Below are 72,089 nucleotides of genomic sequence, written 5' to 3'. Positions count from 1 at the left end.
AATAAAGCTTAGAGGCATGCTAATAACATTGACATTGCTCTTGAAATGTAGGGTGTGCTCATTATTTTGAGCATTAGAGGTCGCCATGAAGCAGGTTCATTGTGTGAAACGAAGCGCTGGAATCATGCAGCACGTCACGCTTGTCATCTCACCTCCTCGCCATTAGTGGTTAATTGGCCTCAACACAAGATTTAAAGGAAGGAAAAGAGTTAGTTATTCCCCTACCCTCCACCGTGACATTAGGCCCAAAGAGAAGAACACTACTTCTTCCACATAGATCAAACACAGCGGGTGCCCCAGCTCGAGAGGGAGACATCACACTTCTAACTAGCAGGTAATTTATTGTTTATAGTTGATGCCAGTGGCAGCAAATATGAAACCTTCATAGTAAGTAGTGATTGCCTCCAAAAAAACGCATGATTAGCAAGGATTAAAAGGTCCTGACTTACAGAAAGTTTTGCCATGTGCAATAGCAAATTGCGCCAAAACAAGGCTTCATGCAGCACGCAAAACTACGTCCCCTGGCAGGTTCCCAGCTCTGTGCACCATGTCCGCGCGCTCTGCACGAGGCCTGAAGGAATGGACAGTGCAAAGCCCAAGAAGTGGCCAGAATATGCAAATGGCCCCATTAATGTAGAGAAAACATACATATAAAAACCCACAATGCATACAAGTTAGAGGCACAGACAGGGACACGAAAGTAAGGAAGAAAGAAAGAACAGCAATACTAATAGAGTTTATCATCATGTACAATGAATTGTGTGTTTGAGGCCTGCTTATTGCCCCATATCCGTGCACTATGAGCTCAGATTAAACTCTAAGGAAAAACTTTAAGAACATATAAAAAAGGTTAATGTGTAGTTATGTAGCATTTTTACATTTTGGACTTTCTCATTGTCAGTAAAAGCAAAAAACGAGTCTAATCATATCAGCAAACAAAAACAAGTGGCCCAGATATGTCATCAGAGATGTCATCATTGTGCCACACTTAGACGGAATTCTTAACCTTAGCTTTTGTCACATCTAGATGGGATTGTGAATGTTAGCATGTGCCACACTTAGATGGAACTCTCCACCTATTGACATATCTCAGATGAACCACTTCTCACTCCCCCACCCTTTCTATCCCTTCTTCTCACCACCCCATGGGCTAATATATGTTTTGCAATGCACTCTGCTTCTGCAATTGAGCTCCCACCAGTCACCACGGAAAGAGGTATCCCACCAGCTATCATGCCGTGACTAAGCCTGTCTGCATTCAGCACACATAGTAGTCGCCTGTGCAGGGACCTGCAAATTGGTGCAGTACGCACAGATACTGCAGGCACACCACCGTCATCATCCACCTTATAATCACACATCTCACATGAACCACCTCTCTCTCCTCCATCCTTTCCATCCCTTCTTCCCACCACCACATGCCGTACATTATGTTTGTCAGTCCCTTTCGGTGCCGCACTGTCCTCCAATACACCATGCATCATTTCCCAAAAATGTTGATGCACAGCACGCTTCCCTCCAGCCAACCACCGGCCGCTTCCAATGTTCGCCGACATCACAGCGTACTGCAAGCCAATAAGACCTTTGTCCATGGAGCAAACAGAGTAATGGATCTGTGGAGCAGAGCCAGATATCACACATTTTTTGTGACGTACATTTCAGTTATTTGCAACAAAAGTACTGGTCGGATTTCTGCCAAACACACAAAAGCATGCTTTTTGAAACAAGACCACGCTCCTGCTGCAAATCTGGTTAAACTCCGTCCCGCCATTTGGCCTGTATCCATAGTCTTTCCCCATTCAGTCTATGGAGGAAAAAAAAAGTGGACCCCCCCTATAACTTTGCCCCTCCACGAAACCTCACCCAACTTTCCAAAAAAATTCAATGGGCCCATACACTTTTTTGCCAACGTTTGGTGAAGGTTTGTCCACGGGGAGCCAAGTTATAAGCTGCCAAAAAAGTGGTCTTCCTATGGATTTAGCAACTTAAACCATAACTAGACAGCCTCTACCGCCAAGTTGGGCAAGGTTTCGTGGAGGGCTTATAGAGGGGGTCCCACATTTTTTTTTCCCCATAGAGAGAATGGGGAAAAACTTTGCGCACAGCTAGGTGTCAAACGACTGGACAGATTTTCACCAAATTTGCACCAAGAGAGGGGGCATGGTGCTTTTGTGTGTTCATTGTAAATCAGACATATTTTGCAAAACAGTTAAATGTAAGTACCAAACAATGTGTGATATCTGGGTCCGCTCTGCAGACCCATTTCCCAGTTCGCTCCGCGGACGGATGTGTGATTGAGTCGCAGTATGCCGTGATATCGGCGAACAGTGGACGCGGCCAGTAGTTGGCTGGAAGGAAGAGTGCTGTGTGTCAACATTTTTGGGAGACGCCACCATGGTGTATCGGAGGATAGTGGTGCACTGAAAGGCGTTGGAAAGACTGCTTTGCAGGATTGGCTGGGAGAAAGAGGGGGAAGTGATGATATTGCCAATGTTTTTTGTTGTCGGCTATGGCTGCCGACGGTTATGTTGAGTTAGTGCTTTTGAGTTGTTTTGTTGCGGCAGGTTTGTGAGGACATATTAACCTGCTTCTTTTACTTGGCCTGCTGTGGGTCTGAGTAAGGCGTAGGCTTTTCACTGCATGGCCATGCTATGTAGAAAGTGGGTAAAGCTTGGTTATGTAAAGGCCCAGTCCCCGCATTATACGTGCAATACAAAGAAATAACACAAACCCCAACAGGGAATGAGACTAAGAGAACAGGCTGCAAGAGTTAGTTTTCTTTTATGTAGAATTAGCATCCAGAGAACTCTGCTACCTGAGAGTGCTCTGGCAAACATTACAATTACATGAACTTATCAAGGCAAAAATCGTCATTGGTGACGTCATCATATAAGGGACTACATGGACACAGGATTGGATAAAAATTAAGTAACATATGTAGCTGTAGGTGCTGCTCCCGCCGGGTTGGTTTGCTCAGTTGGCGGGAGGGTGAGCGTCACAAGGTCCATCTGCCTTTGTCCGGGCGGGGTGAGGGTCAGGTCTCTGTGAAGGAGGGTGGCCACTAACTAAGCTAACATTAGATACTACCATTAGACATGCACTACATAATAGTTGCTACAGCTCATTTGAAGAAATCATTCTAAGCCTATAAATTGCATACATATAATCACACCATCACTCGTTGGGACTTATATTTAGTACCGGGCTTAAGGGTCTTGGCACGTTGTTGTGATGTCACATCATCACTTCATTCCACCCGGAGTGAGGAATGTTTCGTTTCCCCACGTTCCAGGAGGAACGCAACCATGCATTCTCCCAACCGTCCGCCCTCGCCTCCGGGGGTCGTATAATAAAGCTCCCTTCCCAACCATTACAGCCTCTGCTTCCTTTATTACATTTGGCAACGAGGATTCCCTTTCCTCCGGGTGAGCTTCATCCGGCCCCCGGAGCTTCCACGCTCGCCCTACTGCCATTCTTCAGCACCAGTGGCGGGCCCTGAGGCTCTCCTCCATTGCCGCTCCCGCCTGCCTCCCCCCTCCCCAGTCCCGAGTGAGAAGGGAGAAGGGGCCGCCCGACAGACTCGCGGAGCGGCAGGACGGCACAGCAGGTACCGATTTCTTTTACATTGGGCCGTAACAGCTGTAGCGCTCAACGCGCGTTTTACGAATATACACCAATGGCCGTTTGAGGAAAGCACCTCACAACGTGCCCTACGTGCCGCCATTTTGTCCATACTATCTTCCATGGCAACGGCGCCGTGGATCCCCAGCAGCTGATCACACTGATCATAGCGGCCCCAAGGATAAAGCCGCGCACCACTGCGCCCCCACTGGCTGCAGGGGGCAGTGGAAGGGACAAAAGACATAACACCTTTGATCTCAGTTTCGCTCCCAAAGACTCCATAACCACCATCCCAGCAGCCCCAACTATATATAGCTACACACCACAGCACCCTCACAGGCTACAGGGAGCAGTGAAAGGAGCACAGAGACACATTGCGAAGAGAGAAACACACATCAGAAAGCAAAAAGATTCTTGAGAGTGAAACACAGTATAACAAGTTTCAGTTCGCCCCAGAGACTCTGTGACTTAGACAATTTTGTGCACAGGACTCATAGTGCATGTAACAATAAACAAACATCAGAAACTGCACTCAAGCACACTGGGCAATCACAAAGAGGACACACTGAACGGTGGAGTGACCACACCCCACACTCTCCTCACAGCCAATCATGCAGAACGTGCCACACCCCACCAAGTTTCTTCCTTGCCCCGGGACCCCAACATGCCCCTGGGAGCAATGGCTAGACAGCTTTCAGATATATCTCAGAGCTATTGGTGGTGGTAAATTCAATGATGATCTCAAGGAAGTGACCCTCCTGAACTGCATAGGGGCCAAAGGCCTAAGGTTATTCAGGGCACTTCCTGAGCCAGATCATGCAGAGGGCGACGGCAACCGAAAATTTGACACAGCCTTGGCAAAACTCACCAAGCATTTCGGCAGTAAAACAAACGTGGTTTTGGAGAGGTACAAGTTCTTTTCCCGGAAACAGGTAAAGGGTGAACCAGTTGATACCTACATTGCCTCCCTCAGGGTGCTCATGTCTACGTGTGACTTCACTGGTGTTGGGGATTAATATTTGAGAGACCAGCTGGTACTCAATGTAGCAGATCCCCGCATACAACAAAAACTGTGGCAAACGAAGAACCCCTCACTAGATCAAGCCACTGAAATAGTGAGAATTATGGAATTCGGGGACCGATGCATGAAAGAGAGACTCATCATAAAAGAGGGCGTTGAGGTGAAGTCCATAGATGGCTTCTCTGAATCTGAACATGACGGAGCCTTGGTAGGAGCCATGAGGAGTGTACCTCAAAACACTAGGGGTAACTCCAGAAGAGGGAGAGTTTCAGTGTATGACAATCAAAACCCCAGGCGTTGTCAAAAGTGTGGGTGGTATAAACGCCATGACGCGGGAAAGATGTGCCCTGCTAACAATGTCGAGAGCTACAAATGTGGTTTATTAGGTCATTTCACCAAAGTCTGCCGCAACACCCGAGGGAGACCAGGAAGATCCGGTAATGCCAACAGACGACCCTTCAACAAGTATGGGTCTGTGAAGACAGTGGACTACGACCAAGTGTCAGACAGCATGTTGTCCATCAACCAGACATGTCCACAAGTGCAGATCCTCACGGTCACCTCTTTCCAAGAGTCGAGCGGTCCATGGGTTAACATGTACGAAGGTAATGGTAGACACAGGGTCCCCATATGCCATGGTGGATCTTGAGACCTTTGTGAAAGTACTTTCTGGTAAAGTCCATGATCTACGGAACTCCTCGGTGAGAGCCACAGGGTATGGGAAAACCCCCATTGACATCATTGGGTACACATGGGCCAAACTCAAGTTTCACGACAGACAAACATACTGTAGGTTGTTTCTAGCCAAGAACGGTTCCTCAGTAGTAGGATGGGAAGAGCAAGCGGCCCTCCAAGTGAAAATCCACCCTGGGGAAGATACTCCTATATTGAGTGTGATCAAAAACAACACTGACATCAAATCCAATTTGGCTCAGCAATTCCCCTAAGTGTTCTGCAATAAAATCGGATTGCTTAAGGGTTTCCAACACAGAATCATATTGAAAAGAGGAGCTGTCCCCGTGGTCCATCAAGTACGTGGAGTCCCCTTTGGGACTAAAGCAGCACTTAAAGATGAACTCACACGTCTATGCAATGAGAACATTATACAAGCCATAGAGAGTTCTGAATGGCTTGCCCCCATCGTCCTAGTAAAGAAACCCGACAATTCCATACGGATGTGTGTTGACTTGAGAGATCTCAACAAAAATATATGGGTTGACAGACACCCACTTCCTAACATATCTGAACTCCTATCGACCATGAAACCAGCAAGCTATTTTAGCACCTTGACGTCTCCTCAGCGTATCACCAAATTGCCTTAGATGACAGCTCAAAAGCCCTCACCTCATTTGTCACACCTTTGGGAGCATACATGTTCAATAGAATGCCATTCGGGCTCGCTTCCGCCGCAGCAGTCTTCCAGAGACTCATGTCGCATCTCTTTGGAGGCCTAGATGGAGTACAATGTTTCCAGGACGACATTCTCATATCAGCCAAAACTGAAGAAGAGCATGACGCCAAACTAATGGGCGTATTACAGATAATTCAAAAAAGTGGACTCACCCTCAAACTGGAGAAATGCAACATAAAGTGTAATCAAGTCTCCTATCTTGGTCTTCCATCGATGCCAGGGGCATCCGTCCCAAGAAAAAACTCCTTGACACAATACTGAGATTAGCCGAACCCACCAACAAAGACCAATTGAAAAGTTTTTTAGGAATGACGGAGTACTACTCCAAATTCATGAATAACTATGCCAACAGAACACAAAACATGAGAATTCTCATGAAGAAATCCAACAGATTTGAATGGTCCACAGAATGTAAGAATGAATTTGAGAACCTCAAGTCTGACATCAACCAAGCCCCAGCCCTCAGTATGTTTGATTATAAAGCCAAAACGATAGTGTCAGTAGATCCAGCAAGATCGGCCTTGGTGGAGTACTGGAGCAACAACAGAACGGCAACATCGTAACCATCGCATTTGCATCCAGAGTACTAAGAGGTGCTGAATTGAACTACTCCACCATCGAGAGAGAGCTATGGCTGTCAAGTGGGCCCTACAACATGTCAGGAATCTAATATTGGGTTTACCGATCATCCTAAAGACTGATCACAAACCTTTAGTCAACATCCTGCAATCCAAAATGCCACACCTTATCTCACCGAGGATAAGGCGTTGGTTTCTAGACATTATGCAATACAATCTTCAAATTTGTTACAATCCTGGTCCACTAAATCAAGTAGCAGACTGCCTTTCGAGACTACCCACCATTCAAGGTAATAAAGATGTCAAAAATGTGGATCAAGAAGAGGATATTATAGCCACCATAAATCCTGCCATACCCTCCGACGAATGGACACGCATCACCAAAGCTGACACAGAACAACAGGAAATCAGAAAAGCTGTGATGAACGACTGGTTTGGTGTTGGGAAAGTGTTGGCAAACTTCACTCCATTCAAAGATGAGATATCCATGAATGAAAATCACATCTTTAGGGGAAATAGAGTGATTCCAGCTGTGGCTCTCAGAAAGAAACTACTTGACCTAGCCCATGAAGGACATCTGGGAAGGAGTTTGACAAAGAACAGGATAAGGAACAGCTACTGGTGGCCAACATGTGGAAAGAGGCGGAAGAGACAGTAAAAAACTGCAATGCCGGCGCTTCCAGTGACAAATCGAAAGTATTAAGGAGAACTCCACTTCAGCCGGTAGAAACACCCAAACATGTATGGTCAAAGCTGGCAATAAACATCATGGGCCCCTTCGAAAATCTGGAGGAAGTAAAAATATTCATCATCGTAATCGTCGACTACACCTCCAAATCGACCGAATGGGGTGTGGTAGATACCAGCGCAACCACAAAGAAAGTCACTGACTTCTTAACTGAAATATTCAACAGGGAAGGTGACCCCAGAGACATAGCCTCAGACAACGGGTCCCAGTTCACCTCGTCAGAATTTCAAGAATTCCTTGACAAAAGATCCATCAACCACATCACTACGTCACTTTACCACCCAATGTCCAACGGGGTGGTGGAAAGAATGAACAGACTGATAAAAAGCGTCATCCAACTGGCCACCGCCAATGCTATGCCTTGGAGAGAAACCCTCAAGGAGGCCCTGTACGCATATAGAACAACGCCACACTCCACCACCAACGCAGAGCCTTTCACCTTGATGCGGGGCAGAACCGCAACTAACCAATTGAGACCAGCATGGATCTTCTTAGACACCGGTGAGGCGAGAATGAACATGGAACCAAAATTGGACATAGAACAAATCCATAAAACTATAAAGGAGAAGCAGAAGAAGTACAAAACATACTACGACAAAAGAAACGGAACTAAACGGATGTTCTTTCAGGAAGGAGACTGGGCATGCATCAAAGAACCCAGGAAACCACTCAAGGTGAATCCAAATTTAGATCGCCACAAAAGATCATGCATTGTCACGACAAATCTGTCACATTGGACGATGGAAAGAGATGGTCCCACGAGGACCTCGTGAAAATAACCAACAACACCTGCAAACCTAGCACTTCCAAAAACCATTTCAATGATGCGTGGCCAAGAGAGAACGTGAAGAGAACAACCAACGACACATACACACATACAGACCTGGTACATCCACAGACTCACAGGATGGCATAAGGTCAAAAATTGAACATTTCCCTGAAGAGACATACTACGCCAGACATACAAGAAAGAGCGAACCCTGTCACACCAATGAAGAAAAACCTGCCAAGAGTCTGTCGAAAAGGAATCGCAAGATTATCCGCAATTTCAGCAACGACTTCATCTACTATTGATCACATGTCAATTTATTGATTCAACTTAGCCAACCATCCCGCCCCTGTTTTCCCTGTTCCCCCCCTCTCCGTTCCCTTTTTTCCCATAGATAAGGAGATGTTGTGATGTCACATCATCACTTCATTCCACCCGGAGTGAGGAATGTTTTGTTTCCCCACGTCCCAGGAGGAACGCAACCCCGCATTCTCCCAACCGTCCGCCCTCGCCTCCGGGGGCTGTATAATAAAGCTCCCTTCCCAACCATTACAGCCTCTGCTTCCTTTATTACACACGTGTGATAACATCGATCGTGGGGTGGGTCTGAGCTAATCAAAGAAACTGGGGGGCATGTTGAAATTTGTTAGTTCTAGGGTGCAATATACTGTGACAGAGGTCTGATTTTAGTTGGGGGCGCCTTGGGGTGGGCTTCATGGCAGGATCGCGTGTCTGGTACATAAAGAGAATACCTTGCAAGGACACAGGGTTATACTGGCAGTAATTTTCCAACAGCACGGGTAAGAGGGCACATGCAGGTTTGTGGAGATGGATGAGCTCCAAGGCCTGGTTCAGGCCGGTTAACACATGGGACAGCGATCTCAGAGGAAGGGCGAGGTGTTACATTTGTTCTTGTTGCAATTACGTCTGGCTCAAGCGTGAGAATGGAGCTGCAAAGCTTTCAGGCACTGTGAGAAAAGGTGGGGGCCATGTGCGCGGTGTGCGCAGCGCTACAAAGGGGAGAGAAGCCTTTTCGTATTATCGCAGTGAGGCCTAGTCCAAAAGGCGGAGTTGAGAGTGCACAAAATGGATGCCATGTGTCCCTCGCAACAGCCCCCCCTATGCCAATGCCAGCATAAGGTCAGTGTTTAGCATATGGCCAATGGAGGCGTCCCCCACTATTGGAAGAGCAAGTGGTCCATGTTGTGCTGAATGTATGACAGGGGCCCAAATGACCCCTCACTCCCACACATTCCCCCCTTTAGTTACATCTATAGTAACAAACTAGTTATGATTCTTATTCTCATTCTGATAATACTCTACCTCTGCTACCGCTTCATCCCAAGCAAGTGTACCCTTTATTGGAATCCAGGCCCTACATACGCTTCTCAGGCTATGCCCACTTCTCGCATATTCATCAGGTGTACATGTCATGTATATTCCTCCATCCCCATCCAGGTCCACCCACACCTCCCTGTACCATTGCAGCTCCCTTGGTTCCTTTATAGCAGTGTGATATAAATTACCTACTATTTTGGTTCTCCAGTTTGCAACTGTGCATCTATCATAGTGGCTACCATTGTCTGTCGGCCCATTGTTACCATCATCATTGTTGAGTTAGGCATAGACTTTGCACAACATCGGATACCTAGTTGGCACACACAGAAAAATAGTAAGATAAAAATGATGACTGGGACTAATATTTTCATCACGGTGCAGAACCAGGATGGTATCCAAGTGAACATGTTGTCAAACCAGTTGCTTGGCTCTATTCCTCCTTCTTTCAACATTCTTTCTCCCAAGCTGTGTACTGCTGAGATGACGTGGGAGAGGGTCCCATTATCCGTGTCTTCAGAAGGTAAAAATGTCCATTGCTGTGAGAAAGTCTAGGATTTACCGTTTCTGCATTGTCATTAAATGCAAGGTGCAAAGCTCCACCTTGATCACATAGAATCCTTCTTCAGTGTCGTTGGCCAGTTGGATCAGCTCCCAGTGGACGATTTGTAACCATTTGGCATTTGTTCGCGCCTGAAGTCGTGGCATTAGGATGGAAGCAAAGAATGTCTCTGCAGAGTTAAAGAGTTTGTATTTTGCTGGGATCTCAGAAAGAAAATTGGATGATTCGCTGGAAATATAATTTGATGACCTCCTTTTGCGGGAGAGTCTGTCTTTTAGGTCACTTTCAGACAGAATGTCGTATGAGGAAAGCTCTGTGGTTGCTGTTTGGGGCGCTGTCGATGTGTCAGCCAGTTGCCCTGCTGCCAATATGCCAGCCGATTCCCCTGATGCCGATATGTCAGCCGAACCTCTCCCCCTTTGGATATTGCTTTCTAGAATTACCATCAGTGCTGAATGTAGAGTGGCCAGGGTGCACGTACCTCTCCATGATGCTGGTAGATGCAGGTAGGCTTGTTTGCCACAGACCTAGTGCATGTCCATGAGTGCAGCTGTACCTTTTTTCATATCAGGAATAATGATTGTTTTGTTGCATTGTGTGTTAGCACCCATCGGCACTTTCCCTTCTCCGTGAAAACAAAGTTCATGTGAGATTTCTTTTTGGGTCTTGATAGGTTTTTCGAGTGCGGTAACCCATGTGAGTTTTGCAATGTGCTGGGACCAGACGGGAGCACACGTTTCTTTGACCCATTGAAAATTTTCTTCAGTTAGTCCTATAAGTGCTTTAGCTTTGCACTCGATCTCGATCCTTTCATCATGCCACTTGTTTTCTGTAAATCTTGTTCCTCTTATGCCAAAACATGGCTCTTTAATACAGATTACTCCTTGGCGCTTGCTTGTGCAAGTTTTCTCATTCTGCAGCATTTCTATTGTAACCGTGTGTGCCTGTATGGTGTTCCGAATCCTACGTAATACGAGATGAATCAAACACTGGGCGTCTGACAAGGGCACTTCTTGTGGTACAATTATTTTAGGTGTGACTGATGCATGCGGTATGAGAGAGCAGACATAGCAGCTCTCGTTCGTGGCTTGTTTTGCTGTAGCACTCATGTATGAGTACCATTTATTTGACTGGTCTGGGTGGCAGGGTCCTTCTATTTCATCTAATCCCAGGCCATGGTAGATAACATTTTTTTTCCATCCCACCCCCCTTTTCCGTCTTCTCCCCACTTCCCTGTCATTCATCGTTTTTACTTTTTGATAATTTATGGGAAAAACGCCTGCCCATGTTCTGTCATTGTGTTCATTCGCAGTGTACCAGGCCTGTGGTTCTGTCTCTTGGGTAACATCAACATTAAAGTGTATTATAGTGCCTGGTGAGGTAGGTTCTGTGGTTGTTTGTACATCAATATCTATCAGTTTAGATTCACTCTCCCAAAAGTAATCCCCATCATACTGATTTGTCTCATTTTCATTACTTGGCCTGATAGCAACAAGTGGAAAAGGGGGGGCTGTTGCTTTGTGATTCTTGTACAGCGTAGTGAGGTTTGTATTAACAGAGTGATTATGTTTCCAGATAGTTTTTACACCTGCCCATATAAGTGTTGAGCCTTCTCGTATTAGGTTTATCCCGCTCCCCCCTTCTTTCATATCATCAATAATGAAATTCACAGTATAGTACCATGCCACAAAAAAGAACATTGTAGAAAACAGTATTGCAGAATACTTTATAACACACTCTAAATTATAATATTTATTAACTCTACTAACTGCCCTATCACTAACTAAAATCATGCCGTCATCGGTGAGTGCACTTCTTTCTGCCATTGTGTCACCTGGAGGGGTGATATACAATTGTTAAATGACATGCATACATTTCATTATTTATTTCATCAAGTTATCATTTTACTGTCATCATATGAACTTTTTTCACTAATCTATTACTAAATTACTAATTTCTATGTTGTGCACACCTTAATGCTATACTTTTATTGGTATTGTGCATCTCATTAACATGACCTTATTTCGTAATTGATATTATTTTCTTTGAGTAATGAAAATAATTTTTCTATACAAGCTTTCAATCATATTTCTTGAAATTGATCGAAAGAGGGAGAGGGAGAGAGAGAGAGAGAGAGAGGAGAGAGAGAGAGAGAGAGAGAGAAAGAGAGAGAACGAGAGAGAGAGAGAGACATAATTAATTTTCACTCATTCCTTTCAATTTTCCTTTTCATCAATTTCTGTTTTTTCATGCTTTCTTTTTCACCCACTAGCAACTTTGTTGCTATCAGTTTGTTTGCATTGCGCAATTGTACTATCACGTGCTCTTCTTCTCACATCTGACAGATGCACCCAATATTTGAATCCCTTAACTTTTACTGCAGTAGGTGTGCAGTAGACAACTTTGTATGGGCCATGAAATCTTGGAGAGTTCCATCTCCGAACAAAACTTTGCATATACACATTCTCTCCTGGCATTAACTGACCCTTTGGGCTGTCATGGGCTGGCATTGCAGTGTCTGTCGCAGCGTTCTCTGTGCAATTTGTCTCGCTATGCTACGCACTGCATGTGTTAAATGGGTAAGGGATTCCTTAAATTCGTCCCCCAGCACTGTGGCAGCTCTGTGAGCGTCTGAAGCTCTTCTCACTGGGGAGAGTGGCGTATGAATGCGCCTTCCCGTCACTATTTCATGTGGGCTCAAATGATGGTCTTTACTTGGCTGTGTTCTGAGGTGGAACAGTGCTAGGGGCAAGCAATACCTCCAGTTTTTCTTCAGCATGTTACACAATTTTGATAACTTGCTTTTGATCAGGCCATTGATTTTTTCCACCATCCCATTAGCCATTGGGTGATAAATCAAACACAATTTGTGTTTGACCCCCAGTAACGATGTTACTTCCTTGAAGAGGTCATTCACAAAGTGTGTGCCATTATCTGATCTTATTAAGCCACATATGTCCCACCTTGAGAACACCTGCCGCACCAGGAATTTCACGGCACACTTTGTGTCTGGGAGGGAGCATGGTCCAGCTTCACCCCACCTTGAAAAGAAAGTGGCAAACTATCACAATTAAGTATCTTGCTCCGTTACATCTTTCTCACATATCCGCATAGTCAATGTGGAGCTCTCTAAACAGGCCAAAAGGGTGCAGTAATGTTCCTCCCAGTGTCCTTAGTGTCATTCCCCAATTGTATGTCTGACATGTGATACAGCCAATAGTGAATTTTGACAAATGTTCCTGTAAATTCGGAACAAACCAATGTTCCTGTATTTCTGGTGCAATGCGTTGTTTAGTTACATGTGTTGGGAAGTGTAGTTGTTGGAATGCTAATTCCAATAACTCCACTGGGCATCACACCTTCCCTGTTAGTTCCTGTCTCCATATTAGATCTGTTGATGATTGTTTGCAACCTCTCTTAGCCCAAACTTCTTGCTCCTCCACAGGTGAACGTTTTTGGAGCTCTATTACTTGGGATATTGGTGTATGGCTGTATCCTTCCTCCGATGTATCTGTGCTCTGTGTTTTGATAATGTATTCTATTGCTTGTGAGATATTGAAATACGCAGCCGCTTTTGCTGCTGCGTCTGCTGCCGCGTTTCCCAATGAGATTGCATCGGTGTTATTTGTATGTGCTTGGCACTTCAACAATGCTACTACTGATGGTTCTGGTAATGCTTCTATTAGTACATTTAGTAATGCGGCATGTTGTACTGGCGAACCATCTGCCCTTCGGAACCATCTTCATCGCCATGGTGACAGCCCTGAGTGTACTGTTGTTGGAGCGTATGCTGAGTCAGAGTATATTGTTACCGCACAACCTTTAGCATTGCGCAGTGCCTCAATTAGTGCGGTCAATTCCGCTGCTTGTGTGGAGTAATGAGAGTGGAGGCGTTTCTGTACAATAATCTCATATTCTTCTTCTTCCATTCTTACAACTGCCGCTTCCATGTGTTTTTCTCCTGTTTCACTCTCTATTGATGCTGACCCATCTACAAAGTATATTTCTCCCTCCTGTAGTGCATTTTCACTTGCTTTGGGAATGTCATCCTCTTCTCCCTCATATGTAGCACAATCATGTATATGGATATCTTCTACTGTGCAGGGCTCTCTAATGAATGTGGCTGGGTTCACTGTCTTACATCTGACCACATGAACATTTGGACTGGATATTATTATCTCGTATGCTGTTGCCCTTTGTATTGTTAATGTTGATTTTGACCTTTCTAGAATTGCGAAGAGTGAGTGTTCTGTGTGTAGGGTCACTGAGCATCCCCTTATCATGGTGGCGCTTTTTTCTATTGCAAAGGCTGCTGCAGCAAGAGCTTGTTCACATGCGAAGTGGCCCTGCATTACTGAGTCTAATGTACCGCTGTAGTAGGCCAACAGCTTGTGACCTAGTGATATTTTCTGTGTCAGCACTGCAGTCATTAAAATACCATTGCAGTGTGAGAATAGGTAAAATTCCCAATCGTAATCTGGGTTCACCAAAACTGGTGCGAGTGCAATTAGATCTTTCAGTTTGAAATACTGTGTCATCATGTCATCTGTCCATTTTAATGGGACATTATTCTTGTGTGCTTCCTTCAGAGCCTGTAGTAGTGGATGTGTGTATGCTGCATAGTCAAGTATCCATGCACGGCAGTAATTACAGATGGCGAGAAACTTTTGCATGTCCTTTACTGTTTTTGGTATGATCAGGTGGCGAATGGCCGCTGCTCTGTCTGGTAATATTCTCTTGGCATCTTTTGAAATTAGCTGTCCTAAGTAGAGTACTTCTGCTAGGCAAGATTGCAGTTTACTTTTGTCCACCTTGCATCCCTTCGCGACCAACAAATTTAACAATGTGATTGAATCAGCCCTGCACTGTTCTTCACTTTTACTGCAGACAAGCAAATCACCTACGTATTGAAGTATCGTGCTTCTATATCAATGTTTCCAAGATCTTCATGAAAAATTCTATTGAAAATGCTTGGGCTTTCACAATATCCCTGCGGTAGTCTACAATGTTCATATCTGTTCCCCCTAGTGTGAACGCTGTGAGGTACTGAGAGTTTGGATCAAGCGGTATTGAGAAGAAAGCATTTTTCAAATCCACCACTGTGAAACACGAGGCATCTTTAGGTATGCTATACAATATTGATGCTGGATTAGGCACTAATGCAAACTCTTTCTGTATGAGGTCATTAAGTGGGCGTAGTTCCTGGATCATCTTCCAAGCCCCGCCCTTCACTTTTTTGATCGGACAAATCGCTGCGTTACATGGTGAATTTGATGGCACTATTTTCCCTTGTTCTATTAGTGTGTTTATTGTTTCTTTTATTCCTCCCTCTGCCTCCCTTGATAGTGGGTACTGTTTTACTCTAGGGGGTATGGCATCTGGTTTCAATTTTATTTTAATTGGAGTAACTTCTTGCAATAGCCCTACATCATGGGGGCCTGTGGTCCATATTTCTGGCAGGACCTTTTCCATATCTTCCTCAAATATGGTAAGTGGCACATTAACACTAGCCATGAGAGGGTTGTGTATTTCCCTGTGCTGAATCATAATATCACATGGTATACTTATTTCCATTATTTGGCCCCTTTGGGGCCCTCCGCACTGTTCCTCTCCATCCCACTGCTCCTGTCCATTTGCAGCCCATGTTGCAGCCATTCTGGCTGGTGTGTTCCCCACTCCCTCTTCTCCTTCGCCTTACCTGTCAGTTGATATTGTGGCATTCAATGCTGCAACCTTCATTAATTTATTTTGCACTAGTTTCAACCTTCTTTGTGCTATCTCTCTTTCTCTTTCTTTGATCCTCCTAAAATGGTGCACAGTTATACTCTGAATCTTGGAGCAGACCTTGGGTTCTATCCCAGCTATTTTATCCAGGGCCTCCTGTACGTTCTTTGGGAGCCCTTTTTTTATTATAAAGTAGAACAAGGCAGTAGATCCCACGCCATACCCGTTTCACTTCTCCACAAGTCGTGAACCCGGAGGATGAATTGCGTACGCTCCTCCTCATCTCCCATAGTGCACTGCATCACTAAGTATAGGTCTGGAGTGTCTGGAAACGTTCTCCGCAATGCATCCCATACTTGTGCTCTCACGTTGTTAAATGATGACCCATCGTGGCGGTCACAGTTCATTGTCACTCCCGGGAACCTCGCCTTCACCCACACTGCATCTGCTTGATCACCGACAGCAGACACCAGCAAACTTTTCACATCCCCTATGGCCAATGGTACACCTGCTGTATTTTTTTCAAATGCATGTATCTATTTCCCCGCCCCACCCGAAAGTGGAGGGAGAAGTTTTTACAAGTTATTCTTATCCATCTGTGCCCACGGTATGTAGTGGGGCCTACCTGCTCCTTTGTATATCAGATGCATTTGTAGCTTTGCTTTTCCTCCTTTCTTACCTACCGTCCCCTTCTTTGTTTTACTCACCAGCATGTTCCCTACTCTTTTCCTTAATCTCCCCTGCCATCTTGGTGCAGCCCTTTCATCTTCTTGGTCAAATGGGAATGGCAGCGCAGATCCCGCTGTTGCCGCTCCCTCTTCATATTCATCTAAATCACTCCATACTTCCTCTACCTCCTCCTCTGGCTCCCTTTCTTCTTGCCCCTCCCCTATCTGGCTTTCTGGGTTTTCAGGTCATATTATTCTTACGGGTTTGCCATTTAAATGGAACAGAAACTCACCTGATTGCCACTCAAGTTCCTGCCCTTTTGGTATTGGCGCTGGCGGCGGCGGGGATGGTGTGGGTCCCCCTGCGACACTTGGCAGAGGGGTGAGGTCAACCGCTGTCAATGGTGGTACTTCCCCTCCCCCTGGCAACATCTGGCCCCTGTCGCACAATGCTCTCAATAGCGTTATCTCCAGTTGTGCATGTGCAAGCTGACTGTCTAAGTCTCCTGTTAACCATTCTAAATTTTCTGGAGGGGCACTGGTTGGGCCATACAGCCATCCCCTTTCATACGGGGGTGGGGCGGTGGCTGATGCTGTTGCCGGGGTAGTTGGCGTGGTGCACGCTGGCACATACAGGGGATCTCTGTATCCCACTGTAGGCCTTGTCAGTAAAGGGTATATTCAAGTGGGGTCACTCTCTGTTGTGGTAGTTGTTCATTCTCCCCCTGCAGCCCCGTCTCATTCCTCTGGGACCTTCTCTTTCTCAATTACTGTGTTTTTACTTACCTCACCACTAGGCGCCACTTCTTCAAACATCCGCCACAAATCTAGCACTTCCCTCCTGTTCTGCAATTGCTTTCCCATGTATTTTGCGAGCAGGTGTGTGGATACTAGATCCAATACCCTCTTATGAAATTACCCTGGCTTTGGCCATATAGGCACTACACTGTCTCCTTTTAGTTCTACCACCCACTGATTATGGTATTTTGGGATGTTCTCACTATACAGAGGGAGATGCTGACAAATATGTGTTAATGGTGTTGTACCCCCCATAATGGTGTATTTGTTACTCTTATTTGTGTTCACTTCATTTTCTGGGTGGAAATACACACTGTCAATCAGTCAATAATCTCTTTTCTGTAACACGTCTATTCAACCTTGTTTAACCTTTGATGCCAACAAATTTCAACAACCTTTTTACTTAGACCCTATTGCTGGAACTACAAATTATTTCGACTGTAAATATTAATTTTTTACCAATATTCAAAATGTTTTGCACATGAATCACACATTTCATTACCAATTTTTCTGATCAACCCTTATGCTTCTCGATTCACAGGTGCATAGGTACTTACTGACAGAAAAACATGTGACATTCTAGAACATATAACATAAAACATATAACATGAACTACCTTCTGTTTACTCCCTTTTTTAGTTATTTCCCTTTATAATGATTTTATGTCATTGCCCCTCCCTCTTACTACTCACACACTCTTCACCTCTGGGCCCCCTCATGCTCCCCTACCAAGAATTCTGCTCACACGGAAAAAGAATATTCTAAATTACTACTCCGATTCTACTAAATATACGAGACTCGTACTGTATTCTCTTTATCTTCACTTGTTCCCTGCACTGGATGAGACAATGCTACGAGGCGCTGCCTTCTACCCCCTTCGGGCTAGGATCCCTTATTCCTCTTTACCTCCTTTTTTCCACGAAACCTAATGGCCATATAAAGGATAGATAAGAAAAAGCCTCATAGACATTCACACAGACCCTTACTTTGCCCTAGCTTTTATTTTTGCCCACTCCTTTATCTGTTCCCCTTCTCCCAAACCCCCTTTTCTCCCTTGAAAGTCTCGCAACCGGTTCTCACGTGTTCAGTGGTTTGGTCAGAGAGCCACCGTTCACGGTCTATCCACAATCTGGTCCGCACCCCAACCAAGTCGTGACCCGCCTCGGCAAGCAGTTTTAGTTGGGTATTCGGAAAACAGGAATCCTTGGTCCCTCTCGTTTGTGCGCACGTACTGGTCAACCGCATAGGTGATGGTTTCGCTGGGGTGTGTCCTGGATCTCGCAGCACGGCATGGGGCCTCGGGGCACCTGTCACAATCACGTTGCAGTGGGTCACCAAATGTAAAGGCCCAGTCCCCGTCTTATACGTGCAATACAAAGAAATAAGACACACCCCAACGGTGAATGACACTAAGGGAACAGGCTGCAAGAGTTTTTTTTCTTTTATGTAGAATTGGAATCCAGAGAACTCCGCTGCCTGAGAGGGCTCTGGCAAACATTACAATTACATGAACTTATCAAGGCAAAACTCGTCATTGGTGACGTTATCATATAAGGGACTACATAGACACAGGATTGGATAAAAATTAAGAAACATATGTAGCTGTAGGTGCTGCTCCCTCCGAGCTGGTTGCTCGGTTGGCGGGAGGGTGAGCATCACGAGGTCCATCTGCCTGTGTCCAGGCAGGGTGAGGGTCAGGTCGCTGTGGAGCAGGGTGGCCACTGACTAAGCTAACTTTAGACTCTACCATTAGACATGCACTAAACAATAGTTGCTACAGCTCCTTTGAGCAAATCATTATAAGCTTATAAATTGCATTCATATAATCACACCATCACTTGTTGGGACTTGTTTGGAGTACCGGGCTTAAGGGTCTTGGCATGTGTGATAACATCGACCGTGGGGTGGGTCTGAGCTCATCAAAGAAACTGGGGGGCATGTTGACATTTGTTAGTTCTAGGGTGCAATATACTGTGACAGAGGTCTGATTTTAGTTGGGGGTGCCTTGGGATGGGCTTCATGGCAGGGTCACGTGTCTGGTACATCAGGAGAATACCTTGCAAGGACACAGGGTTATACTGGCAGTAATTTTCCAACAGTGGGGGTAAGACTGCACAGGCAGGTTTGTGGAGATGGATGAGCTCCAAGGCCTGGTTCAGGCCGGTTCACACATGGGACAGTGATCTCAGAGGAAGGGCGAGGTGTTACATGTGTTCTTGTTACATTACCTCCGGCTCGAGAGTGAGAATGGATCTGCAAAGCTTTCAGGCACAGTGAGAAAAAGGTGGGGCCATGTGCGCGGTGTGCGCAGCGCTGCAAAGGGGAGAGAAGCCTTTTCGTATTAGTGAGGCCTAGTCCAAAAGATGGAGTCGAGGGTGCACAAAATGGATGCCAAGTGTCCCTCACAACAGCCACACCTACGCCAATGCCAGCATAAGGTCGGTGTTTAGCATAAGGGCAATGGAGGCGTCCCCACTATTGGAAGAGCAAGTGGTCCATGTTGTGCTGAATGTATGATGGCGGTCCAAACGACCTCTCACTCCCACACAGTTACAACCCCCCTAATGTATGGGCTGAATGTATGGGAGAGGCATATAGTGATTAGGTTGGCAGGCGAGTTTGCTTACACCATTGCTGCAAGGGAGTGCATAACGACACAGAGAAAAAGAAAGATTGTGTGGCACCAATCCCACAGCTGTTGAGATGCACTGGATTGGTGGATAGTTGCACAGGAAAGTGTGATATGTTGGTCACTGTAGGCAGACTGTATAGGGGATGGGGAGTGCCTTGGAGATAATATGAGGATATTAGCAGTCGGTGTACTATGTTGTGTTGTTGTGTTGTTGTTGCAAATGTTAGCACGCATGCCTCTATTGCCTTCCAGTGGGTGTGCAGTAGGACTAGGCAATTGGGTGCATGGGTGGAGGCCAGAGGTCTCCGACTATGTACCCAAGAGGCTAGGACTTAGCCACAGCCTTCCTTTAGGGAGGGCAGGTTGACATTGGCAGATGGAAGGAATGTGATTGGATGTACTCATATATAGTTAGTTGGTGGGCAGTTGTGGAGGCGGGAAAGGGGAGTGCATTTGAGACAATGTGACGCTATTTGCAGTTGAACTGCCATGCTGTCTTGTGCTTGTAAAACCCATACTGGCATGTGTGCATGGGTACGGCCCTAGGCTGTAACAGTGTGGGCACTGGTTGGAAGTAGGTGTGAGAATGTTGCCTTCTTTGAGTATGTTGTTGTATCTATATGTACTTGTAGGCAGAAAATTATAAATTGACCTTGTGCTATACAATACACTTGTAAATATGTAAGTGCCGTAAAATCCACCCCTTTGCAAGATTAATGTGGAGGACATGGTGCAGGTCGTAAAGGGGAATTGCAGAGATAAGACATCATTTGTGTTCGGAGGGGTGTGGACGTCACCAGAGGTTCAGTTCAGGGATTGCAGTAAAACAGAGGGATATGCAAGGCTTGTTTTAGTATGTAGCGTTTGCGACATGGTACATTTACACAGATACTAGCACACACTGTTGTGGGGTAGGTGCGCAGGTGACAACCTCGACAGGCTATTGGGGTTGGGGAGTGTATTGCAGATGGCATATGGATTGTTCCAATTGGTGTACCACGTTGTGTTGATTGATTGATATTGATTGATATTTTATTTCTATCGCGCTCGTACACAAGTATTTCAGAGCACGACAAGGCAAGGGAGGGGAACAGGGGAGAACAAAACAGTGATCTTTCTAGGCCCAGTGATTTTGAGAACGCGCAAGTGCATGGGAGAGGGGGGATGGGAAAAGTGCATGGAAGGGGGAGAGGTGGAAAGTGTGAAGCAGAGGAGAAACAGATAAATAACAATAAATAAATAATAAAGGCAACAAACAGTGGTAATGCAGCCAGCAATTTGCAAGTGCTAGGTTTAAGGCAGCAGACAGGGTAGGTCCGATAAGTGCAGGAAGAAAAAGGGGGGGTGTATGGGTACAGATGCAGACCCCAGTGCAAAGGGTGGCCCAGCGGCGGTGCGGGAGGGTGACAGGATGAGCAGGTACCTGGGCCCAAAAGAGAGAGGATGGCCAGGTGCACGTGCCAAGAGAGAACAGATCAGCAGGGGAGAGGGGTAGCGAAGGCAGAAGAAAAGAGGAGGTCTTGAGGTGCTTCCGGAACCAGAGATGGTTCTCCTCAAGTTTTAGAGTGGCAGGGAGGCTGTTCCAGAGGGAGGCCCCAGCCGAAGACAGAGATCTACACCCAGCTCGTTTCTTAGAAAAACGACTGACCATGAGTGAGTTGGAGGTAGAGGAGCGAAGAGCTCGAGAGGGGAGGTATTTGCGGAGGGATAGCTGAAGGTATTTTGGACCCAGGCCCCAGAAAGCCTTGTGGACAATGCAGAGGGTTTTGAACTTAATCCGTGCATCCACTGGGAGCCAGTGAAGAGATTTCAGAGCTGGAGAGATACGATCCCAGGGCTTGAGGCCAAGGACAAATCTCGCAGTCCTGTTCTGGATTAGTTGCAGAGGGCGGAGAGTAGAGGCAGGTAGATTTAGAAAGAGGCTGTTACAATAGTCCAAGCTAGAGAGAACCAGAGCTTGAGATACCATGAGCTTCTGGGGGAAGGAGAGGAAAGGCAGAGTACCTCACAGGAGGTGCAGTCGGAAATTTGACTTTTTAGAGACCTCAGAGATGTGGGCGGAGAAGGAAAGGGTGGAGTCAAAGATGACCCTGAGGTTCTTAGCCTCGCAGGTGGGGGTAGGAGGAGGGCCAAGGGAGGCCGGCCAGAGTGTGAGGGGAAAGGATGGTGAAGATGTGCCGATGAGGAGGATCTCCGTCTGGCTGGCATTCAGACAAAGATCATTGGCGGCACACCAATCTTGAATGGCAGTTAGGAAATCAGAGATGAGAGAGGGAGAGGAGGTTGCAGAGGGCAGCCTGAAAATGAGTTGAGTGTCGTCAGCGTAGCACTGGACATTTGAGCAGAAAATGGCAATGCAGTGGCGAGAGTTGCCAGGTATTGGTTGAAAAACCAGGGCGAGAGTTTAGATCCCTGGGGAACACCACAGGTAGAGAGGAAGATAGATGAAAGGAAGGACCCAAGTTGGGCCTGGTAGCATCGATCTGAGAGGAAAGAGGTCAGCCAGACCAGAGCCTGATCAGTGATACCCAAGCTTTCATGGAGACGGTTGAGCAGGATGGTATAGTTGACCGTGTCGAAGGCAGAAGAGAGATCAAGGAGGATGAGGACAGAGGGAATGTTAGAGTCAAGGTTGGTGAGCAGATCTTCCCGGATGATTAGGAGAGCAGTTTCCGTGCTTCTGGCAGCTTTGAAGCCAGACTGTTGGTCATGGAGACAGCCAATATAATTGGAATGAAGGTTAAATTGAGAGATGGCCAACTTTTCCAGGAGTTTGCCAAGAAAGGGAGTAATGGAAATTGGGTGATAGTTAGCTGGACAAGAAGGATCAGCTGTGGGTTTCTTGAGAAGAGGATGCAAAAAGGAGTGCTTCAGAGGGGAGGGGAAGGATCCAGAGGCAAAGGAGTGGTTGCAAAAATCAGCAAGGGCCGGAGAGAGGGTGTCAATGTGGTCCTTGATGGTTTTAGAGGAACAGGGATGAACCTGTTTTGAAGAGGCTTTCATAGATTGGACTTGTCTAGCAACCTCGTCAGGGGTGAAAAGAGGAAAGGACGAGAAGGATGGTGGAACGGTGGCTAAAGGAGGGTCAGCAAGCACAGATGGAGAGGGAAGAGGAGGAGTGTGGGTGGAGAGGGTGCACAGGATGTCCTGGGTTTTTTAAAGGAAGTGAGAAGCAAGGGCATTGCAAAGAGCCTGGGAGGCAACAGGAGGGGTAGAGACTGCAGCAGGGTTGGCCAGCTCCTTGCAGATTTTAAAGAGTTCGGCTGAGTTGTTAGATGCCGCAGAGACACGAGCTTGAATGTGGGCTCTCTTCTTGGTGAGGAGTCGGTATTGCCTTTGTAGAAGGCAACAGGCCAGTTTGTCAGAGGATGACCAGGAAGTCCTGCATTTCCTCTCAGCTGCCCTACACTTACGTTTAACTGTAGCTAGGTCAGAGTCATACCAGAAATTAAACTTGGCTTTGGACTTCAAACGGATCCTCATGACAGGGGAAAGAACATCAAGCGCATCAGAAATTGAAGAGTAGAGCAGAGACAGGGCTGTATCAGGATGAGAGGCAGCCAAAGGTGGAGGGGGGGTGGGAGAGAAAGCGGTGGCAAAAGCCTCAACTGACACACGCTTCATGGGCCGGATGTCCGAGAAGGTAGGTGGCAGTGTTGGGGTAGGCTTGGGAGTGGCAAGCGCTTACTGCCGTGTATGGATGGCTACGGGCCTTTCACGTAACGATGTGGACATTGTTTGGAAGTAGGTGTAACAATGCTCCCTTCTTTGGGTCAGTTCTTATACTATATGTAAGTCCAGCGTACGTGGCTGGAAATATGTATGTCTACTGTGGGTGCTCACTGTCACAGCATGATTATGGAGGACATTTTGCAGGTGCCATACCTTTAGAGATGGTGTAAAGTGACAGCACCTGAATATGGTGACCGTTATTGGCCTTGTTGCCATTCACATACTGAGACTACACAATTAATGTACAGTATGGTACACCTCTCATAATACCTAGCACGTTCAGAGAGAAGCAAGGCAGTGCAACATGACACAAGTTTTTAAGCATTACATATCAACACTATGGAGAATGCAAATTTGAACACACATACATTTGCAGCCGGCAACATGATGGAAGCCATTAAGTGGAGCTTTATACAGGATGGCAGGCTATCTGACTGTTACCTTTGTTTGGCGTACTTGTTCAGATGGTGAAAGGACGCCGGTGGAACTTGAAGTGTGTGCATTTGTAATGTGTGCATCACTTCCGTTAGCTATGCCTTTGTGTTGCATACACCATCGCAGCAGTCACTGGCGTCAGTGACATTACTTGTGGATAGTCGTTCCTCGCGGCGTGCACTCCAGGTATTCATTTTCTGCACATGCCAAGAATAGTGCAATCTGTTATTTGAGCACCTAGCTCTGGAAAGGAACAACATAAACAAAAGAAAAAGCAGACTTGCACAGACAGACTGTATGGTTCCAGACCATACTTTATGAATAATACAGTGAGTGGTTGATAGTGCTTTATTTTGCCACAGAATGTACACGCAGTTGGTGGATTCAGCGCTCTTTTATTTTGCAAAAAAATACAGTGACCAATTCCGTCTGTGCAATTATGTTCTTCTGTTCTCGTGTAGCACAGTGGGAAAAGGAGTATGTAGTCTTTGAATGGTAGAGAAGGTAGCATGCAGTGCCTTTGGGATGACTTATGGAACAAAGTTTTGCAGTTTGAATCGTATAGCAGGAACCCTAAGTGGACATACTGACCCATAGCGGTCGGCCCAGATAATAACGATGGAAAAGACATTGCTTATGGTAATCTTCCAATGGCTGGTCCACCAGCCGTCAATTGTAATGTGGAAGGAGTGGCATGCGCAGTAGAGTGCAACATAGCTGAGTGGAAAGAGGAATAAGAGTACATGTAAGTAGCGGCTATTAGTTGTAGCGTACAGGACAAAAATGTGTGGGAAGGATAATGTGGTGATAGCTGAATGGCTGAGGAACAATGATTTGTGTGTTAGTGCGTAGTGCCATATCAGAACTCACTGCCTTGGTGTCTGGTTTGTAGATAATACAGTGATTGTACGGGTGCACAGAAGAAAAGGTGTTGGAACCATTGGGAAAAGATGATGTTTTTTACAAAAGTTGACAGTGGTAGCGAGTGTATTTGGACCCTTGGCACAATGTGTCTGTGTGTTTACAAAGAAAGTAATACAATAAGAAACATAATGGGGGTTAACTTGGATTGCTGTAGAATGGAGTAGCTGCTTTGGGAAGAAGTGCATGAAAGAAATGTGACTTGTAGATATTTGTGTGCTGGTTGACCGCTGCGTGCACCTGTGTCGGTTACAATGTATACTACCCTGAGGTTGCATAGACGTAGTAATTGGGCCTCATTACAACCTTGGTGCTAAGTGCACCAACTTTACCACCATGGTGTAAACTCTGTTTACACCATGGTGGATGGCGGATTTACCCCCCCATTCCAAGGTGAGTGGGGCGGTAAATCCCCATTTCCCATTTTCCCTTCCCCATTCCCATTTTTGCCCCATAGGGCATAATGGGAGTGGGGAAGGTGCTAATTACGCCGCCGTAAATTACGGCGGCGTAATTAGCACCATGGCAGGTTAGCGCCATGGATTTTAACGCCTGCTAAGAGCAGGCGTTAAAATCAGAATCAGGCGTTAAGGGTTAACGGTGGCGTTAACCCTTAACGCCTGAGTTGTAATGAGGCCCATTGTGTGAAAGGGCATACAAAGGGTAGAACAGGAAATTTAGCAGTGTACGAGTGCATAGAAGGTGAGGTGCTTCAGTGTACAAGAAGCAAAAGAAACTAACAGTGTTTTTTTTTACTGCCGTCACAAAGGTCCTTGTAATGTATGGAGAGAACATGCGCGGTAAAGCACGTTTGTAAATATGCATACCGAGGAGGAGCATGTAAATAACTGTTAATCGTAATACACATGTGATGTAAAGGTGTCCTTAGATAATTTTGGCAAATTCCATCCTTCTATTGGGAGGCCGTGAAATGGCACTGTACGGCATATGAGATGGTTGCAGAGTACCTTTGGGGCACATGGACAGAGGAACTGCATTGCAAGTTATGTATTCTTTTTTGCTAGACTTCTACACAATATATGACCTTGGAGCTACACATGCTTCCCCCTCAAGGCTGTTTTACAATGAACGTGTGTTCTGTTTAGGGAGAGGTATTTTAAGTTTCGATTTCCGGAGATGAGGCACGAAAAAAAAACAAGGATTTAGCCAGGAACGTGTTTCGAGTGTAGCATCTATTTATGAATGTTGGTAGTGTCATTACGGTGAAGGTAGTCCAATGCAGAGGTAGATATGATGGTGCTGTACAAAGGGTCACATGAATGCACAGATGGCAAAATACACCAAATATGTTTTTACACTGTGTAAGGAAAAGTTAGATGTGCACTGTGTTACGATGCAACAGTGGGTAATGTGACACTGTGTTTGCTGTTTGAGAACACGTGGGTGGGTTTTGTACTGCATGAACTTTTTTGGGGCTACTGTTTAGGAAAGGAAAGCAGTTAGTGTGAACATTTGTTTAACATGTAAGGTGGTTATGGCCTGTAAATGGTGTTTTCTTTACAGAAGAAAAAAGGGTAACAAAAGTTGAAAAAGTAAAGAGGTACAGTAGTGGCTGCAATGCACCTGGGGAGCTATGATGTATGCGCTGTACTGAAATATGGGCTGGGTACGTTTTTTAAAAATGCTGTACATAACAATGAAAGTGACCTAATGGCGTACATAGTGGCAATGTACAGCAAGGAGGCAATCGTTGGAGAAGTTAGGAGAGTTATGTAAGATGTATGGATGAATGCATGAAGTGCTGTTGTTGTAATTGTGCGGATTGCAGGGTAGGTTTCTGTAGTGTTGTTAATTCAGTGTGTGCACTTATGATGGGCTTAGGTGACCAGTGTACTTAGGAAACAGGTTATGTATTCTGTGGAAGAAGTATTAGGCAATGTAAACTACAGTGGCTAAGTGTTAGGTGGCTGTGTTATGTGTGGGGTTAGTCATACATGCATAGATGTTATTATATGTGGTTCTGGAGTGCAGCGGCAATAGTGACCAGGGTGTATAATGTTTAGTGTATGGCTGGAGGCCCTACAATGTAGAGGGTGTAGTGAAGCGTGTAGGGTATGACCACAAGCTGCATAGTGTAATATAGGTGTGCATTGTCAGTGGTGCTATTGGTATGTTTATAGCAGAAATAAGTGCACTTATTGCACTGTGGATATTGTACCGAAGTATAATAGCAATCGTTGAATACTTACTGTTTTCATCGAGGAAGCCATGCACTGAGTTTTGGGTATGGAGTGTAAAATCTTGTCGTAACGGTTGCTGTATCTGTGAGAAAAGAGAACACAAGATGTTAGCGCAGGTATTTCGTTACTTTGAAGTACACTACATGGCATACTTTTTTTAAATTTTGTGGACCCTCATAACTAGCACTTCGTAAGTACTATGCTTTCAACCAGTGTACTGTGCAATCAGAGCAGTTCCTGTGGTTTGCATAATCATTGGGTCTGTGGGTTAAAAAGATCCATGCTGGATTAAAAAAAAATACCTTCAACATTTAGTGATATAAATGGATAGAAGTGAGTGATAGTGATGGAAATGTAATGGTGTACGCTATGTGCACTATACATGTTGGTAGGGTGGGTGGCGTTCTATAGCAGGTGCTGATTTGTAAATGTTTCACTGCTTCCTTTTTGTACCATTGGTTCTTTATATGTTTGGTTTCTGCTGGTGGTTTGCAAGTATTATGATATTTTTCAGTGATTATGCAGTATTATGACTGTAGTTACGAAGCTGTTGGCGTATTGTAACTGCTTATACTTTTGAAGAGTTTGATGCTATGTTTGTAGCACAGTAGTTGTTGAAGGTTGAGTTGGGTAGTTGTGATGCTGCAAATAACATTGTCGTATTCAGGTTGCAGAAAGATATCAGGTGGCATATTCTAACTGTTTGCAGTGTCCCGTTTGTAAAGGGTACATAGAGAATAATATTTTGTGTCCACTTATTAAGGTAGTGCTTGGTGCTGGGGAGTGAGGTATAGTAAGTTTGTACATCACTGCGTAAAGTTTGGCTTCCAGATTATTAAGTAGGCATTTCCAAGATTTGTAGGTAGTATGTGCTTTGGAATGATGGAAGTTTCATTTCATTTCTACCATGACCATTATTTTCTAATGTATGCAGTAGAGTGGACTACATTGGTGGAGTCCCTTCTAGTGCAGAATTTGCACAATAGTTACGTACCTGTTGGCATACTGTAACTACTGATGCTTTGGAAGTGTTTCATGCTATGTTTATAGCACAGTAGTTGATGAAGGTTGAGTTGGGTAGGATGTGATACTGCAAATAACATTGTTGTATTCAGGTTGTAGTTAGATACCAGGTGGTGTATTCTAACTGTTTGCAGTGTCCTGTTTGTAAAGGGTATGTAGAGAAGGTCGTGCATTTCCGTGGTTATTTGAACATCTGTGCAAATTTTGAAGTGGTACTGTCCATTTGCGGATTTACATGGTGATACGTAAATATGTGTTGGTAGTTGGTAGTAGACAAATCTTGGAGAGCTGGTGACTGATTTGCATTAGTGGTGATTTTAGAGGTTACAGAGGATGGTTTTCAACCCTCACACTTAGCAAATTCCCTTCCACGTATATAGTGGAAAATACTGGTACTGTGGTTTGTGGACACGCACTGTTTGTGCGACTGCACACCTTGGAATCATTGGGGATGGAATTGGCAAATATACACTGTAGTCCATTTCGCAATGCTTCATGTATGGTAGTGTGGAAGGGAAAACATCTTTTGTCCACTTACGAAGCTACTGGCTGGTGCTGGGGCATAAGATATACTAGGTTTGTACATTAATGAGTACATTTTGGCCTCAACAATATTAAGTAGGCATTTGCAAGATTTGCAGGTAGTCTGTGCTTTGGACTGATGGAAGCATCATTGCATTCCCACCATGACGATTGCTTTCTAATGTATGCAGTATAGTGGCCTGCATTGGCTGAATTCCGTGTGTGGTAGATTATGGATACAGTTGTGAAGGTTTTCCTGCCAAGTGATATCTGTCCGTGTGTGAAGGAAGTAAGTTTGAGTTGTTTTGGTTCCGTCGGCATTGTACCTTAAGAGCATTAATATCACATATTGGCTATGTGAGTGTATATGTAGCAGCAAGCGATTATCAGATTGTACAACATACAGAACCTGCTATGGTTTGCATTTTGCACCAGTTGATGAAATGGAATGGAGTCACAGGTGGATATTGGTATATACACAAAGTATTTGTTAGGGACTTGCTCCTCAATGACATGGTTGCAAAGAGTGCATGTATGTCTCCACATGTAGGAAATGTGAAACATTTCTATTATAAGTATGTTTTTTCTTTCCAACATTTGTAATAAGTACAATAGACATTCTTGGGGATCTTCCTGTTGGTTTAAAGTGAATTTCACCATTCCAGCACTGTATTCCAATTCTTGCCTTATTCCCGAGACACTGTAAATGGTTTCAGGATTGCTTACTGCATTTCTGTGAAGGATGAGCATTTGCAAACACAATTGGTCTGGTCCATTTGAATAAATGTGTTCAAGAACTGCTGGTATTTGGAACAGAACATGTATTGTTACATTTGCATAGCAATTTCAGCTGTTGTATTGGAACATTTGAATGGGACAGGTCCTTCTGTGGCTGAGCCCTTTGATGGAAGGGTACGTGGTTTCTTAGCAGAGGCTTTTTTTGTGGTGGAGTTGGGTTTGGTTTGTCTATTTTACTCCTTTTGTATGTGCTTTCAGTAGTTGCTGTAGTGTGACTTTCTTTGATTTTCTTTGACGGTACTGTGTCCTAATCATTTAGCACTTCTGATGGAATGAGCCTTCTTTTCAAAGCTTTTGGATTTTGGGAAATAGGGTACATTTTTAGATGGGGTGTGTACAGTGCACTTAGTCTATTGTACTCTATGATGCAAGGAATGTCTGCACTGAATGCAGTTGCATCAAAATTAACTAGCTATAGTCCTTCCAGTGTTTGTAGTCATGACAGTGCTACGTAACTCATGCCTTTTCTGAAGACTGTGTTGCCAATATCACTCAAAGCTTCATCTAAGGTGAGACCTTGTGATTTATGAATAGTTACTGCATAAGCTTGCGGCAGAGAAAATTGTTGTCTGCGTACATACATGTATTTGAAAAGAAGGAATAACGTAGCTGTGCATCCCATATTTTTGACTTCTGAAAGTTTGTGAAACTTGATATTTATAAACTAAATACTGCTGTCCCGTGGGTATGTGTAGAAGGGAAAAACTGTACAAAGTGCTCCATTAACTAAACCTTGCTCTACCTCAATGTTATGCTTTAGCATAACTCTACAGTTGACACATAATGTTAGAATTGTTTCCAAACCAGCTGTGTTGGAGGTGTAGTTATCTAAGGCTTGAGCTCTTGTTATGCCTTGCTGACACATAGGTATTGTCATACCCTGTACGTCCAGTTTGTCACTGCTATGAATTTCTACTAGTGGTTGTTTCTCTTTTTGCAGCATTGTTGCATTAAATTATGCACAGCTTGCTAGAGTTGGGATTAAGGCCATACAGCTGACATTTTTGTGAGCTAATTGTTCCATGACATCAGTAGCACATATGTTACACCTCTATAGCTCATGGAAGTGTTTACTATTGAGGGTAGACTGCGCCTCTTTTGATAGTACACCAAACCATGTTTTTTTTTTTAAATCTTGGCATATGTGAGGTCTGCAGACTGACGCATGTTTTGAGTTAGTTCTCGGTATTGGAAAGTTGCCAAAGATTTACTTTGTCGAAGCTTCCAAAACCTTTACGGCACTCTTTGTGTCCTAAGGTTTTGAAGATAGGTTCACATTTGACTGGTGTCAATTGAAGGAGATCTCTGAAAACAATTACTTGTTTTCCTCCAAAGAGTTCTTCGTAGTCTGTTTTGAGTACCTCTTGTATTCTGAGGTGAATCAAAGCCAACAGTAGGTTGGAGACCATGCTGACCCCATCTATTAGGAGTATTTTCATTTGTTTCAAAACTCTGCGTAGATCCATAGCAGCTTGTGCGAAAGTTTATAGTGGTGTTCCAGTGGAAGGAGTAGCAATTGGTGTGGAGTGACTCCACCTCTGTTGTACGCAGCCAAACCTCTAGGGGCAGTTATAACCGCAGAACGGTTGTTGTTTGTTATTTGTTGGACATATTTACTGATAATTTGTATTAAGAATGTTTTGCCTGATCCAGCTTCACCACTTACATACAACAGTATAGGTTTGTAGTTCTTCCAGGTGCAAGTTGTACTTTCATGCTATATACCATGGTCAATGGTTTTACTTACTTCTTCAAAAATGGTATGCTGTTCATTTTTTAGTTTTGATTTCAGTACTGCAAACTCTTCTGCAGAGTTCTCGTACTGACGCATAGTGTTGGTCACCTCCATCATGGCTAATTCTGCGTCTTTTGCTAGGAGTGGATCTCCAAGTGGTTCTTGGCTGCCTGTTTGCAATGGTTCACTGCTTTCAGAAGTGTCTACATTTAGTTGTACTTGAAGTTCTTCTTCTTGTTGGCTTTTACTGTCCAATATTGTTTTGTACCATGTACAATTTTCATCAGTAATTGTACTTTCAGTGGCGTTGAAAGCATCGTCATAGCATGTGTAGGTGGCTAATAAATCTTCTTCTTTTCTGCATGGTTCGAAAAGTTGCAGTAGAGTCATATAGTACAGTTCTTTGTGTTGAGGAGTTTTTAGGGGCAACTACTTATGATTAATTAGGTTTCGTTTGTTTAGTGTCATGAGACTGCCTTCACAACGTTCCACTCTGAATCTACCCTTTTTCCTCATTTGGTGTTATGCTGTTTTTGTATGAGAGGTTTTGGACTCCCTGGTACAAGGACAAGCTTTCTAAAGTAGTACTCATGTTTGGGTAGTATGTGTCCAGTAAGTTGTTCTTCAAAATGTCCTTGCTAATGGGATCGCTTTTGGCTATTCTTTGTATGTCTTCTTATGATTTAAGTACTCTATTTGGGGATGTAGCAGTCCCAAGGCTTAGCCACACTATGTTGTCAGATTTCCCATATAAGGCTTTGCCGGTTAAGCGGTCAGCAGCTTCGTAGCTGCCACATTCTCTATGGGAGAGCATTTTAATGCCAAAGCTGAACAGATTCTGTGCCAGTGTTTTCTCCGAGGATATGTCATACAAGAGGTCTTTGAGCTTTGCTTTCTCTGATTTGGTTAAGTAGGTGGTGACATATTGTGCAACAGTAGTGGAATTGTCTGCAATGTACTGTACATCAACATTGGCATTCCATAAGAGGGCAATAGTTGCATTGTAATCATTGATGTACTTGGAAGTTTTGCTCCTTTTTATGTAGTATGTGTTTTTAGGAGATTTTCCCTTGACACTGTGTTGAACTGAAGACATGAAGCTGTTTACTTGGCCTGTTGTTGAAACTGGTCCAAGGAAACCAAAGCAGCATTTGGTGTAGTGTTTGCCTGTGTTCTTGTATTTGCATCGACAATACTTGCCACACTTGTGTCGTTATAATTGCAAAATGTGTGCTCATAGATCACGATGGGTACTTTCCAGAAGGATTTCACAAGTGACATATTTTTGAATGAACTCCAAAACAGTTTCATCACTATCCCACCAAATTTAGGAGCATTTTTAATCCACAAAAGCATGTGGATGTGTGGTGCTCCTCTGGCTTGATATTCTGTTCTCCAAAAGAAGTATTGTACTTCTGAGAGGGGAGTAAGTCTTTTTATTGCAAATGAAGTGTAGTATCACAAGGAAGCGATTATGAAAATAGCGTGAAACATTTACTGGATTGGGAGAGCACATCTCTCCTGGTGTTTTCATGTCCATACCTGTTTATTTTTTGTTTGCTATGCGTAGGAAAGTATGTAAGTCTTCCCATGCATACTTAAAGTAACAAACCATGTGCGTGGGCCAAGGTAGCGTAGCATACACTGTACATCTGTGTGCCATCTGAACCAGTACTCTTTGGTGCCACACATGTTTGCCAAGACATTTGTAATACAACTTTGTAAAACTTCGTCCTTTTGTTGCACCTTTTGAAGTAGTTGTGCAGCAGACATGTTTTAGAAATGGGAAGCTGTTTTTAATGTGTGGGTAACTCCATAACATAGGGTTGCTAGTTAACTTTCAAAGAGCAGGTGGAATATGTACTCCACGTTCTGTCTAAATCGTGGGTGTTCAGCATACATTCATGAATAGCAGTATTCGGATGCTGTTATTTGTGTGCTTCTTTTATCATATCTTCCACCTTTTCCAGTGGGGAAGAGTAGAGGAAAGGCTTGTGCTTCCACACTTTATTCCCATATACTGATTGGGACTCATTTGGCTTGCCGTATTTGATATCGTTCTAGTGCATCGTCTATGGTGCCTCTGGAGTGCAGTGGGTGAATTGTATAGTGGTCTAAAATACTGGAGGCTGCACTAGGATCTAGGCGTTCAAATTGGCCACTTGTTGAGGAGTCCTGCATTATTTTGGTTAAGGTACTGCAACGCCTCTCTAACTCTGGTTAAGTCCACTAGGGTGTTGCCAAATTCTTTTGTCTTTTGTAGGCACACCATTTACCAGGATAATCAAAGATGTGTGTATTGGCCTTTGCACATTTTCTTTATGATCTAACTGTAAATAAACTACTTTACCACAAATGCCTTTGAGTAATTCGGTGGGAGGTAATTTTGCAGTTTTTGGTTGAAGACATATTATTGCTTGAAATAGGTGCTCTGTTTGTATTATAATGCTCTCATACAAAATAAGCTGTTGCTGTGCGTTTGGCACTGGAAACAGTTCCAAATTATTACTAATTGCATGTAAAGGCCTATTATTGTCAAGTTTTGAAGTGCAGGATGTGCACAGTATGGAGGTGTTGGTAATGCCATACTTGTTTTCTGCTAGAAGGTATAGAGCTAATTGAAACCATTGGGATTCCTCATTGACTTCTATTTTATGAATTATATGAACAGTTTTGGTGCTCTTTTTATAGAAAGTTCTATGACCACACACACATACTTGGTTTGGCATTTCAGCAGAAATGCTTTTGAACTTTTGTATTTCTTTTGTGTATGTGTTATGTAAAAAGTTGATAGCTGCACTGTTGTCAGTATTGTTGGCTGACAATGTTGCAGTGGGTAAGTGCTCTTCAGTTTCACAGTATTTCCTTAGGATGTGCTCAACTTAATCACGCACTTGTTTGGCTGTACCACGTAGGAAAATGTAATTTAAATGTTGGAGTGCTAAAGCTGGAGTTTTTGCATAGTACAGTGTGTTGACTAGATTTCTGATTATTGAATGGTGGGTTGCTAACATTGTAATACAGAGAAGGTGCTTTTGTAAGCTGTTCCACAAATGCAGGCAAAGGAATGTCTGCGTATGCCAGTGTACCTGTTCACTGCACAGGAGTCCATACTTTCTAGTATTTAAATTTTTCTTTTTTTGGTGCCTTTGACATACTGATTTAGGAATTGCTGCACATTTCTGATTAGGCCTGGGCGAACATTGCACATTGATGTGCAAGGCCATTTGTAGGTGAGGTGTGTTGGTTTGGTGGATTGGAGAGTGCCATCTAAGTTTGATGGGGATATTTGTGAAAGAAGTATTTCTTCTTCCATTATGGTATTGGCTATCTGTTCATATCCTCGTCCACTCTGATGTAAGGCAATTTGGTTAGTTAGTTGTTATTTGTAGAATTCTTCATTGAAGTATGGCTCTGTATTGGTGGTGTGACTGCACTCGCCTGCATGTATGTGGCCAAAGGTATCTATGGGGACATTGTGTTTGTTTCATAGTACTGCTTGTAATTTATCAATTAATCCTGTTAGTGGTTTCATTCTCTTTAAAGTTACTATAAACTATTTCCGCTTCACAATTATATCAGTGTCTACAAGAACTTCCAGGATGACTTTTCTGTGGTAGGTTTTGAGGGTTGATTGCGATTTATATCCTCTACTTGTAAGGACTCTGTGGTGGAACATTTTTTGTAAAATTAGTTTTCTTGAATGCTTGCTTGTGATTACACTACTATTTGCACGTGTTCTTTTAGGGGTTCTCTGCGTTGGACTGTATTGTGTGGTTTCCTGTACATTCTCACATTTTGCCAGATCACCTACACTGTCTTTACTGGTAGATGGATTTGTTTTCCTTAATGCCTGAATTAACTCTTCTCCTGAACCTTTCAGTTTACGTTCAAATTGCAGTGGAAGGGTACTTTCTGTGTTTGTAGGTTGTGTGGCTCTCTTTCTACGTTGCTTTCTACAGAATTGCTGTTTGTAAGGCATTATGTAGTAGGTGTTGGCGAAGAAAGGATGGGTGTTCAAATGTTCACATGCATATGTGTACAATGTGCAGCATTGGATAAACTATTTAAGTGCAAGTGTGTGGCTGTGTAGTGGTGTGTAAGGTTAGGTTGCCGACACTATGGGCCTCATCACAAACCAGGCGTTAAGGGTTTAACAGCGCCGTCGGCGCCGTTAACGCTTAACGCCTGATTACCATTTTAACGCCTGCTTTTAGCAGGCATTAAAATGCAAGGCGCTAACCCGCCTTACGGCACCGTAATTTACAGTGCCGTAATTAGCGCCTTCCCCACTCCCATTATGCCCTATGGGGCAAAAATGGGAATGGGGAAGGGTAAATGGGGAATGGGGATTTACGGCCCCACTCACCTTGGAATGGGGCGGTAAATCCGCCATCCACCATGGTGTAAACAGAGTTTACACCATGGTGGTAAAGTAGGGAACTTACCACCTGGGTTGTAATGAGACCCTATGTTAGTATGTGGGTAGTATTGTAATGGTGGTGACGTAAGAAATACTTAGCACCTGTAGAGGTGTGATTAGTAACAATGAAGTAAATACTGCTGGATGGGCAAACATGTATATGCTACAGTAGAATATTATTGCACTGGTTTAGTAAGACATACACGAGTATGCTGTTATTGCACTTACTTTGTTGATTGCAGAGAGTAGGGGGGTAATTACGACTTTGGAGGCAGCCATGGTGCTATTAGCACCATGGCTGCCTCCAAAGTCGTGTCCGGGTCCGGATAGTCGGAATGGGGACTTACCGGGTCATTCCAACCTTTTTTCAGAGGCACTACTTTTTTGTGGAAATGCGTACAATGCTTTTGATGGCGTCTCACCTCTAATTGTTGCTATCTTTGTACGCGACGGTTATAGGTTGCATCACACCTGCGTGTTTCATTTGAAGTTCTCTTTTTGAAAACTGGAAGGTGGCTCTGAAAAGAGCTTTTTTGTTCTACCCGCTTTCTGGTTGTGGTGCTTTTTTCCTGCTGTTATAAGAGATGCCAGAAAAGACAGCAGTGGAAGGGAGATTTCACAAAACGTACCAAGCACAGGGATAAGAAATGGGAATTGGAGAGTAGAAGATGTAAGGTGCACCTAACTTGAATAGGGGGCAGTGCTTGCCAGGATCCCGGACCGCTGACTCCAAAGCATTTTGACAATTTTCTCCCCTACACAGTACTGCATTGCAGTATATGCACAATACAATGACCTTTGAAAGGTAGGGGTCTGCTGTATTGTGTATGTCCTCCAAGGTTGCTTGCGGGATGCGGTGGCCCACTGGAGTGTCTCTAATGGTGGTAGGAGCATATGTGGAGCATGCTGCAGTGGACAATAACATACTGCCTGCTTGCAAGGGGACAACTCTCCAAATAGTTGCCTGGTGATGCGCTTTAAGGTGCTGCTGCATGAAAATAGTGCCATAGCTGTACACGCCAGGTTTCCTGCAACTGAGTACTGTGTTGCACTCAGTGCACTGCACCTGGTAAGCATGAGATTTAGGCATATTTCCAACAGTCCTAAACAGTTTCCACACCCATTATTGCTGCTGGCTGTAGGCAATGGGGATTCCGTCTACTTTACTCTTGTTTCCTCTTTGATTTCCCTCCGCCTTTATATCACTTGTCCATTTGCTGAGCACTTTTAAAAGGAGGTGTTGGTGGTGAGAGTGTGAGTGCTTCTGAGTCAGAGGTAGTTACAGAGCTCTGGTGGCCAATGCTTGGAGAAGTTCTTTGCAGGCACAGATTTGGTGAGAAAGATATTTCTGCCCCAAGCACTGCACACCGCTGCTCTTGTATAGAAAGCCAAACAGAGCAATTGTAGGGTTTTCTCTTTTATAGGGCTCATGTGGAGCATGTGACATCGCAAAGTGCCATTACAATATCTACATGTAGAAGGAAGAGTGGGGGATCACTGTAAGGGTGCACTATCACTGTAACACTCCATACATTGCAGAGAAATGTTCTCTTGCAATGTGTACGGATCTGGTGCATGTCTGTCAAATAAGGGACAATGCGCAATGTTGCTACATTACTATGGTGACGTCACCATTGATCTCCATTTGCAAGCTTGTCTGCCGGACGTATATTGCACATTACACTTTGTGGCATGTGCATACTTGTACTATGGATACATGTCCCACCCCCACCCTACTTAAAAATATGGTTCACGTACATTGCATATTTCTACCTATGCTTGCAGTGAGCACTCTAGAGTAGGTGGGATGTTTACGCAGAAAAATATGTGCAGACCGAGGGTGTACGCTTCCAGCTACTACAACTATACCACACGTTTATTCGGTTATGTGCCACAGATTAACGGACGCTGCAGTTACTATTTCCAGACGGTTGTGTGCATGCAATGACAGTTGCAAGTTACTTGGAATGGTGGAGACATGGCAGTCTAACAGTGTTTTTTTTTACTGCCGTCACAAAAGTCCTTGTAATGTATGGAGAGAACATGCGCGGTAAAGCAAGTTTGTAAATATGCATACCGAGGAGGAGCATGTAAATAACTGTTAATCGTAATACACATGTGATGTAAAGGTGTCCTTAGATAATTTTGGCAAATTCCATCCTTCTATTGGGAGGCCGTGAAATGGCACTGTACGGCATATGAGATGGTTGCAGAGTACCTTTGGGGCACATGGACAGAGGAACTGCTTTGCAAGTTATGTATTCTTTTTTGCTAGACTTCTACACAATATATGACCTTGGACCTACACATGCTTCCCCCTCAAGGCTGTTTTACAATGAACGTGCGTTCTGTTTAGGGAGAGGTATGTTAAGTTTCGATTTCCTGAGATGAGGCACGAAAAAAAACAAGGATTTAGCCAGGAACGTGTTTCGAGTGTAGCATCTATTTATGAATGTTGGTAGTGTCATTACGGTGAAGGTAGTCCAATGCAGAGGTAGATATGATGGTGCTGTACAAAGGGTCACATGAATGCACAGATGGCAAAATACACCAAATATGTTTTTACACTGTGTAAGGAAAAGTTAGATGTGCACTGTGTTACGATGCAACGGTGGGTAATGTGACACTGCGTTTGCTGTTTGAGAACACGTGGGTGGGTTTTGTACTGCATGACCTTTTTTGGGGCTACTGTTTAGGAAAGGAAAGCAGTTAGTGTGAACATTTGTTTAACATGTAAGGTGGTTATGGCCTGTAAATGGTGTTTTCTTTACAGAAGAAAAAAGGGTAACAAAAGTTGAAAAAGTAAAGAGGTACAGTAGTGGCTGCAATGCACCTGGGGAGCTATGATGTATGCGCTGTACTGAAATATGGACTGGGTACGTTTTTTAAAAATTCTGTACATAACAATGAAAGTGACCTAATGGCGTACATAGTGGCAATGTACAGCAAGGAGGCAAGCGTTGGAGAAGTTAGGAGAGTTATGTAAGATGTATGGATGAATGCATGAAGTGCTGTTGTTGTAATTGTGCAGATTGCAGGGTAGGTTTCTGTAGTGTTGTTAATTCAGTGTGAGCACTTATGATGGGCTTAGGTGACCAGTGTACTTAGGAAACAGGTTATGTATTCTGTGGAAGAAGTATTAGGCAATGTAAACTGCAGTGGCTAAGTGTTAGGTGGCTGTGTTATGAGTGGGGTAAGTCATACATGCATAGATGTTATTATGTGTGGTTCTGGAGTGCAGCGGCAATAGTGACCAGGGTGTATAATGTTTAGTGTATGGCTGGAGGCCCTACAATGTAGAGGGTGTAGTGAAGCGTGTAGGGCATGGCCACAAGCTGCATAGTGTAATATAGGTGTGCATTGTCAGTGGTGCTATTGGTATGTATATAGCAGAAATAAGTGCACTTATTGCACTGTGGATATTGTACCGAAGTATAATAGCAATCGTTGAATACTTACTGTTTGCATCGAGGAAGCCATGCACTGAGTTTTGGGTATGGAGTGTAAAATGTTGTCGTACCGGTTGCTGTATCTGTGAGAAAAGAGAACACAAGATGTTAGCGCAGGTATTTCGTTACTTTGAAGTACACTACATGGCATACTTTTTTTAAATTGTGTGGACCCTCATAACTAGCACTTCGTAAGTACTATGCTTTCAACCAGTGTACTGTGCAATCAGAGCAGTTCCTGTGGTTTGCATAATCATTGGGTCTGTGGGTTAAAAAGATCCATGCTGGATTAAAAAAAAATACCTTCAACATTTAGTGATATAAATGGATAGAAGTGAGTGATAGTGACGTTTGGACTGGTTACACCACTTTTTAAGGTGTACTGCTGAAGTAGGAGGAAATGTAATGGTGTACGCTGTGTGCACTATACATGTTGGTAGGGTGGGTGGCGTTCTATAGCAGGTGCTGATTTGTAAATGTTTCACTGCTTCCTTTTTGTACCATTGGTTCTTTATATGTTTGGTTTCTGCTGGTGGTTTGCAAGTATTATGATATTTTTCAGTGGTTATGCAGTATTATGACTGTAGTTACGTAGCTGTTGGCGTATTGTAACTGCTTATACTTTTGAAGTGTTTGATGCTATGTTTGTAGCACAGTAGTTGTTGAAGGTTGAGTTGGGTAGTTGTGATGCTGCAAATAACATTGTCATATTCAGGTTGCAGAAAGATATCAGGTGGCATATTCTAACTGTTTGCAGTGTCCCGTTTGTAAAGGGTACATAGAGAATAATATTTTGTGTCCACTTATTAAGGTAGTGCTTGGTGCTGGGGAGTAAGGTACAGTAAGTTTGTACATCACTGCGTAAAGTTTGGCTTCCAGATTATTAAGTAGGCATTTCCAAGGTTTGTAGGTAGTATGTGCTTTGGAATGATGGAAGTTTCATTGCATTTCTACCATGACCATTATTTTCTAATGTATGCAATAGAGTGGACTACATTGGTGGAGTCCCTTCTAGTGCAGAATTTGCACAGTAGTTACGTACCTGTTGGCGTACTGTAACTACTGATGCTTTGGAAGTGTTTCATGCTATGTTTATAGCACAGTAGTTGATGAAGGTTGAGTTGGGTAGGATGTGATACTGCAAATAACATTGTTGTATTCAGGTTGTAGTTAGATACCAGGTGGTGTATTCTAACTGTTTGCAGTGTCCTGTTTGTAAAGGGTATGTAGAGAAGTGTGTGCATTTCTGTGGTTATTTGAACATCTGTGCACATTTTGAAGTGGTACTGTCCATTTGCGGATTTACGTGGTGATACGTAAATATGTGTTGGTAGTTGGTAGTAGACAAATCTTGGAGAGCTGGTGACTGATTTGCATTAGTGGTGATTTTAGAGATTACAGAGGATGGTTTTCAACCCTCACACTTAGCAAATTCCCTTCCACGTATATAGTGGAAAATACTGGTACTGTGTTTTGTGGACACGCACTGTTTGTGCGACTGCACACCTTGGAATCATTGGGGATGGAATTGGCAAATATACACTGTAGTCCATTTCGCAATGCTTCATGTATGGTAGCGTGGACGGGAAAACATCTTTTGTCCACTTACGAAGCTACTGGCTGGTGCTGGGGCGTAAGATATACTAGGTTTGTACATTAATGAGTACATTTTGGCCTCAACAATATTAAGTAGGCATTTGCAAGATTTGCAGGTAGTCTGTGCTTTGGACTGATGGAAGCATCATTGCATTCCCACCATGACGATTGCTTTCTAATGTATGCAGTATAGTGGCCTGCATTGGCTGAATTCCGTGTGTGGTACATTATGGATACAGTTGTGAAGGTTTTCCTGCCAAGTGATATCTGTCCGTGTGTGAAGGAAGTAAGTTTGAGTTGTTTTGGTACAGTCGGCATTGTACCTTAAGAGCATTAATATCACATATTGGGTATGTGAGTGTTTATGTAGCAGCAAACGATTATCAGAATTGTACAACATACAGAACCTCTATGGTTTGCATTTTGCACCAGTTGATGAAATGGAATGGAGTCACAGGTGGATATTGGTATATACACAAAGGATTTGTTAGGGACTTGCTCCTCAATGACATGGTTGCAAAGAGTGCAAGTATGTCTCCACATGTAGGAAATGTGAAACATTTCTATTATAAGTATGTTTTTTCTTTCCAACATTTGTAATACGTACAATAGACATTCTTGGGGATCTTCCTGTTGGTTTAAAGTGAATTTCACCATTCCAGCACTGTATTCCAATTCTTGCCTTATTCCCGAGACACTGTAAATGGTGTCAGGATTGCTTACTGCATTTCTGTGAAGGATGAGCATTTGCAAACACAATTGGTCTGCGCCATTTGAATAAATGTGTTCAACAACTGCTGGTATTTGGAACAGAACATGTATTGTTACATTTGCATAGCAATTAACAGCTGTTGTATTGGAACATTTGAATGGGACAAGTCCTGCTGTGGCTGAGCCCTTTGATGGAAGGGTACGTGGTTTCTTAGCAGAGGCTTTTTTTGTGGTGGAGTTGGGTTTGGTTTGTCTATTTTACTCCTTTTATATGAGCTTTCAGTAGTTGCTGTAGTTTCTTTGATTTTCTTTGACGGTACTATGTCCTAATCATTTAGCACTTCTGATGGAATGGGCCTTCTTTTCAAAGCTTTTGGATTTTGGGAAATAGGGTACATTTTTAGATGGGGTGTGTACAGTGCACTTAGTCTATTGTACTCTATGATGCAAGGAATGTCTGCACTGAATGCAGTTGCATCAAAATTAACTAGCTACAGTCTTTCCAGTGTTTGTAGTTGTGACAGTGCTACGTAACTCATGCCTTTTCTGAAGACTGTGTTGCCAATATCACTCAAAGCTTAATCTAAGGTGAGACCTTGTGATTTATGAATAGTTACTGCATAAGCTTGCGGCAGAGAAAACTGTTGTCTGCGTACATACATGTATTTGAAAAGAAGGAATTACGTAGCTGTGCATCCCATATTTTTGACTTCTGAAAGTTTGTGAAACTTGATATTTATAAACTAAATGCTGCTGTCCCGTGATAATGTGTTGAAGGGAAAAACTGTACAAAGTGCTCCATTAACTAAACCTTGCTCTACGTCAATGTTATGCTTTAGCATAACTCTACAGTTGACACATAATGTTAGAATTGTTTCCAAACCAGCTGTGTTGGAGGTGTAGTTATCTAAGGCTTGAGCTCATGCTATGCCTTGCTGACACATAGGTATTGTCAGACCCTGTACGTCCAATTTGTCACTGCTATGAATTTCTACTAGTGGTTGTTTCTCTTTTTGCAGCATTGTTGCATTAAATTATGCACAGCTTGCTAGAGTTGGGATTAAGGCCATACAGCTGACATTTTTGTGAGCTAATTGTTCCATGACATCAGTAGCACATATGTTACACCTCTATAGCTCATGGAAGTCTTTACTATTGAGTGTAGACTGCGCCTCTTTTGATAGTACACCAATCAATTTTTTTTTTTAAATCTTGGCATATGTGAGGTCTGCAGACTGACGCATGTTTTGAGTTAGTTCTCGGTATTGGAAAGTTGCCAAAGATTTACATTGCCGAAGCTTTCAAAACTTTTACGGCACTCTTTGTGTCCTAAGGTTTTGAAGATAGGTTCACATTTGACTGGTGTCAATTGAAGGAGATCTCTGAAAACAATTACATGTTTTCCTCCAAAGAGTTCTTCGTAGTCTGTTTTGAGTACCTCTTGTATTCTGAGGTGAATCAAAGCCAACAGTAGGTTGGAGACCATGCTGACCCCATCTATTAGGAGTATTTTCATTTGTTTCGAAACTCTGCGTAGATCCATAGCAGCTTGCGCTGAAAGTTTATAGTACTCTAATTTGTTTTGGTGTTCCAGTGGAAGGAGTAGCAATTGGTGTAGAATTGGTGTAGAGTGACTCCACCTGTGTTGTACGCAGCCAAACCTCTAGGGGCAGTTACAACCGCAGAACGGTTGTTGTTTGTTATTTGTTGGACATATTTACTGATAATTTGTATTAAGAATGTTTTGCCTGATCCAGCTTCACCACTTACATACAACAGTATAGGTTTGTAGTTCTTCCAGGTGCAAGTTGTACTTTCATGCTGTATACCATGGTCAATGGTTTTACTTACTTCTTCAAAAATGGTATGCTGTTCATTTTTTAGTTGTGATTTCAGTACTGCAAACTCTTCTGCAGAGTTCTCGTACTGACGCATAGTGTTGGTCACCTCCATCATGGCTAATTCTGCGTCTTTTGCTAGGAGTGGATCTCCAAGTGGTTCTTGGCTGCCTGTTTGCAATGGTTCACTGCTTTCAGAAGTGTCTACATTTAGTTGTACTTGAAGTTCTTCTTCTTGTTGGCTTTTACTGTCCAATATTGTTTTGTACCATGTACAATTTTCATCAGTAATTGTACTTTCAGTGGCGTTGAAAGCATCGTCATAGCATGTGTAGGTGGCTAATAAATCTTCTTTTCTCCATGGTACGAAAAGTTGCAGTGGAGTCATGTAGTACAGTTCTTTGTGTTGAGGAGTTTTTAAGGGCAACTACTTATGATTAATTAGGTTTCATTTGTTTAGTGTCATGAGACTGCCTTCACAACTTTCCACTCTGAATATACCCTTTTTCCTCATTTGGTGTTATGCTGTTTTTGTATGAGAAGTTTTGGACTCCCTGGTACAAGGACAAGCTTTCTAAAGTAGTACTCATGTTTGGGTATTATGTGTCCAGTAAGTTGTTCTTCAAATTGTCCTTGCTACTGGGATCGCTTTTGGCTATTCTTTGTATGTCTTCTTATGATTTAAGTACTCTATTTCGGGATGCAGCAGGCCCAAGGCTTAGCCACACTATGTTGTCAGATTTCCCATATAAGGCTTTGCCGGTTAAGCGGTCAGCAGCTTCGTAGCTGCCACATTCTCTATGGGAGAGCATTTTAATGCCAAAGCTGAACAGATTCTGTGCTAGTGTTTTCTCCGAGGATATGTCATACAAGAGGTCTTTGAGCTTTGCTTTCTCTGATTTGGTTAAGTAGGTGGTGACATATTGTGCAACAGTAGTGGAATTATCTGCAATGTACTGTACATCAACATTGGCATTCCATAAGAGGGCAATAGTTGCATTGTAATCATTGATGTACTTGGAAGTTTTGCTCCTTTTTATGTAGTATGTGTTTTTAGGAGATGTTCCCTTGACACTGTGTTGAACGGAAGACATGAAGCTGTTTACTTGGCTTGTTGTTGAAACTGTCCAAGGAAACCAAAGCAGCATTTGGTGTAGTGTTTGCCTGTGTTCTTGTATTTGCATCGACAATACTTGCCACACTTGTGTCGTTATAATTGCAAAATGTGTGCTCGTAGGTCACTATGGGTACTTTCCAGAAGGATTTCACAAGTGACATATTTTTGAATGAACTCCAAAACAGTTTCATCACTATCCCACCAAATTTAGGAGCATTTTTAATCCACAAAAGCATGTGGATGTGTGGTGCTCCTCTGGCCTGATATTCTGTTCTCCAAAAGAAGTATTGTACTTCTCAGAGGGGAGTAAGTCTTTTTATTGCAAATGAAGTGTAGTATCACAAGGAAGCGATTATGAAAATAGCGTGAAACATTTACTGGATTGGAAGAGCACATCTCTCCTGGTGTTTTCATGTCCATACATGTTTCTTTTTGGTTTGCTATGCGTAGGAAAGTATGTAAGTCTTCCCATGCATACTTAAAGTAACAAACCATGTGCGTGGGCCAAGGTAGCGTAGCATACACTGTACATCTGTGTGCCATCTGAACCAGTACTCTTTGGTGCCACACATGTTTGCCAAGAAATTTGTAATACAACTTTGTAAAACTTCGTCCTTTTGTTGCACCTTTTGAAGTAGTTGTGCAGCAGACATGTTTTAGAAATGGGAAGCTGTTTTTAATGTGTGGGTAACTCCATAACATAGGGTTGCTAGTTCACTTTCAAAGAGCAGGTGGAATATGTACTCCACGTTCTGTCTAAATCGTGGGTGTTCAGCATACATTCATGAATAGCAGTATTCGGATGCTGTTATTTGTGTGCTTCTTTTATCATATCTTCCACCTTTTCCAGTGGGGAAGAGTAGAGGAAAGGCTCGTGCTTCCACACTTTATTCCCATATATTGATTGGGACTCATTTGGCTTGCCGCATTTGATATGTTTCTAGTGCATCATCTATGGTGCCTCTGGAGTGCAGTGGGTGAATTGTATAGTGGTCTAAAATACTGGAGGCTGCACTAGGATCTAGGCGTTCAAATTGGCCACTTGTTGAGGAGTCCTGCATTATTTTGGTTAAGGTACTGCAACGCCTCTCTAACTCTGGTTAAGTCCACTAGGGTGTTGCCAAATTCTTTTGTCTTTTGTAGGCACACCATTTACCAAGATAATCAAAGATGTGTGTATTGGCCTTTGCACATTTTCTTTATGATCTAACTGTAAATAAACTACTTTACCACAAATGCCTTTGAGTAATTCGGTGGGAGGTAATTTTGCAGTTTTTGGTTGAAGACATATCATTGCTTAAAATGGGTGCTCTGTTTGTATTATAATGCTCTCATACAAAATAAGCTGTTGCTGTGCGTTTGGCACTGGAAACAGTTCCAAATTATTACTAATTGCACGTAAAGGCCTATTATTGTCAAGTTTTGAAGTGCAGGATGTGCACAGTATGGAGGTGTTGGTAATGCCATACTTGTTTTCTGCTAGAAGGTATAGAGCTAATTGAAACCATTGGGATTCCTCATTGACTTCTATTTTCTGAATTATATGAACAGTTTTGGTGCTCTTTTTATAGAACGTTCTATGACCACACACACATACTTGGTTTGGCATTTCAGCAGAAATGCTTTTGAACTTTTGTATTTCTTTTGTGTATGTGTTATGTAAAAAGTTGATAGCTGCACTGTTGTCAGTATTGTTGGCTGACAATGCTGCAGTGAATAAGTGCTCTTAAGTTTCACAGTATTTCCTTAGGATGTGCTCAACTTAATCGCGCACTTGTTTGGCTGTACCACGTAGGAAAATGTAATTTAAATGTTGGAGTGCTAAAGCTGGAGTTTTTGCATAGTACAGTTTGTTGACTAGATTTCTGATTATTGAATGGTGGGTTGCTATCATTGTAATACAGAGAAGGTGCTTTTGTAAGCTGTTCCACAAATGCAGGCAAAGGAATGTCCGCGTATGCCAGTGTACTTGTTCACTGCACAGGAGTCCATACTTTCTAGTATTTTAATTTTTCTTTTGTTGGTGGCTTTGACATACTGATTTAGGAATTGCTGCACATTTCTGATTAGGCCTTTGCGAACATTGCACATTGATGTGCAAGGCCATTTGTAGGTCAGGTGTGTTGGTTTGGTGGATTGGAGAGTGCCATCTAAGTTTGATGGGGATATTTGTGAAAGAAGTATTTCTTCTTCCATTATGGAATTGGCTATCTGTTCATATCCTCGTCCACTCTGATGTAAGGCAATTTGGTTAGTTAGTTGTTATTTGTAGAATTCTTCATTGAAGTATGGCTCTGTATTGGTGGTGTGACTGCACTCGCCTGCATGTATGTGGCCAAAGGTATCTATGGGGACATTGTGTTTGTTTCATAGTACTGCTTGTAATTTATCAATTAATCCTGTTAGTGGTTTCATTCTCTTTAAAGTTACTATAAACTATTTCCGCTTCACAATTATATCAGTGTCTACAAGAACTTCCAGGATGACTTTTCTGTGGTAGGTTTTGAGTGTTGATTGCGATTTATATCCTCTACTTGTAAGGTTGTGAAGGACTCTGTGGTGGAACATTTTTTGTAAAATTAGTTTTCTTGAATGCTTGCTTGTGATTACACTACTATTTGCACGTGTTCTTTTAGGGGTGCTCTGCGTTGGACTGTATTGTGTGGTTTCCTGTACATTCTCACATTTTGCCAGATCACCTACACTGTCTTTACTGGTAGATGGATTTGTTTTCCTTAATGCCTGAATTAACTCTTCTCCTGAATCTTTCTGTTTACGTTCAAATTGCAGTGGAAGGGTACTTTCTGTGTTTGTAGGTTGTGTGGCTCTCTTTCTACGTTGCTTTCTACAGAATTGCTGTTTGTTAGGCATTATGTAGTAGGTGTTGGCGAAGAAAGGATGGGTGTTCAAATGTTCACATGCATATGTGTACAATGTGCAGCATTGGATAAATGGGAGGGTAGGCAACTATTTAAGTGCAAGTGTGTGGCTGTGTAGTGGTGTGTAAGGTTAGGTTGCCGACACTATGGGCCTCATCACAACCCAGGCGTTAAGGGTTAAACGGCGCCGTCGGCGCCGTTAACCCTTAACGCCTGATTACCATTTTAACGCCTGCTTTTAGCAGGCATTAAAATGCAAGGCGCTACCCCGCCTTGGTGCTAATTACGGCACCGTAATTTACAGTGCCGTAATTAGCGCCTTCCCCACTCCCATTATGCCCTATGGGGCAAAAATGGGAATGGGGAAGGGTAAATGGGGAATGGGGATTTACGGCCCTACTCACCTTGGAATGGGGCGGTAAATTCGCCATCCACCATGGTGTAAACAGAGTTTACACCATGGTGGTAAAGTAGGGAACTTACCGCCTGGGTTGTAATGAGGCCCTATGTTAGTATGTGGGTAGTATTGTAATGGTGGTGACATAAGAAATACTTAGCACCTGTAGAGGTGTGATTAGTAACAATGAAGTAAATACTGCTGGATGGGCAAATATGTATATGCTACAGTAGAATATTATTGCACTGGTTTAGTAAGACATACAAGAGTATGCTGTTATTGCACTTACTTTGTTGATTGCAGAGAGTAGGGGGGTAATTACGATTTTGGAGGCAGCCATGGTGCTATTAGCACCATGGCTGCCTCCAAAGTCGTGTCCGGGTCCGGGTAGTCGGAATGGGGACTTACCGGGTCATTCCAACCTTTTTTCAGAGGCACTACTTTTTTGTGGAAATGCGTACAATGCTTTTGATGGCGTCTCACCTCTAATTGTTGCTATCTTTCTACGCGACGGTTATAGGTTGCATCACACCTGCGTGTTTCATTTGAAGTTCTCTTTTTGAAAACTGGAAGGTGGCTCTGAAAAGAGCCTTTTTGTTCTACCCGCTTTCTGGTTGTGGTGCTTTTTTCCTGCTGTTATAAGAGATGCCAGAAAAGACAGCAGTGGAAGGGAGATTTCACAAAACGTACCAAGCACAGGGATAAGAAATGGGAATTGGAGAGTAGAAGATGTAAGGTGCACCTAACTTGAATAGGGGGCAGTGCTTGCCATGATCCCGGAATGCTGACTCAAAAGCATTTTGACAATGTTCTCCCCTACACAGTACTGCATTGCGTACGCACAATACAATGACCTTTGAAAGGTAGGGGTCTGCTGTATTGTGTATGTCCTCCAAGGTTGCTTGCGGGATGCGATGGCCCACTGGAGTGTCTCTAATGGTGGTAGGAGCATATGTGGAGCATGCTGCAGTGGACAATAACATACTGCCTGCTTGCAAGGGGACAACTCTCCAAATAGTTGCCTGGTGGTGCGCTTTAAGGTGCTGCTGCATGAAACTAGTGCCATAGCTGTACACGCCAGGTTTCCCGCAACTGAGTAATGTGTTGCACTCAGTGCACTGCACCAGGTTAGCATGAGATTTAGGCATATTTCCAAAAGTCCTAAACAGTTTCCACACCCATTATTGCTGCTGGCTGTAGGCAATGGGGATTCCGTCTACTTTACTCTTGTTTCCTCTTTGATTTCCCTCCGCCTTTACATCACTTGTCCATTTGCTGAGCACTTTTAAAAGGAGGTGTTGGTGGTGAGAGTGTGAGTGCTTCTGAGTCAGAGGTAGTTACAGAGCTCTGGTGGCCAATGCTTGGAGAAGTTCTTTGCAGGCACAGATTTGGTGAGAAAGATAATTCTGCCCCAAGCACTGCACACCGCTGCTCTTGTATAGAAAGCCAAACAGAGCAATTGTAGGGTGTTCTCTTTTATAGGGCTCATGTGGAGCATGTGACATCGCAAAGTGCCATTACAATATCTACATGTAGAAGGAAGAGTGGAGGATCACTGTAAGGGTGCACTATCACTGTAACACTCCATACATTGCAGAGAAATGTTCTCTTTCAATGTGTACGGATCTGGTGCATGTCTGTCAAATAAGGGACAATGCGCAATGTTGCTACATTACTATGGTGACGTCACTATTGATCTCCATTTGCAAGCTTGTCTGCCGGACGTATATTGCACATTACACTTTGTGGCATGTGCATGCTTGTACTATGGATACATGTCCCACCCCCGCCCTACTTAAAAATATGGTTCACGTACATTGCACATTTCTACCTATGCTTGCAGTGAGCACTCTAGAGTAGGTGGGATGTTTACGCAGAAAAATATGTGCAGACCGAGGGTGTACGCTTCCAGCTACTACGACTATACCACACGTTTACTCGGTTATGTGCACCAGGGAAAGTGTTACCAGGCGTAACAACATGATATACGTATGTGTACAATTGTGCCACAGATAAACGGACGCTGCAGTTACTATTTCCAGACGGTTGTGTGCATGCAAACATACGGCCTGTACTGGCGTCCTATGGATGATTGTATTGTGATTGCTCATAGGGCTGTCATCAAAGCATTTTTCATGCCATTGATTTTGCAGGGAAGTGGGGCTGGGAATTGGGGAAGTCAGACATGTGCAAGTTGGGCAGTGATATCTTATTTTGCCCCTTATATGGTTTTCAACAAACATTCTCAAGGAATCAAATTGGTGGAGCAACTGCTCGATTTTGGCGTCCAGGCGGTCGACTTTGTTATGCCCAGTGTTAAGTTCAGTTTCGGTGGCTGTATGTTGCTGTGCAAAAGGTGCCGCTTCAGGTGTACAGCTTTGCATTCCGGTATGTTCTGTAAAAAACAAAAAATGTGGTTACTTGAAATAAAGTTTTACATTGTGACTGTGTTCTTTTTGCCAGCTCCTTCCCCACCTATAGGGCTACTATGCTCACTCATTTGGTCATTCGGAACATTTTCCTCCAGCCATTTCAGGGTGCCCGCCCTTCCATTAACTCTTTCCCTTTTCAGAGTGCGGCGGGTCACAATGGGCTTATAATCATCACTCAATTCTTTATGCAGAATATTCTCCTGAAGCTACTCTAGGGTGGAAGCCATTGCTGCGCACAAACAGAAAACATAATGCTTTTCTACTATTGTACATTAACGGATCGGTGCAATTAAAACAAAAACGTTCTTTTCCTTACCATGTTGCTCTGACGTTCTGTTCTCGGTAGTTGCTGTTTGCTCCTCTGCCTCTTCCTTTTTTGTTTGATTGTGCAAAAGATGTGCAGTAAGATTTTCATGTTGGTGCTTTCCTTTATGTTGCATACTTTATGCCTTTGTGCACTTTTATTGCCAAAGTACACCTTTTGTATATGTACAGCATTTTCCATTCTAATTGATGCGCTTGCAGCTGTTTTCCTATGTTTTTTGTCTTTGCTGAATGTTACACCTTTTTATGACCCCCCACTCCCTTTCTGTGCACATTGGACGCAACCCAATCTCTGCAAAGGGATGCAGTGTTCCCAACCTTTGTGCCCTTTACTATACAGCCTCCGGTTTCAGTATGTTGCACAGTACATCTTTACACACTAAGCGTATCCTGTACAGATCTAATGCAATTCAGTGCAAGCCACATTATTACAGGGACACTATGGTTCACTTGTACACCTTCAACCCTATCACCTTTCCTACAAAAACTATCAAATACCATAGTTATGGTTACAGTGCCGTCTTAAAAAACCTATGAAATTCACTAACAAAAAAACCTTGTTAAAGGCACGTTATGGCTAAGTTGCACCACGGCAAAACCTATGAAATTCAATGGAAAAACGTTGCAACAGGGGCTTTATGGTTACAGATAAAACCTAAAAACCCCAGAAATGTGCAAGTTATGGTACGCTACGCAACCATAACTCACGCTACAACTGTGCACTGGAAGGACTAACATTCATGATATCAAAGATAACATCACAAGTTTTCAGAAAGATTAAAGACCCAAACGTCAATGTTTGTGTAAAGACTGAATTGATTTTGTCAAGTGGGGGCTAAGTTATATGACTATTGTATCTACATACATTTTGACACTTTTGAAAAAATAAAACATGGGCGGATTTCAAACAAACTCGTGTAAGGAGCATTGGCAAGGACTGAAAGCATGGTTTTGCAAATGTGCCTGTGTTTTCTATTTTCACAAGTGTCATAATGTAGGTACAAAAAATAGTGATATACCTTTGGTGAATGAGGTATAGCCTGTGGCCATGGGCAGTGGCCAAATCTTCAGGGTCATGGTATAAGGTCATGATCTGGACAATCTGGCTACAGGCCTTGAACACGAGGGATGAAAAACAGTATTAAAGTGGCCATGTCCACCTGTGACCAGCTATGTGGTAAAGTTATTCGAAAGTAGGATAGCTTTGAAAGGGAAATAAAATGTGCTTGTGGTAATATGGTCATAGGGTTCTGCCTTTGCCTTGTGCAGACTGTCATGGAAATGGAAGAGGGGCTCTGTACGCAGCCCTGCCTTCTCTTTCCATGGAGGCCATCTTGGGAACGAAAAATCTGCTTTGGGAACTAGGGCTGCTAATGGCCTTTATCCCCCATTGCTAGGCCTGCAATGGAGGAAAATGGTCCAGAGCCCTCATTATTTATTTATCTATAATGCGCTCAATCCCGCAGACATCAGGGCGCACACAGACACACTTCGCTTGGGCCGATAACTAGGGCTGCTGGGCCATTATCCGCGGTTCCGGGCCCTGGAACGGGGGATGAACATCACATTATTCCCATTAGCAGAACAGAAAATGCTAATGGAAATGTTGGAAAAATGTATTGAGTCTATGTACTTTACTGTGAAATGTAAAGTAGATGGAGTCTATAATATTGTTTTGTTCTGTTATTTAACTGTGAAAGGTGGTTCCTAAATCAAACTTTCTTTTGTTGTTAAAAAAAAATTCCAGGAGAGGTTCGAACGTAAGGTGAGGAGGAAAATGAGAGAAGAGGCACCAAGCACTAATATGGAGGGGCAGGTGGAGGTGGACAGGGGAAGATGTTGCGCACGTGTTACTTCAAAGGTAGTGGGCAGTGTTTCTCATGCCTTTTGATTACAGCATGTCAAAATTGCTTTCCCCTGCAGAGTGGTGTGTTGCAGTATATACAGAGGACTGATATGGATCAACAGCCTCTTTCATCGCTTGCAAGGTAGCTGGTGGGATTTTGTGTCCCACAGAAGTAGGCTGTGTGGATACAGTATTGGTTGAGGAGGATGATGTGGAGGAAGACAGCCTACTACTTGCTAAGAAGGGAAAAATCTCTCTTAGAGCATTACAGTAGTTGGATTTGGTGTGGCAGCGCATGGAGGTGGTCCTGTAGGAGTAACGTCCAGGTAGTCTGTGACTGAGTGCATTTCACTTTTGTAGCTTTAGCCTTTGGTACATTCCGAACAGTGGTAAAGAACTGCCACACCCATGATTCTCTCTGTAGGCACTTCCTCTACCTCATCTTCTAGGTCCTCTTCAATGTCTTTGGAAATAGTGTGCTTTTTTTGTTGTGTGGGTCCTCCAGCAGGTGGTGTTGGTGGCACTTGGGGAGAAGGGATGGTAATAGCTGATGCCATTTTTAAAATAAATAGCAGTTTTGCCACTATTCTTACAAGTATGTGCTTTGTACTAGATTGTTAATGAATAATGAGTAGGAATATGTGTGGGAGCTGTGCAGCTGTGTGCTTGAGCTTGAATGTTCCTAGATCAGTAGAACATTCAGTTCTGAACTGTCCTCGAAGCAAGGACCCAAACACAAAGTGTAAATACGTTCATGGACACGTCATCATGCTGCGCGCAACCACATGGTCACGAGGTACTGTCCGGAAGGTCCACAATGTCGTCAGATATTTGCGGACGTCAACAGAAGCAAAAACAGTGGAAAAAGTATAGAAATGTCAAAAATTATGCTAGAAGGTGGGAAATGGCAGAGTTTTAAGGTCCAACATTGTAAATTGGACAAAAACGTTGCTATATAAATCGGATAAGTATGATGTTAGTAAGTTGTAGGAAAATAGCATGCACTGGTAAAAACCCATGGAATTCTCTGAAAAAACTTTGTTAAATGGATGTTATGGTTAAGTTGCACCAATAAAAACCTATGAAATTCAGTGAAGAAATGTTGTTAAAGGGACTTTATAGTTAAGTTGCACTAATAAAAACCTATGAAATTCAATGAAAAACTTTGTTAAATGGATCATATGGTTAAGTTGCACTAATAAAAAAGCTATAACGTTCATTCACTGAAAAGACATTGTTATAGGGATGTTATGGTTAAGTTGCACTAATAAAAAACAATGAAATTCAATGAAAAAACATTGTTAAAGGAAGGTTAAGGTTACAAGTAAAACCGAAAAACCTCAGAAATTCGCCAGTTATGGTAAGCTAAGCAACCTCCACCACCGTGCGCTGCTAAGACTAACACCAAGGACATCAAATATTGCATCACAAATGTCATTGATGACATTACTGATGAGATGACATATCTGGCCCACTTGTTTTTGTTCACTGAAATATCTAGGCCAGGTGTTTGTGTTCACTGACAGAATATTACAATTCAAAAGGTGCTGTATATCTTATCATTAACCAAGTCATATGTTCTTAAAGTACTTTCCTTAGGGTTTGGTCTCAGATCATGGTGCACGCACATGGGGCAATAGGCAGGGCTCATACACACAATTAATTTGTATACATGAAAATAAAGTGTAATGCCATCAACTTTTTCTGATGATGCAGTTTCTTTCTTCCTTACTTTAGTTTCCCTGTGTGTGCCTCTGATTTCTATGCTTTGTGGGTCTTCATATGTATTGTTTGTACTAGCACAAGTGTCTAGTAAGTCTTGAATTGTTAGCTAGTTTTTAACATTACACAATAAACCCTGACATCGTGTAACCAACATTATAAACACAACCCGTTGTAGGGAATTTTCATCAAAATGTATTTCACATGTGATGTCATCAGGGATCAGAGGTGTTCCTAATAACAAAGGATGTAATTTTGCAGTTGAGTGTCGGTTGCAGCTTTAGGGGTTGGACTTCAATGATTGGAGCCTGTTTTTCCCACTTGTGTAGTAGCCAAGACAGTCCAAAAATGATGAAAAGGAAAGCTTCACAGAAAAATTGTTATGATTGATTAAGTGCTCAACATCCATCACGTTTGCTTTTAGTTCACAGCCTCAAACAGATGCCCTGATGAATATGATGAACGTGCTGAAACTGAATGAGTTCTGGACTTGCAAGTACAATGATCTGAAGAAGGGTCCCTTAACTACTTTTAATCTACTTCTTTCTGTCTGCAATGACATGTGATGATATGTATAGACTCTCTGCTGCCAGGAGTTGAATGAAACAACTGTACACCTTTTATCTCTTTCAGGTTGCCATTCCGCTAGTAGTGCTGACAATGTCTTCACTTTCCTAGGAACCCTACTTTCCCAGGAACCTTAGCATCAGGTCCTATGGTTTATTGTCTCTCTTTCAAAGAAGAATTTCCAACAAGCGGTTGACAATCATCATGTTAAGTTGTGATACGTTTTTAGATTAAAGACATTCGAAAATCGATTTCTAACCTGTAATTTATTTAACAGTTGTCCTTATTCTTAGAGTCTGTTTTGAAGTTGATACATGTGTTTCATTTCATTTTATGAATATTGAACTATGACTAGTTGTGGAGTTGTTTGGACAATGCATATTTTGAGAGTTCATCGAGCCGCATATCCTGCAATTGCTTATCCTTACTGACTCACTCAACATTAACACAAAGTTATGCAATGCTTGCCCATAGAGACTAACACCTCTGAATCGCTTGTTGATGTAATTAAGGTTGTTTGTAACATTCATATAACATAACATCAAAACATATATAAATATATGACAGAAACTTAGAAGGACAGTACACAGCATCAAGGTTCATGAAAAATGGTAAACCATCAGTCACCAAACATGCACCTATGCTAGTACAGCTTGCCTTTCCTCTATTTCTGTTTAAACCTCTTTCTTGCAGGAGACTGTCATGGAAAAAACAGAACCACACAATACATGATAATTCATTTATAAAACCCTGATTTAAGATTGCTTTCCAAATAAACATAATTGAGGATTGATTACTTGTTGTATCCTAGTAACTATGTATGGTTTACATCTGGTATGAGAGCTGTGGGTCTGTGAGTGGAGCTTGGAATTTTGGAGGAAGGCATAGAAGGTGGTGAGTGAGAGGGTTCCAGGTTTGATGGTTAGGCACTTGCAGGGAGAGAGCCAAGAGCCGAGAGGGCATGCTATTGATCTCCTTATTCTCACCTTCCTTCTTAAGCTGTAACCAATAAAGAAGCATTTACCTTTTGATAACCCTGGCTTCCTGGTGGTTCCTGTGTGTCCTGCTTGTAGTTGATACCACCAAGTAGATACATCATTTGGTGACAAGGATATTAGAAACCTGCTGGAAGGTGAGAGGCTGAAGAAGAAGTGAAGGAGTCTTGGAGATCTGAAGAAAGGAGTCTTGAGCTGCTGAGAATGAAGCTGATGCCAGTTGAGGAGGTGACCATGTCACCAGTTGGCTGTTGGAGAAGGCCATGGCATCAGATAGGCTACAGGGGAGGCCCGTAGCCCATCCATGGGGCAGGTGAAGTGTCAGGCCATGATGGAAACGTGGGGCCTGAGTGGCGGAAGAAAATTGCCACTAGTGAAATAGGATCTAAATGCTGGAGTTCCGAGCGCTGTTGCACTCACACAGAGTGAAGGCTATTGGGACTTGCAGTCCATGGAGGACTGCACTATTATGGAGGCAATAAAAAAAATGCAGGAGCATTTGGAGGGTGCCAGGGGGGCAGTGGGTGGCGCGCGCCCAGGCGAGCCCCAAGCGCTCCAGCCGTTGCTGTTGGCTGGAACGCACAAGAATTTGCCTGCTCCATTATTCCGTATTGGAGCCCCGGAATTGCTTTCCATGTTAGAAGGGTTAGAGGAACAGTCCTCACAACGTTAGAGAGCGTGATGACGTGACTTATGAGGACAGTAAACACAAACGTGAGTGTTCATGAAGGAGCTTCCTGCTGACGGCTGCCAATGGTATTACGCTTCAAGGAAGAAAGGAGAAATTATTGTAAATACCGATTTGTGACAGGAGCTTTGCAGTGTGAAGTAAATCGCCCGTGGCTAATACGGGAGAGGTTTGAATGTTCATAACTTTTATTCTTTACAGAACAAAAGGACTATACTCGGAGGAGCGAAACCATGAGGAATTAATCAGGTACTGATACATTTTGTCAATCACGGCAGCGGGCGTTGAGATTTATTTGGGGCATGATGTTTATTGCCATCAACGTTGAAGAGTACATTCCCAGTGGCTGAGTTTAATTTAGTTGGTGAACATTAGCTATTACACTTTTTCAGCATGTGAGAAGAGATGCATTTCGGAATTGACATGGATTTAAAACAGTAGCAGTTGCAGTATACACGGTCTGGATATATAAAAAAAAGGTGTTATTTTCATGTTTATTTTACAGGAGGGCATTCTTATGCAATTGCTGAAATGTTATAAATACAGCAGAATAGTAATGCATTTTGAAGTTTCAGGTTGAATGTCATGCAAGTTGTGGACAGAAGCGGCGTGTGTGTAGTGTGTGTGTGTTGAGTACTAATTTTAGGGAGGTGCTTTTAATAGTTTTTGTTCTAGGTTATGGACTGCACACAAATTATGGAGGAACACTGAAGAATGTTTTTTTAGAGAGTGGGACTACATGTTAGCAGTTTTTAAATATTGAAGTTGCACAGTAGAACCTTATTAAAAGGATGCAGTGGAGGTTATTTAAAAATGGAATTGCACATTTTGATGTAAAGAATTTCAGTCCGTAAAATTGTGAAGTAGAGTAAGCAGAAATGACCAAATTTTGAGAATGCATTTTGGGAAAAGAACATTTCAAATTTTATGTTTGTGTATTGCATATGTTGAAGTTGTGGTATGTCTGTGAGTTGTGGTTTGTGCATGTATGCGCAAGTTTTAGTTCCGGGTTTTTCACGCAAGAGTGCGCACTGGAAGCAGCAGGTTCTGCAATTGTTGTGCAAATGAGTGATAGTTGTGCAGGTGTTGTAGGTGTGTGTGTGTGCGTGTGTGAATGTAGCACAGTTTGTAGTTGTAGTGTACGTGTCTTGTGTGATGCATCTGTAGTGGAGTTGCATGCATATAAGGGGTTTTTGGCTTCCACACTGTGTTTCCAGGTGTGGTTGCTGTTTGCAGTTTGAAAAACCTTAGGAGGAACTCAATTTTTTTGAGGAAGTAGGACACTTTATTGTTGAGTGCCATTGAGATAAACATTTTTGTTTTGGGTAGTGGTGTTGTTGCCAGGGCAAGGGGCCCATGAAGTAGTTGGAGGTCTTTACGTAAGCTGTTACGTTAGAGTTTTAGGGCACGGGGCCCATGTTGTAGATTCTTGTGTGTTGTAGGTTATTGCACATTTGTTTCCTCATGGTGGAAGTTACTGTTTTGGGAGTGAAATTTACACTCCTAATGGTTTTTTCTGTGGTGCCAGGCGATGCTTGGAAATGGGGTAATGACTCGCCAGTTAATCTTTATTATCAAAAGATTGTTTTAGGGTGGCACACAGGTTTTGGGGTCACTGTTTTGAGTGTGGTGTTTTGAGAGATTGCTATTGCAGAGTGGATTGGAACCACACAGACAGTTTGTTTTGAAGATTTATTCTAAATTTGTGGGGAGTTTGGTACTGCACATATTTATTTCCATCTTTTATGTGCGTCCAGACTATTTGTTTGCAAATTCATGGTTTTGCAATACACACATTTTTTTTTCATCTTGTGTGTGTTTTGGAGTCTTTCGGGAATCTTCAGCAAGTGCTATTTTAATCTCTTCAACATGTGCACAGGAATTTTCGCTGTTTTCGCACGTCTGTGTTTGTGCACCTTTTCAGCGCACCACGTCTTTTGTGGTTGTGTCATGTTTTATTTGTGACCTCTGTATTGTTAGTGGCTGTCCTAATGTTTTCTTCCTTATTTTATGTGGAGAGAGGTGGTGGTGTTGTTTGGTTGGTGTTTTGAGTTATTTACCAGGTTAGCGATTGTCAGACCTTTTAGTTGTTTTCCAGGTGTTGTATTGATTTTGGATGTAGGTAGGTGTTGCCTGCTGTGCAGTTTACCGTAGTGTCCTGCAATAGGGTGAGGTTGTGCCTGTATGTGGCAGGTACAGGGTTTGGGTGTGGCTGGCCCTTACGGAAAGAAGTAGGTTTTGTTTTGAGGGTTTTAGTTTGTTAGTGGGGTTTGCTCAGAGAGAGCAGATTGTGTTTGGGCGTGGCAGCCCCAAAGTCCTGGGGGGCAGACCAGGACAAAAGGTGGTCGGTTTCTTGAGGGTTATTTTTCTTTGCATATTGGAAAGTTTCTTTTGGTTTGTAAGGTGGGGGATGGTGTTGTATCCTAGTAATTATGTATGGTTTACATCTGGTATGAGAGCTGTGGGTCTGTGAGAGGAGATTGGAATGTTGGTGTGAGGCATGGAAGGTGGTGAGTGAGAGGGTTCCAGGTTTGACGTTAGGCACTTGCATGGAGAGAGCCAAGGGCAGAGACAGCATGCTATTGATCTCCTTAGTCTCACCTTCCTACTTAAGCTGTAACCAATAAAGAAGCATTTACATTTTGATAACCCTGGCTCCCTATTGGTTCCCGTGTGTCCTGCTTGTAGTTGATACCACCAAGTAGATACATCACTTTTCTTAAGGACATTAATGTGATACAAGAGCGAGAACGTTCCCTTTCATCACAATAAACACAAATATGCATTAAATATCACTCAAATAGGTGGTAGAAATATCCAGAATGCCTCCAGTGGGAACCCGGCTGTTAATATATTGTATCAGCTGGTGGGCAGTCTCAAGACCTTGTTTCACATGAACTCAGTTATTTCAACAAGCATTAATTATCAATGCCATCATTACACCCGATATTAAGGAATTCTAGGGGTTCATTGATGTCCTGGTGATTTCATACACGGAATTGCCTGGACAGCATATGTTCATGCACAAATTCAGTCTTAAATTGTGTGGGCGAGGCCTGCTTTTATTGGATCCATCTAGAGAGAGCTCTCATCTCCAATAAAGTCATAAGCCATTGTAAAAGCAATCAGAGAGCTGAAAAGTCCCTATTATCCAAGGTTTTACAACACTGCACTGTAGTGTACAATCTAGAAGGCGATGTGCCGCAGCAGTGGGGCATGAAAGCGTACCACGATCGCAGAGCTAATGGCATAGACACCAAGCAACAAAGAACAAGGGACCAATCAATGTAAACCAACCACCTTGTAATACTTAGCATTTCTTGAGCAAAGACAGCATTTGAAGTCCTGGCTTCATAAAGCACAGCATTCATTCATATAAGTTAGAAATCCTTAACTATATGTATTGAGACAAAGCACTGCTTTTATTTTGGCATGTTCCAGAAAGAACGCACTAAACCTCTTATTAGATGAAAGCCTAATTGGACTGCATACAAATAATGGCCTCTTGCCTGCTTACACGAATACCTGATCTTGGAATATGAGATGTAAATAGGCAAGGGAGGTAGGTACCTGAAAGTCAGTACTTGGGAGAGGAAGGTTCGGATGTAACTAAAACAAGAGAGCTATGTTAGTTACTTTGAAGATGAATAGCACGCACTGATACATATCCATATGGTTAGCAACGTCGAAATCAATGGTGAGTCCTCATCTTGAGTAGTTACATTAACTTCAGAAAACATATAGCCACAGGGATAAACAGACAGTAGAGACAATACAGCGCTGGGATGTCAATATGCTAATATGCTGCCAGCAGTAATGTATAATGCAATTCCTAGAGAAATTAAATACTCTAAATGTTTGCACACTGAAGAATAGGCATCAAACGGGTGGGATAGACCGCTTTAAATATCCAACTTGAAGAATAGATGCATACAAGTCATATCTTTTTTTAAATATATTTTTTACTGGAACCATCCTGTTCGAAGTAGAGTTTATTTTATGAATGTGTTTGGGAGTGGAGTGACAGTGAATGGCTCATTTTACAGGGCCGTTCAGAGTGCACAGTTTGTTGCATGCACATCCCACATATGTATAGCAATACCCTTAATTCCCTCTAACCCAATGAGGGTTCTAAAGAGCCTCTTATGATCCAGTGCGCCAAGTGGCATTAATCAACACCAACAGGTAACACTATAAAGTTAGACTTAGTAGAGCTAAAGGCCCTGATTCAGAGAGTGTTTTCCATGGGATTGCCCCATTATAAAACACTTCTGTGAATCAGGCCCAACGTGTCATCTATGATTCAAAACTAACAGTGACAGAAGCGCACCACAGATGAGCTAAAGGTATGTTGCTAAAGTGCCTTGAAATTAGCTGAAACGAATGCTGGTGCTTAGTGCTACATATAAGCCAATACTAAGCAACTAACTGACATTGTTCACCAACACAATGTTATACCTCAGCCAACATACACATCAAGATATTTGCTTCACTAAGTGGTGATACATGTTTAAAGTTAAAGATAAGTATCTACCAAATGCATCTCATCAACCCCAGCCCCTTTGGCACTTCAAAAGAAATTAGAGAGTCATTGAACCCACTAATGCCAGCAGTATCAGCAACCCCAGCACAGCTGAGCGCCAACACCACATCCTGCATTAGCAGCATCAAAAGCAGAATGTCTCTCCCTTGTCCTTCTGAGAGCCATCACACTGATCCGACTGTGAGCAGAATCTGTCTCTAATCAGCCTCAACAAGCACAGATGGCTAATCCCATTCTCGACCCAGGGCACATTTCCTAATGTTCTTTTTTGGGTAAACCTTTTTTGATTGTGTGGATTGAATAGGAGAGCAGGTGAGACAATATTTAACAACGTAAGTGATGATCCGAAGAGGCGTTTCAAGAAAGAGCACAGTAGTGGTGTCTACTAAGCCACCCAGTGAAAAGATGGCTACTGAAGAGGGTGGATTGGGGAGAGGCTTAGAAAATAGACACAGAATTGTTGGAAAAGGATGAGGATGATGATAATAAACCCAGACATTCACCTGAAACACACGCACACACACAATTTATTTTGAAATATGGTGTTTTATACTCTCTCTTTCGAGACCTCTCTCTTGATCTCGGTTTTTCACCTCTACTCCATCAGTTTGTCAGTCTGTCTGTCTCTCGTTCTCTCTGTCTCTCTCTCACACTCTTTCACTGTCTCCCTGTGTTTCTCCTCCTCTCTTTCTCTCTCCGGTTCTCATCTATATCCACCTCACCGTTCTATTACTCTGTCATTTTAGCACACTATTTCTCTCTTCTATCTCTCTTTCTTGGTATTCTAAAAAATTCTAAAACATTCACACAAATGTTTCACTCTCTTCATTCAAAGCAAAACTATTTGGAAACAAAAGTTTACTAATGTTCCCGGAATGAGTTCATATTGAGTAAGCACACATTTACAAGAGTTGAAAAAGCTCATGTAATTCTTTTGTAAAACGTATAAATTCGTTGTTTATGCAGCATTTGAATGAGTGTACGTACATACGTGCATATGTGTTTATGACATTTGATTTGTTTGTTGCTTGTCAGCCGTATCAAAAGAATACATTTGCAAATATTTGATAAACCATTAAACGAATAGTTGCAGTAGTTTGCAAACAATGTTGAGAACTTAATATTCCCTTACTAATCATGTTGCATTGGTTTTGAAAACATGATGTTCACTTGAGGGTTTACATACTATTTTGTGCAGCGCAGTTCCAGTAAGGAAAATATCTACAATGGTGTACTCCTTAGGCAGACTTGCATTTGACTACCTAATGCATATATTTAATTGAATTGAATTGATATTTTATTTGTATCGCGCTCATACACAAGTGTTTCAGAGGGCAACAAAGCAAGGGAGTGGAACAGGAAAAAAAAAACAATCTTACTAGGCCCAGTGACATTAAGAATGCACAAGTGCATGGGAAAGGGGAGAAGGGGAAAGCGCCAGGAAGGGGGAGAGATGGAAAGTGCAGGACAGAGGAGAAAGCAGATAAATAATAATAAATCAAATAAAATAGATAAATAAATAAATTAATAAATAAATAAATAAATAAAGGCGATAAATGGTGGTAGTGCAGCCAGCAAGTGCCAAGTGCTGAGTTTAGCCGACAGGGTATTTCTGATAAGTGCATAAGAAAAGCAAGTGGGGGACTGTATGGGTACAGAAACAGACCCTAGTGCAGGGGGTGGCCCGGAGGCAGTACAGGAGGGTGACAGGGTGAGCAGGTATCTGGGTCCGGAGGACAGAGGGTGGCCAGGTGCACAATGCCGAGAGAGAAAACAGATCAGCAGGGGCGAAGCGTGGCAATGGCAGAAGCAAAGAGAAAGGTCTTGAGGTGCTTCCGGAACCAGAGAGGATTCTTCTCAAGTTTCAGAGTAGCAGGGAGGCTGTTCCAAAGGGATCCCTCAGCCGAAGACAGAGATCTAACCCCAGCTCATTTCTTTGAAAAATTACTGACCCTGAAGGAGTTAGAAGTAGAGGAGCAAAAAGCTCGAGAGGGGAGGTATTTACATGGGATAATTGAAGCTATTTTGGACCCAGGCCCTAGAAAGCCTTATGGACAGTGCAGAGGGTTTTAAATGTAATCCTTGCATCCACTGGGAGCCAATGAAGGGATTTCAGAGCTGGAGAGATACGATCCCAGGGCTTGAGGCCAAGAACAAGTCTTGCAGTCCTGTTCTGAATTAGTTGTAAAGGGTGGAGTGTGGAAGCAGGTAGATTTAGAAATAGGCTGTTACAGTAGTCTAACCTAGAGAGAACCAGAGCTTGGGAGACAGTGAGCTTCTGGGGGAAAGAGAGGAAAGGCAGAGTGCCTCTGAGGAGGTTCAGTAGGAAGTTTGATATTTTAGAGACATCAGAGATGTGGGCGGAGAAGGGAAGTGCGGAGTGAAAGATGATCCTGAGGTTCTTAGCCTCACAGGTAGGGGTAGGAGGAGGGTCAAGGGAGGCTGACCAGCGAGTGAGGAGAAGGGCTGGAGAAGGTGTACCAATGAGGAGAATCTCAATCTTGTTGGCATTTAGACAAAGATCATTAGTGGCACAATAATCTTTGAATGGCAGTTGGGCAATCAGATGAGAGAAAGGGAGGAGGTGGCTGAGGGAAGCCTGAAAATGAGTTGAGTGTTGTTAGCATAACACTGGAAATTTGAGCAGAAAATTGCAATGCAGTGGGCAAGAGTAGCCAATTATTGGTTGAAAAGCCAGGGAGAGAGGTTAGACCCATGGGGAACACGACAAGTAGAGAGGGAGATAGACAATAGGAAGGATCAAAGTTGGACCTGGGTGGGTCGATTACAGAGGAAAGAGGTCAGCCAGGCCACAGCCTGATCAGTGATACCCAGGTTGCCATGGAGATGGTTGAGCAGGGTGGTATGGTTGACTGTGTCAAAGGCAGAGGAAAGATCAAGTAGGGTGTGGACAGAGGGAATGTTAGAGTCAAGATTGGAGAGCAGGTCTTCACGAATGTTCCGGAGAGCAGTGTCTGTGCTTCTGGCAGCTCTAAAGCCAGATTGATGGTCATGGAGAGAGCCAACAGAATCGGAATGAAGGTTAAGCTGAGAGATGGACAGCTTTTACTCAAAAAGGGAGTAATGGAAATTGGGTGATAGCTAGCCGGACAGGTTGGATCGGCTGTGGGTTTCTTGAGGAGAGGATGCACAAGTGAGTGCTTTAGGGGAAGGGGAAGAATACCAGAGGCAAAGGAAAGGTTGCAAAAATCTGCAAGGGCTGGAGCTAGGTTGTTGATGTGGTCCTTGACGGTTTTAGAGGAAAAGGGATGAACCTGTGTCATGGTTTCAAAGTAGTTTCTATAGAGTATCTATTATTTTTCTCAACTCATTCTGTTTTTTAGGATGCATGACACTTTCTCCTTAAGAAGTCCCCCATTTCTGGTATGAAATCTACATCACAATTCAAGTTCAAAACAACACAACTGATTTGTGCTACTCAGATTTACATGAATAAACGAGTTTGCAATCAAATTGTTTGCAAAGGTTTACCTGAAGATGCCAGATGAAGCTCATGCATTCCGGGTCAAGGATGTGGTCCAGTGGAAAACAAGACAATTTACATTGAGGAAAGAAGACAGAAAGCAGTATGAATATGATGGAAAATGCAGAAATCTCTGATGCTATATTGCATTTTCTTAACTTTGGTGTAGTTTAAATGTGGTGAGATGTGGGGAAGTGATGGGGCCCTACTGAAGATCGACGACAGAAAGCTGCATCAGCAATCATTTGAATGCAGACAACTGAAACCCTTAAGGTTAACATATGTAACGCTGTCCATTTAAAAGTAGTATGGGTTAGTTTAGCAGAAAAGTATTAAGCATCCTGTGCTATGGCCCATTTATATATCACCTTAAAACAACCGTGGCAAAGTTATTCAGTGAACCATGTTTCTATGTTTGAAAGTGTCAACAGGTGGTGCCAAAAATCAAATGCATTTAATGTATTTATTTGATTGTCTATTTATTTATTGTACATATAATATATATATATATAGCATCACAACTCTTCATTCATCTTACTAAAACAATGTTATTTCATATATCTAAATACTATAACCTAAATTTACAACATAGCATACAGATTTCACATTAAATTACTATTTTCACCCAGCATTACATGAATGATTTTAAAAACACAAATCAATTACAAAAGTCAAACTCTTCAACAGTCTGTACCATAATACCTCCTATCTTAAAAATTCCTCATTAACTAAACATTTATAAAAATGTCTCGAAAAGGTAGGTTTGCTGTTTTCGCACAGGCCATAACTAGGTGCTTCCAAGCTTCTGTCATAGCTGTTTCTTTACATAAACAACAGATTCTTTAATCTTTTCGTTTACCTCCCCTAGGTCCCCACATATCTAGAGTACCTAACTGCTATGTTACTCCTAAATTGCATAAATATGTTTCTTGATCTTGGATCTGGTAAACAGCTTAGGTACTCTAGTATACTATTATAATGCCTTATAGTTTTTTTTATATTCTATAAGTACTTATTTAACAACTTGCTTTGTTTTGTTTCACACAATCATACTCTCTTAGTTTTCATTCATATCTTAGAGCATTAGATACAAATTGGTTGTTGTAATAATGTATTTCCCCAGGAACCTCATTACATTTACAGTAACACTGATTTAGCACTGACAATGTATGTTTATCTAAAATTGTATTTATGGTTTCAGAGACCTCTTTGGGGGCCAATTATTTTATATAATATTGTGATTGTCTTTGAGAGTATTATGGAAAAATAGATGGTAGGCTTAGTTCTAACCTAAATGCTGTTGCTTGTATAGCCACAGGCAAATTCAGAACTGTTTTCCAAATATATCCTTCCAGTCTATCAATTCAATTTTAGGCCATACATCAATGAAGGTATTACTTTACTTCTAATTAAGAGTCCTACCAGGGGGAATCTACAATATTTATCTTTAAGTCTCTTCATTTGTTTGACTAGTGGAATGAGCATTGACCTGTGTCTTGCTCTTACTTCACCCTGATTAGAAGTTCTACAGATCTGTCATCTCAGAGAGGTAGGTAACCTTCTCACAGACGTGTAGTTCTCTTTCATATACCAGTCATGTTTCTTAATATTTCAGTTATTTTAAATATCACAATAGCCAAATTATTAGTGTCAATTTCCAATCTCAAACTTGGTAAATGTAAAATATGCTTTTGTTCCAAGTGTGGTTTTTGAGTAAGAATGGATAAAGGACAGTAATAAACCAATAGATTTGGGAGAAACTGTTGAAGCCTGTAGGCAAATTATTATGGCCATACATCTTACTCATGAGATCAGGTAAACAGTACAAGATTTGAAGCATGTCTGAGTATGATGCCCAAATCATAAGGCTTGAATTGGTTTAGTGAACTTACAAGGGGATGCAGGAAACCTCTTAGATGAAATGTAAGTTTGGGTGCCAATATAAGGAACTAGCGAGGAACTAGTGAGTTCTTGTTTGCTCTTTGTGTCAAATGAGGCTGCAGTAAGTGAGTCAGAACTGTTCCACAATATTTTATGTCTTGTTATATCATTTGTCATTGCACATCACCACAATAGTTATCTTAAAGGACTAAGGCTTGTCTTTGTTGAAGTACATTTCAACCCCTCCCAGAGTGACAGCCAGAGCATGGTCTGTGGGGTGAAAGGATATGAGGTCAGGGAAAGCAGGAAATGAGAAGAGGGGGAAACCCAGGGAGACAAAAACCTGCATCCATAACTCTCAACATGTATGTATCATTTTTACTTATTTGACCAGAAGAAATGTGATCAAAGGAAGAAACAAGCGCTTCCTAGTTTGATGGTGTTATTTCATTTATATATACAAAAGAGATGTGGGAATTCTATATCAGATTATACCATCTATCATAGTTTTATTCTACTTTCTTATATAGTAACATCTATGTTGGATTAATTGTCTGATTATGAATTATCTAGAATTAACTTCTTCAAATTAACTTAATCGAATGAACTGTACATTCCCCTGAGACATAGTATCTAACAAGGTACTCCAGATGCTATAATAAAGTGATATCTATAACGTGCTTTGTGTATATTAAAGTGCACTGTGTGCTATGCAAATATATACATTTATACGAAAAACATATATGAACACAACTCTTGAGTTCCTAAATTCCATCATTATTCCTTACATGTCTAGAACCGATGTTACTGAATGCTGGTCTGTATTACCCACACTGTTCCTTACATTGCTTACACAGACTTTACAAATCCTGGTTTTGTGTTACCCTGCATGAATATGTTTCTGTTTTTCTGCTGCTTTTGTAGCTCAGACATTCATCAGGGGTCATGTTCTAATGCTTCACATTCTGCATAGAGAAATAGTCATTTCTATTTCCTTCCTAATTTATATCCATTACTGTATATTCATTACTTTACATCATTGGGCATTTTAAACTGTGAACATTTAAAAAAACACATTATAATATAATTATTGCTGTTTATGCTAATTCAATTTATAGGAATACAGTGAGTTACCACCAACCACTAATGTAATTTCCTGGGGTATCTTGTCTTCTTATTAGTTAGGGTCCAATGCATATCAGTGTCCAAAGTGAAAGGAGATACATTCAATATTCTACAATTACTACACATATAGTGCCTTTCTATTACTTTTAGAGCAAATATAAAATGTATTTATCATCTTTCTCAAAAAGTTCTATTTTCTTAGTGGTACATCTCATTTCTTGTTTTCTACTTGTTTCAATTTCCCCATCTACTGCATGCAATCACATAAAGAGGTACCTTGCAGATCCTCTTTCATATTTAAAATGTACACTGTTTTAGTGAAAACAAAGAAAATATGCAAGTGGCAACAGTGAACAGTATAAGAACCTTTAACATAACATAACAGTTACAGTATTATTGTAGTGTACTCTCCCCCCTTACCTCTTTGAATATCTGGCATCCTGCTCTCTGATCCTTGCAATGCCACAGAATTTGAAAAAATGCTGTTTCAGAGTGTTTCCCATAAATGGATACGTGGCTCCTCCCTTTAACGCTACATTGCTTTATGTCTATTGGAAACTACAAGCAACTTGGGAACTGTAGTTTCTTCCATTTATTAATCACACTTATTTGGGATATGTTACTCCATGGCTTTTACATTTATCACTTTTTTAGTATTGTTCTGGCTATTATATTCTATCCCCTTACCTCATTTACTTTATGGGGTCCTTATCTCTACTCCTCATAGTGGAGCAGAGTTAGAAAAACCACGTGCTTCAGATTCTATGTCTGCTTCGATTTTCTTTAGCCATCCACCATATCCTGTTTTTGGGAAACTACAAGCAACTCGGGAAATGTAGTTTCTTCCATGTGTTAATGCAACTTTACTCAGGGGATGTGTATTTTCTCAATATTTAATGTTGTCATATTCTTGCGCATAAGGGCATTGTATACCCCTATTCTATCTCATGTAATATGAATGCTTTGAAATGCTCACGTTTAGTGAGTGTATTTATTAACTAGACTCTCTACTTCACTATTTTTGTTTCTTCCTATTTGTTGTTGTTATGTTCTAATGCAGAGTCCATAAACCGGGGAGATGTTTCTTATGGGGTGTGGGTTTTCTCTCCATAATCTACATATGGAAGGGGACCAGTATCTTTCCCACTTTTCTTAACTCCATTTTTGTTAACGTGTATGTCATTCATTTAATTGCAAACGAGAGATGTACCTTTATATGTACCCTTATAGTTGATTTAGGTAACACTTATTGTTTCGATAGTACTATTGTCCCTATATGTTACATTTAATTTTATATATGTTAATTTTAATTTCAGTGTTTCTCTTTCAATGGCCTAAATGAGCCCTTTGTTGTTACTGTGTAGGTGATAAATCATTATTTTCACCTATATTGTAAATGCTTTCTCTGCCATCATATATCTACTTCATCCAATTACATCAATGGGGGACAGATTACACAAATCCCAATTTAGTAATTACCTTTGTCCTCTGGGAGCCACCAAATCTCAAGAAAAGCTAACAGGGTACAGGGTAATTCATATAATTTCGCAGAAAAGTGTCGCAAGCGGCTGGCGCAGAGTGTCCGCGTGCGATTGACTGCGCCAGGCACGTGCGCTAAAACCAATTTCCGCGCACAGCGTATTCATGGATTTCAGGCTCCCAAACCAGCCGTGGCGCAGAGAATCACAGCGACACTGCAGCAGCGCCAGGCACGCCCCCAAGAACGCCCTCGCGCAAGGAAAAGCCATCAAAATCGCTAAATCATCGCAAAGGGCTGCGCTAACCCTGGACCAGTTCACCGGGCTGGCAAACAGCAAACGCCAAGCGGGGAACGTGTATTGCAGGGGTGCGCGGGAAGTTCCACACGCGACTGGCCCCGTGCAAGCAGGGTACGTGAATTTCAGGGGTGCGCGGGAAGTTGCACACGCGATTACAGCTGGGTACGTGAATTTCAGGGGTGCGCGGCAAGTTCCACATGCGATTTCTGCAGGGTACGTGCATTTCAGGGGTGCGCGGGAAGTTCCACACGCGAATGGGCCAGTGCGAGCAGGGTACGTGTATTACATGGGTGTGCGGGAAGTTCCACACGCGATTTCAGCAGGGTACGTGTATTTCAGGGGTGCGCGGCAAGTTCCACACGCGATATCTGCAGGGTAAGTGCATTTCAGGGGTGCGCGGCAAGTTCCACACGCAATTTCTGCAGGGTACGTGCATTTCAGGGGTGCGCGGGAAGTTCCACACGCGAATGGGCCAGTGCGAGCAGGGTACGTGTATTACATGGGTGCGCGGGAAGTTCCACACGCGATTTCAGCAGGGTACGTGTATTTCAGGGGTGCGCGGGAAGTTACACACGCGAATGGGCCAGTGCGAGCAGGGTACGTGTATTCCATGGGTGCGCGGGAAGTTCCACAAGCGATTTCATCAGGGTACGTGTATTCCATGGGTGCGCGGCAAGTTCCACACGCGATTTCATCAGGGTACGTGTATTTCAGGGGTTCTGGGGAGTACTACACGTGAATTGGCCATGTGGGTCCTCCCAGGTGAACGCTCCACAACCTCCACGGCCCCTGCAGGCAGCCCACACCACGGGGGACTACCCTGCACCGATGCTCATGTCCCGCAGGCAGCCCATCCACCATGGGCATGCCCCCCAGCCAACCCACATGTCACCTTGCACTACTGATCAACAATGCATGTCTACCACCACCCCCACCCCCCAGCACTGTGGGGCACCTGCCAGCAGGCCCCCACCCATGTCTCCCACCACCCCCACCCCCCAGCCACCAGGGGCAGCCTCCACCAGGCCCCCACTCATGTCTCCCACCACCCCCACCCCCCAGCGTCCAGGGGCACCCTCCACCAGGCACCCACTCATGTCTCCCACCACCCCCACCCCCCAGCCACCAGGGGCAGCCTCCACCAGGCCCCCACCCATGTCTCCCACCACCCCCACCCCCCAGCAGTGCAGGGGCAACCTCCACCAGGCCCCCACTCATGTCTCCCACCACCCCCACCCCCCTGCCACCATGGGCAGACTCCACCAGGCCCCCACTCATGTCTCCCACCACCCCCACCCCCCAGCCACCAGGGGCAGCCTCCACCAGGCCCCCACTCATGTCCCCCTGCACCCCCACCCCCCTGCCACCAGGGGCAGCCTCCACCAGGCCCCCACTCATGTCTCCCACCACCCCCACCCCCCTGCCACCATGGTGTTGGGGGGAAATTCTGCCGGGGTCGGCCAGGCCGTCCGCGGACCTCCAGGCAGGGAGGCCCCAACTCCTCCCGTGTATATCCCAGATGAGATGAGATAGAGTATGAGACGCACACAAGGAGCAAGGTGACTCTGCTGTTTATTAGACAAAACGGCAGGGATGGGTCAAGGAGCGTACGCGTTCGTCCTGACACACACACAATCGTGGGGCTCGCAGGCCCTTTTTACTGTATTATGACGCGCTACTTGCGTCACTTCAGAAAGTTAACAAAAAACCTATCGCCACTCTTAATTGGGTGTTCGAGTGGTAGGGTTAGTATAGCACACATATAGAGAATGATATTAGTGGACAAGGTGTAGTCAGGTGGTATATCTGGGTTGTCCCTACAATTAGATACATGAGAATTGTTACATGAAGACTCCTGAGGATTGGCTAAATTTGCTGGCGTCAGTGATAAGAGCCCCATGTTCTGATTGGTGCGCCCGTGAGCTTCCCAGTCTGGGACCACCGTCGTTCCCAGCTCTCGGTGTACCTGTAAGTTGCAACAATGTTTCACTATGGGTACATGCAGACAATGTGAGGACTTATTCATAGCTGGACGGGGGACCGCTCCCACTGTTGCAGATGTCCATTGAGCCTTTCAAGTGTATCTGCCAGTGTCTCGTAGCGAGGGATCCAGACGCCTCTGTTCTCCTGGGTTTGGCATCTCGTCAGGTTCGGCTTGGTCACGTGGGGAGGGACCGTGAAAGAGGCAGAATTCTGCACAATTAATATTGTTTTTCTACTGCGCGTCTGGTTTAATTTGTCGGTGTGACTTTAACGTTGGTGCGCGGAGTACGAGGTTGCAACATCGTGCCTTTGATGATTTGCTCTTGGAACGTGGGTTTGCAACATTGCGACCTTGGCTGGTTGCTTCGCCGAGCTCATTCTGCAGGATCAGCAACTGACTCTTGCCTTGTTAATGTCCACGGGAGCTCTTGTTTGAGGCCTACTTGGGCCTGGTGCATAAGTTGTCCGTTTGGTGCACAGGTGCTTTAGGTTATAGGAGCATATAATTTCATGACCAGTATTGTCTTCATTATACTTCTCATGGCGGTAACTGGTTTCAAGAGAAGCGTGAACAAGCTAGTAGAAGAGTTCATGACGCGTCTTGCGTTTCTGCATTCTGAAAGCCTATGTAAAAATAATAAAGATGCACGTCCGTGAATATGCCTGTCGCCTACGTCATAGCACTGAGTATATTCTTCGTGTAGGTTGGTGTGGGAATGTCCAGTGTGTACATTTGTACAGATGTGCTTCCCGTTGTCTAGGTCGTCATGGCATCTCTAACGACGTGTAGATTTTAGTCTAGTTGATCCGTGCCGCAGGTGTCGGCATGGCCAGTGCGGGCTGCTGGGCAGGCAGATGGACACATCGTATGTTCCTGTACCAGGGTATCTGGTCGTCTGGTAAATGGACAAACTCTTCTCGTGGCGGGTGTTTGGGTCGTGACCCTCTAGGCCAAGCGCGAGAGGCGAAGGACGGGAGCCTGGTCTTCCATTCTCCCACTTCAGTCCCCCCTCTGGTCGACTTGTCGACCACAAACATATCCTTCTCATTATCTCCTCTTACTCGCCATATCTTAGT

This window comes from Ambystoma mexicanum, chromosome 6p, assembly GCF_040938575.1.
Source record: "Ambystoma mexicanum isolate Mex_15411 chromosome 6p, UKY_AmexF1_1, whole genome shotgun sequence".
In the NCBI taxonomy this organism is placed as follows: Eukaryota; Metazoa; Chordata; class Amphibia; order Caudata; family Ambystomatidae; genus Ambystoma; species Ambystoma mexicanum.
This window is presented reverse-complemented; position numbering follows the sequence as displayed.